General features: G+C 46.3%; 1 long non-coding RNA gene across 1 annotated transcript; it reads right to left on the reverse strand.

The window, feature by feature from the left end:
• Positions 1–11,437: 11,437 nt before the first annotated feature.
• Positions 11,438–36,031, reverse strand: LOC123375499. Its single transcript, XR_006581492.1, has 4 exons — positions 35,998–36,031; positions 35,499–35,589; positions 28,738–28,780; positions 11,438–11,707 (listed from the first exon to the last, which is right to left on the reverse strand). It is a non-coding gene; the product is annotated as an uncharacterized LOC123375499 (long non-coding RNA).
• Positions 36,032–72,089: the final 36,058 nt, after the last annotated feature.

A 72,089-nucleotide genomic window follows, 5' to 3' on the forward strand; every position in this document is an offset into this window, starting at 1 on the left:
CCGTTTTCATTTTTCGTTCCAGAATGACTTTTTCGGACATTTATTTTATCATGTTGGGATGAGGGAGGGGTTAAAAAGTCAAAATGGAAACGTTGGGATGGATCCAAAATGACATTTTCTCAGAAGTTTTGTTTCGTGGGAAATTTGGAACGGCAACGAATTTGGAGGAATTTGCCGTGAAATGGAAATCCCAATTCCACGCTGCTCAAAACCCAAGGCCCTGATCCTGCGTTAGGCTCCCTCGTGAGCCCAGGCGTGTGTCTGGGTGACTGACAAAGCAGGATTAAGGTTTAAATCTGGTTGTATCTAGGCATGTGATTTCCCTGCTCATATACACACACTTGTGTGAGCTTGATGTAGCTGCACTAGCACGGGTGTTGGCAGCCAAGGAGTGGCTGAGCCTGCCAAGCACAAACCTGCCTGAAACCGATGGGTCTCTGCACAGATTCATAGATTGTAGGGCTGGAAGGGACCTCGAGAGGTCATCGAGTCCAGTCCCCTGCCCTCATGGAAGGACCAAATACTGTCTAGACTATCCCGGATAGACATTTATCTAACCTGCTCTTAAATATCTCCAGAGATGGAGATTCCACGACCTCCATGGGCAATTTATTCCAGTGTTTAACCACCCTGACAGTTAGGAACTTTTTCCTAATGTCCAACCTAAACCTCCCTTGCTGCAGTTTAAGCCCATTGCTTCTTGTCCTATCCTCAGAGGCTCAGGTGAACAAGTTTTCTCCCTCCTCCTGATGACACCCTTTTAGATACCTGAAAACTGCTCTCATCTCTTGGGAATCTCACTCCTAGCTCATAGTGTAGAAATAGACTCTGAATAGGGCCCTACCAAATTCACAGCCATAAAAAATTCTTCACAGACCATGAAATCTGGTCTCCCCTTGTGAAATTTGGTCTTTTGTGTGTTTTTACCCTACACTATACAGATTTAATGGGGGAGACCAGTGTCTCTCAAATTGGGAGTTCTGACCCAAAAGGGTGTTGCGGGGAGGGTGTCACAAGGTTATTTTAGGGGGGTTATGGTATTGCCACCCATACTTCTGTGCTGCCTTCAGAGCTGGGCAGCTGGAGAGCAGTGGCTGTTGGCCGGGCACCCAGCTCTGAAGGCATCGCCCCGCCAGAGCAGCGCAGCAGTAAGAGTGGCAATGCCACAGCATGCCATCCTTTACTTCTCTTCTGCTGCCTTCAGAGCTGGGCGGCCGGAGAGCAGTGGCTGTTGGCCGGGCACCCAGCTCTGAAGGCAGCGCCCCGCCAGAGCAGCGCAGCAGTAAGAGTGGCAATGCCACAGCATGCCATCCTTTACTTCTCTTCTGCTGCCTTCAGAGCTGGGCGGCCGGAGAGCAGTGGCTGTTGACCGGGCACCCAGCTCTGAAGGCAGCGCCCCGCCAGAGCAGCGCAGAAGTAAGAGTGGCAATGCCACAGCATGCCATCCTTTACTTCTGCACTGCTGCCTTCAGAGCTGGGTGGCCGGAGAGTGGCGGCTGCTGACTGAGGGCCCAGCTCTGCAGGCAGCAGTGCAGAAGTAAGGGTAGTAATACCACACCATGCCAACCTTACTTCTGCGCTGCTGCTGGTGGCGGCTCCTCCTTCAGAGCTGGGCTCCCGGCCAGCAGCCACCACTTTCCAGCCGCCCAGCTCTGAAGGCAGCGCCAGCAGCAGTGCAGAAGTAAGGGTAGCAGTACCGCAACCCCCACTACAATAACCTTGTGAACCTGCCCCCCAACTCTTTTTTGGGTCAGGCCCCCTACAATTACAACACCGTGACATTTCAGATTTAAATAGCTGAAATCATGAAATTTACAATTTTTAAAATCCTTTGACCGCGACATTGACCAAAATGGACCGTGAGTTTGGTAGGACCCTACCTATAAGATGAGGCAACAGGTGCACACACCAAACTAATAGCAGCAGCACTGCAGTAGGCAAAAAATACCATCCAGGAGAAACCCCATCGTGGGCTGAGAGCTGTTTGCAATGATATTCTTTTGCTCTAGTCTACAGAGCAAGTGAAATGCTATTGTCCCTGCCAATTCAGATGCATAGACACCTACATGTTAATAGGAGACACTCCTCCCGCAAGGTGAACTCCTCCAAAAAAAAAAAAAAATCGACAGCAACAGAGGCAGATCCTAACAATAACAATCATGAAAAATATTAACTCTTCAACGCAGGAGTGGGGTGACTGTGTTAACCCAAAGGCACATGTAAACCCATTACATAAAATGTCTTTTATCTTCCCATATGCTTTCTAGCCTAAATCCCGCTAAATCCCAGATTGTGGTAACAAATGAAGAGCGCTGCTATTTCAGAGGAAGGCGGCCTCTTTCCTCTGGGTATTAAAGAGGGGCAAAGGTCAATATGCGCCTGGGGATCAACCAAAAAAAGAGATCAGGCAGATAACACCTGTGTTTTCACATGCTAAGTAAGTATTAGTGAAAGTGCAGTTCAGCGCAAATGCAACGAAAGGACAAAGCTTTAGATTACAGCTCATATAGGGGCCTTTGGACAGGATGGAGCACAGTGGTTGAAAAGATCTGAATGTTGCTCTCCTGTAGATACCAGTGTAATATTCATGACCCTGGGAGGCAGTTCCTATTGGCTAACGCATCAAATTAGCAAAAACAACATGACTTTGGCTAAAACTAGAGTCACGCTTGGTGTAGGCATAAGCCAATGCTTCTGGGGAGGCTCTGTTGTTCAGGGATCAAATTCCATGGCAAACGCAGCGGATTGTTGAAAGACACTCAGTGTAAGTATTCATGCCCCATTCATCACTGGGACTAACCGTCAGTGTATGTCATAGACAATGTGTGGGGGGGTTGCGGGATCACGTGACACCCCCCCACACCCTCCCGATTTGCTGCTGCTGTACTGAACATGCTCACTGATTAAGACAGTTGCCCTCACTCTGCCCCCACTATGTTGGCAAGCACGGGTCATCTCTGGCATATGTGGTATTGTTATTTGTAGTGTGGTAAGACCCAAGACGCCGAGGCTCTGTCCAGAATTACAGGCCTCGTCCCGAACAGCTGGGCACCCTCATTTGAAGCCAGAGGCAACAAATGAGTGTAATGAACAACAAGCTAGATTGTGACCTGGACTATTTGACTGTCTGAGGGAGCAAGAACCCCATTGTTGCATCATTATGCAGGCTACACAGATCTTGGGTGCATAGGGGTACGCGGGGCTGTGCATTCACATCAATTCCTCCTAGAGCAGGTGAGCAGGACATGGGTGGAGCTCTCTGGTTCTGCCCCCTTCCTCACTGGCCAGTATGGCAGAGCCAGTTAAGGGAAGTGTGTGTGTGTGGGGGGGGGGGGGTTGAGGGAAGTGTTACTAATTTCCCACTGGAAAAGGCCAACAGTGAATTAATCCTCCTGGGGAGCAAGGAGGAAGCCTAGGAGGAATAGTGACTCAGAGGGAGGTGTGTCTATGCGGCCCAGTGCTTCCCAGGGTTGCTGCTGTGGTGGTGTAGCTTTTATGTCACACTTTGCTGAGGCCAGTGGCTAAAGGCATAATCTAACCCATTAGGAGAAAAGCTGGGAAGATAATGGATCCAAACGCTGCATCCCTTGCTCATCTCTGCTAACATGCATGTATCTGTTAGAGAAGGTTGACATTTTTTGTTCTACATGGCTTTTCCATGTCCCAGGGATGGGATGGATTCTCCATCACTCTTGCCTCAATTGCTGTGGACATCACCACCATCCTGCCTCTCACTCAGGCCTGTGACCTGGGTGTCATCTTCGACTTGGACCTTTCCCTAGGTCCTCGCATCCAGGCTATGTCTACATCTTGCAAATTCTTTCTGCATAACATCTCTAAAATACAGCTGTTTAGGGAATCATAGAAATGTAGGGCTGGAAGGGACCTCAGGGGGTCATCTACGACATCCCTGACAGGTGTTTATCCAACCTGTTCTTAAAAATCTCCATTGACAGAGATCCCACAACCTCCCTTGGTAACCTGTTCCAGAACTTAACTACCCTTGTCATAAACAGTTAGTTAAGGGTTAAGGGTTTTTTCTACCTGTAAAGGGTTAACAAGCTGTACCTGTGGACACCTGACCAGAGGACCAATCAGGGACAAGATATTTTCAAATCCCTGTGGAGGGAAGTTTTTTTTCTGTTTTTTGTTTTGTTTTTTAGAGTCTCTCTCTTGGGAGTTGAGGGAGCCCAGACATCTTAATCAAGTCCTCCCAGGTTTCTGCAATAAATTCTTCTATTCAAGCTAGTGAGTATTAGCAAGGAACTAGTATTCTTATACTTTTATTTCTGTATTTGCAATTCTGTGTTTTGCTATAGAATTTCTTTAATTCTGTACTGTTATTGCTTTTACTGAGAAAGAAAGGAGGGGGGATTCTCTCCAGAGATTGATAAGTTTAGACCCTGTGTATTGTTCCATCTTGGTTACAGAGACAGTTACTTTCTTTTTATTCTTTAATAAATCTTTTCTATAAAGGACTTGGTTGATCTTTCCTTGGGTGGATTCTCAGGGAAAGGGGAGGGGGAGGTATCCCTCTGTAGTTGGATCCCGGTATCTCTCCTAGGAAAAGGGAGGGGGGAGGAAGCAGGGGGGAATGGTTTATTTCTCCTGGGTGTAAGAACTCCATGGATTTGGGGTTCTTGGGATCCCCAAGGATTTTGGGGAAGGACTGTGTCCCAATCCACGTACATTATTGGGTGGTGGCAGCTTTTACCAGATCTAAACTAGGATTTAAGTTTAGAAGGATCCATGCAGGTCCCCATCTTGTGAACCCAACAGCTCCAAGTGGGGGTGAGACCTATGACAACCCTGATAGTTCAAAAGTTTTTTCCTAATATCTAACCTAAATCTCCCTTGCTGAAGATTAAGCCCATTACTTCTTGTCCTATCTTCAGGAGACATGGAGAACAATTGATATTGTTTCCTTGTACTTCCATCTGTGTCCACTTATTGTCTCTTGTCTTATGCTTGGATTGGAAGCTCTTTGGTGACCGGAGCCATCTTTTTGTTCTGTGTTTGTACAGCACCTTGCACAATGAGGGCCTAGTCCATGCCTGAGGCTTCTAGGTGCTATTGTCTGCATACAAATAAAGAACAAGAAGCCCTTGAAGTCTTTCAGTCAAGACTGGATGTCTCTCTAAAAGATTCACTGTAGCTCAACCAGAAGACATTAGGCTGGATGCAGGAATCACTGGGGAAGGTTCTCTGCCCTGTGCTATGCAGGAGGTCAGCCAAGATAATCATAATGGTCCCTTCCAACCTTAAAATGTGTGAATCTATGATTGTGCATTATTGGCACAGACCCTGTGGAAACGGGAAGGCATATGTGCTGGGGCCCACCAGAATCTGGCCCTGGATTTTCACTGTTGATGACAGAGGATGAAATTTACACCCTGTGCAGAGGTTCAGCACACCCTTGTGTCCACCCCATGCATAGAGTGATTTGCACTTAATGCGACCGGTCATGCGAAAGGAAATAGCTTGAATCACATGATCGCCTCTGTCTTATATCCCAGTTTTGCATAACTCCATCAGTTTCAGTGACGCTACTCCTCATTTGCATTGGTAAGTGAGCTCAAAATCAGGCTGAGTGTCTTAAATTCACCGCCCACCCCATGTCCCTTAAAGTCATATTTACATATTTGTTATAATTCCCACCTATAGGGGGCAGCAACCTCGAAAACCTGCATAAAAATGAAACTTGATGGCTAATAGGTCATCTTAGTCACCCAGACAGCTGAGCCATTTACACTTCATATTTATTGTCAGCTCATTCTGGGCCAACATCTGCTGTAATTTACACTTGAGAAATCAATGGGATTAGTCTGGATTTACATCGGTGTCACAGAGTGGAATTTTGTCTTTAACGAGATGAATATTATGGGGGAAAAGATTTTAAAAAAATGAGGACTATTGATCCAGGCCTGAAAAATAAACAAAAAAACCCTGAAGCAGATCCTGAATTCTGCTTCTCTACCTAGAGTCTTGTAATTCTACCCTTCTCTGCAATGTCTATGTACAAAATTAAAAGCACTTTTATTTTCCTAAATTAAATTGTCTCTTCTTTCATTAAAGAGAAAGGGTAAAATTGGTCAAACTTTTTCAAATATTGAAACTCCAGTAAAAATGTCATCAAATTACTGAGTTTGATGGGGAAAAAATCAATAACATGTTCGCAAAGCTTATTTTAAAATAGTTTTTTCTACTAAATAAGAAACAAGTCATTTTTTTTTAATTTTAACATTTCAATTAAGTTTCAAAATTCAACAAAAAACAGGAAAAAATGTTTGTTCCCTCCCACCTCCTGTTTTTGATTTTTTTTTTTAAATTTTTGACAGGCTCTAATAAATAGCACAGACAGAGAGCAAAAATACATGAAACAATACAATTCAGCTTTAAATATCATGCATTAAAAGAAAAGCAGTCACTATCTGAAACCTATAGCACAGTGGTTTTTAACCTTTTTTCATTTGCAGACCCCTAAAACATTTCAAATGGAGGTGCAGACCCCTTTGGAAATCTTAGACATAGTCTGCGGACCCCCGAGGGTCTGCCGAACACAGGTTGAAAACCACTGCGGTAGCATCCTGTACATTGCTTTAAAGGAGTGATAGCCATTAATGTGATCATGTGCTCACTTCATGAAGCTAATCAATTACCAACTTGGCGAGGGTTTATTTTACTTTCCTGACCTCATCTAATAAGGAAGGTGAAGAGCTGAAGACAATAAATTTAAAAACAAGAAAAGATTTACTTAGGACACCTAATTAGGATTTCTAATCAGGAGTCATCAAGGCCTATAATTAGCAGGGTTTGCTCAAACTCATTGCTTTCCCTTTAATGGCCACAGGACATCCAACTGGTTTTAAATTATGTACCATGGGCTCCTAATCAGTTTATTGAACATCATAAATTGTTAAAAGAAGTTAATAGCTTGTGTTTCTTGATAGAAAGTGCTAATACTGGAGGCAGAGAACTCATCAAATGAGCCTTGTTAGAAGGCGGGGGGGGGGGGGAGGGAGGGGGCTGGGAGGTTGTGTCTCAGTGTCTCATTTTGTTTTAGTAATTAGCTGTTACTGGATTATCCGATCCAAATCTTTATTCAGTTTACTCTGTCAAATCTAGTTTGCCTTTTAAATGGGAAATTGACACGGGGAGCAATTTGTCTCTTGACTAGGTTAATGTCTGCAACTTTGTTTGAAGCATCTGAAGTAAAAATGAGTTAGTGGGGGGCACGTCTACAGTAACTTCCTCAAAGAGCAACACCAAGTGCATGGACTGGGCTGTCTAGTTCGGCCCTCTGCTGTAGGCTGGTTCGCTCTCTACTTCTGGGATCCTGGAAAAGGCCTAAGGGTGTGAACATCAACCTATATCTCCATGTCTCTACCTGCATTTCTCCTACATCTCACTGGCCCAGATCTTAAATCAGTGGCAGTTAGGAGCTTAAATACCTTTGTGGATCTATGTCTCAATTCCCAGCCTGCAAAACGAGGATCATCTTTTCCCCCTTTCTCTGCCTTACCTATTTAGACTGTAAGCTACTTGGGGCAGAGATTACTAGGAATATATCAACATAGGACTTGTCATATAGAATCAGACTACTTGTTCATCTATCCCATGTTTGTGTCTGCGGCTTTAGCCAGGAGCAGCCGCTTCAGAAGAAGGTGCAAGAAACCCAGTCATGGACAATTATGCTCATGGGGGAACTTTCTTCCTGACCCCTATAAACAAGTGGTTGGTTCATGCCCTGATGGATGAAGCTTTATATTCTAAATTCACCTTATCTAATGTAACCAGATGCATTAAATTAGGCTCGGTGTTGTTTTATTGGTTATTGTTGTTTTAAGGTGGAGCCCATACATACGTTCCTGGATATAGCTAGAGCAACAAACTTGGTGGAAAAAAATAATTTCCTTAAATGTGAATTTTATTGATTTGGAGCTGGTTATGGTTATGGCTACTGCATTTGGTTATGGTTATGGTTCCCACCACCTAGAAATTAAAAGCTTAATCCAAAGCCCATAGCAGTCAAAGGATAGACTCCCCTTGACCTCACGGAGCTTTGAATCAGGTCCCATCTCCTACAATGATGATACCAAGTATTTCTTGATGACTGGAAAGCGAGTAGGAAAAATACAGCCAAGGGAGTTTCTTGAATCCCTTTTAAGGAATTCCATCCTACTGAATTTGCAACACAAAACTTGGTTTCTTTGCCCTCTATATTTACTTTTTTTGTGTTTAAGGTTTAGCTATGGCATTAAATCCAAATATTGCCGCCTGAGATCAGCCGTCCTTCACTGAATGCATATTAGAGCATGGTCAAGATTGTTCCCATAATCAGTTTGTTCAAATGAATAGCTCTCTGCTCTGCTGCTTAGCGACACTGTCTTTGTTAAACACTTTTATTTACCTAGCTGATGGACTTTATAGAGGGGGGGGGGTTGGAATCTGGTAGAAAAGTTCTGTAGAGCGATGCTCACTTTCTGGATGCAAGTATTTTAAATGTTAATTTATATTATTTTTTTATATTATTTTAAGTTTTCCTTAATGGATTTCCCCCTCCACACACACTTATTTGTAACAATAATTCACTCAATATGGATGTCATGATGCCCTCATGTAAGGCATAGCAGGTCTTGAAGCTGGGCTTGTAAAGCTGCCAGGTAGTGGACAGCTCCATGCCGCTACCCAACAGCAACTATAACCAACTTGTGCTCCACCACCCATGACCTGCTGAGGACATAGTCCTGGCTCATGGGGGCTGACAGGCAGCAGCCTCATGCCCCCTGATTGGCTCCCTGCCCTATATAGACCCAATAGGCATTCCAGGAAGTGTTCAGGCCGCAATGTGGTTCTCCTGTAGCTACTATGACCATTTCAGCTCACTTGTTCTTAAACCCCTGGCTTCGACTTGAAACCTGACCCGGACTCTGATCCTTAGCACTGACCCTGGCCTAGAATTTGACTATGAACTCCTTTGCTACTCTCAGCCTCTGGTTTGACCCTTGGGCCTTACCACCCTAGTCAGGATCCTGGCGCTTTTAACCTAGACGCTGTGATTAATAACAGAGGGCCAGATTCTGGTCTCCATATGAGCCGGAATGTATGTGTAAATATTAAATTGACAGAAGCTATATTTGTGTAAAAACTAGTGAGAAAAGAATCAGAGCCCAAAATAGTGTTAGTGAGAGCGGAATGGAGTTACTCCAGATTCATGTGAGATCAGAACCGGCTTCTCAATGATTAATCAGACTTAGAACTTATATTGGGCAGATCCTCAGCTGACGGAAGTCGTCAGAGCCCCTTTGATGTCAGTGGAGCAATGACAACTTACCCCAGCTGCGGTTCTGCCCCATAACATCTCTCCTGTGCTTGATGCTTCTGCTTTACAATATTCTGGATTTGGGAGCCTTTTGTTGTTTCTTTTGAAGGATGCTCTTCTGGGGTTGAGGCTGGGACTCGGGAGCTCTGAGTTCAGTTTTGTGTTCTGCTGCAGGATCCCTGGGGCAAGTCATTTGGACTCAGAGCCTCACAAGTATTTAGGTACTTAAGTCCCTTAGTGAGGCACCTAAATACTGTGAAGAATTTGGGCCTCGGGATCCGGTTTTTGAATGTGTTTAAGCGCCTAATGGTGTCTAGGCTCTTGGTGGTGCTTTCAAAAGCACACAGGTGCCTAACACCAATGGCAGCGCCTCTCAGTGCCTCAATTCACCCTCTCTAAAATGAGGAGAAGTGAGTTGCCCAAGATCCCACAGGAAGTCTGTGGCCAGGTCTTCTGAGTGCCCAGGCTAGCACCCTAACCACTAAATCATCCTTCCTATCTTGCCAGTCATCCTCATTTTAAATGTGCTGCCCCAGCTGCAGAGACCTGTACCACAAATATACGTACGTGCTCCCGTTGGCTTTGCAAAATGGAGACCAAGCTGACTTTGAAGGAAATCCCTGTGTCTCCCACTCTCGCCCGCATCTCTTAGCCCATAAAATAAGACAAAAGAGACACATCCCTCTCTTACTGCTTGGGAAAACTGCAGGGAAAGTCAGCCTTTTCCATGCTAATGTCCCACAATTACCTCTTAACTGCCAAAAACAAATGGCAGAAATGGGGAAAGTGACACCAAATCAAAAATGTCACAGGTGATCGATTCATGTCATCTACCGTCCCCGCCGCTGAGGCTGCAGAGAGAGACACGGTGATAACACAACACTAATATTATATTACAGCCTTCACGCCGCCGAATGCCAAGTGATGAATATGTGTCACTTTATGTGTCGCTCACTCTCAGGGCCTGGGCAGGCAAGCATGGAAAATGGAGTGCTCAGGATTAATGATATCGAAAATGATAGAGCGGAGATTGAAAATTCCTTCCTTCCTGAACCATGCAGATTGAAACATACCTTAAAGCTATCTTTGGCCGTCCCTCCTCCACCCACTTTCGAAAGGTCTTTTTCGCAGCCCTTGGTTTAGGAAAGAAAGGTTTTTCTTTCTTGTGTGAGTCGTGGCTACCAGGAAAGATTCCACAGGCTCCTCAAACGGATGCTGGTTGGCACGCACACCAAGCAGTGCGGCAGGCACGTAACCGAGCTTCCTTAAGCCAGGAAAAGCAGTTCATTATGAAGCTCTTGGACTGGCAGGTGTGTCATGGCTGGACACTTCGGCATGCATTTTCCATTATTATTATTTAATATGCAGATCAAGAGGCCTTGCTCGGGAGAGCAGAGCACCTTTCCAATGACTAGCTATATTGTGGTAGCGCCTAGAGGCCTCCGGTCAAGCGCAGGGCCCCTCTGTGCCAGGAGCTGTACAGACAAACTGTGTGAGGCTGCCCCTGCCATGAAGAGCTTACAGTCTGCACAGGCAAGACAGGCCACAGGTGAGAGGGGATACGGGACAGAGACGAAGGGCTTTGATCGAGGTCACGCAGCAGTTTAGTACCAGCGTTGGGAATAGAACCCAGATTTCCTGAGCACCCTGCCCATTGGGTCAGCCTACTGCCCAAGACCTAGGGAAGATGCAGTTCCTGCAATAAATTGCTTATAGTCAAACCCACCCTGTTCTGCAGACACTCACCTGAGTAAACTACAAACATGCATGTGTTTGCAAGGTCATCGCCTAAGAAACATACCAGTTCCCTCTACTGAGAGACTGGTGCTCTGCCTAGCCACACCCAAGCCCTCTCAGAGGTCCAGAGAGGCCCGGGCCACTTCCAGCTTTTGAGGCCCCTCACCATAATAAAAATAAAAAATGACAACACATGAAAACAAAATAAGACACCAAAAAAAAAAGAGTGAGACCTAATTTGAATATTTTTTTATTTCACAATTGCTTTTCTAGCCTTTTTCTGTGTAAATGCACTAACTATTGAGGAAAAATCTAGCTTTCGAGCAATGTCGCAGCTGATATTAAGCATGGCGAGCCCATTCAAACGCTCTTGTCCTGTAGTTGAACAGTGATAGTTCTTTACCTGCTTCAACACGCTGAAGGTGCGTTCAGCTGAAGCCACTGATGCAGGCAAACTGACAAAAACACACAATGCAATTGTGATATTAGGAAACACCCCAGAGAGTCCAAGTTCGAGTATTTCTTGAAGCAATTCCTTTGGCTTGCAATCCAAGGTAAAGTTTGTGGAATATATTCGTTTGAGGAAGATGACCTCGTCACTGAGATCTTTTGAGATTTCTTTGTTGTACTGTTGCTGAAATTGTTCAGCTGCAGAAAGTAGATAATAATGAGGAATTCTCACACACAAATAATTCCTTAGTCAACTAGACGTAAAACTATAAAGACACTAAAATGTGACAATTCTCTCCCTTTCAACACACACTTGATCCAGCACCAGCCACTAGCAGTGGTTTGTTTATATAATCAGCTGATCTGAGAGGACACGTTCATCGTGGTCTAATCTTGTGCCATCAGACCCGATCTATTTTTTATTAATATTTATGAACACTTTTAACTCTTTAATATGGCAAAATCTATATCAGTTAACAAAAAATTATGTCTTTTACCAAATCACATCTCTTCTTTGCTTAAATTTGCAGCTCTAGGCTGCGAGAGTGGGTCACATTTTGGTCCGAGAGGGATGCGCATAAAAACAAGTTGCAAAACTTATCAAATGCCAAAAAATTAACAAGTGTCTAAATTTGAGGCCCCCTTTGAGCTTGAGGCCCAGGCCAAATGGCCCTCCTGGCCCCGCCTCTGATTGGCCCTGGCCACACTTCTATCCTTGACTGTAAACACCCGCGGCTTTTTTGAATTTAAAAGCCCACCCAGCAGAGCCTGGATTTGTTGGCCAGGGCGCTTGGCAAGCCTCCCTTATGTTCCTGAATATGGGGAGTTAAGTGGAGGAGGGTAGCTGGTCGCTTACGATGAGTCCGTTACACAAAGTGGTCTACTGGGGGAAATGAGGGTGGTTTGTGAGGAGATGGCCGAGCTGGGGGACTTGATCCTATAACTTTTGTCTGGGTTTCTTTCAGTGTTTGCTAAGGGGCCTCGGGACTTGGACAGGAAACTTCGAAAGCACAAATGGGAAGAGAGAAAACAGGAATCCAACCGTTTGTGAATGCTGGCGGTTTACAATTTTATTTTGCTTTGTTTCCTGCCCTTGTTCCCTTAACTAGGTCACTTCCCAGGGTGAGTCACTGCTCTCACAATAACCATGCGCTGTCCAATGCTATGCCCCTTCTTATGCCATCACAGAGCGTCACACTAAGTGCTGATCCTGGAGTCCTTGGACTTCCAAAGCTCGCAGCAGGATTTCTGAGTGAACAAGGAAAGCAAACAGGGCTCCTAGTGCAAACTTCTGAGTATTTGGGGCTAATCTGGGACTATTATTAAATTTTATACATAATGCAAAACACATTCGTTTTACAATCCATCGTATTTGTTTTTCTCCCTCTTTCTTTGAGGCATGTTTAATGGGGGTAATGTTTATTTTATTAAGTGACCCATGAATCGTAGGAGAGCATCCCTTTTTTTTAACCTACTATATTTGCATATGCACTGCAGAACAGGCAGTGACCTCAAATCGTACAGAGTAAAAATGGGATGCTAAACTTGTTTGCAATTTTGTAGCATTCTGTGACTAAACATCACTGGGGACAAATCATTCTGAGAACAAAAGATCTGTATAACTTTATTATCCTTGTCTGAAGATTCAGTATGAGTGGGAGAGACCCAAAGAGCTTGTAGGTGTATGGAATAGACCAAAACCAAAATCAACAGAGCACCTAATTAACTAGATTATAATTACACTTGCTACATAGGGGAGAAAGCGCAAAGATAATAGATCCATTTGAATTATGATCCTCATCAGTTTCACGGCTGATTCTTCAGGGGCAGAGGTGTGCAGCTACAATCCCCGGCAGATGATCACCAGAGACACAAGAAATGAAATGAATCCAAATATTTTAAGATCCTGCCCCTGCTCAGTGGTGCGGTGGCTGTCTAGATTGAATTTGTCTGATCATAGAATGCAAGCACTTGGCCTGTCAAATGTCTTATTGCTACTTTCAAAGGGTGGCTGAGTCAAAACGATAGCACTGGTTTATTGGGTCTGAGCCCACTGACGTCTGTGGGAGCAGGACTGGGCCCAATGTACTGATTAAAGAAAATGATAGACTGGAAATTGGGAAGGAGTTTGGTTTGTAGATCCACAAATCTTAGATGAATAAGAGGGACTGTGTCTAATAATCAGCAATGTATTTAAACCTCTGCATTTCATCACTCTTTAGACCCATTTGTGGGTGTATGCAATATTTATCTTGCCAACTCTGAATACATTCTACCTTGCAAACGCTACAGGAAAAGCATTCCAGAGACGCTCCGCATTAAGGAAAGCCTGTAGATTTCAAGCACAGGGTAACAGGGAGGGTGGAAAGCTTCCATCGGAGCCGTAAATCTAATGAGATGGTAATGAGATGCAAATTAACAGCACCATGAGCCAAATGGCTAAAGTTTCTTTATGGAGCATATTAAGTGGCATTTTGCCTAAGTGGAATGGTTGGCTGAACAATAAATACTGAGTCGCAACCAGTTAAAAGCTGCACTGAGATAAATAGAAGGCATGAAGTATTATTACTGCATTTAAAGGAAAGATTCTATAAATTGAAATGTACGTTTCTTTAACAAAAAAGAAAATGTGGCTACGCAGCCTTTGTTAAAAATCTAGCTTTGGGGTGGCGGGGATTGACTGCCGTAGTCCAAAATGATATCCACACGCAGCTTGCTGAAAATGTGTCTCTCAACTGGCCCCTTAGATATTCAGAGATGAGCAAAAAAACTAAAAATCCCAGGGCCGGATCCTTGGTGGAGTCAATCAGCACAACTCCACTGAAGTCCATGAAGCGAGGGAGTCTTACGTTCGCTTGGAATCTGTATCCCAAACTGTACCTGCCACAGTCCTACTTTTGACAAATATTGAGCAGTCTCACGGTGACATTTTAATTATAGTTTTATGGATTTCAGGAGAATGAGGAAGGGAGAGAAATGAAGCATTTTTTTTAAGCTTAAAAAACACGAGAGGGGAAAAAACTCAAAACCCCAGAGGTCCGTAGCAGAGCTCAGAAAACCTCGGCCACTCTCATTTCCTGGGGCTCATGCAACCGGTCTCCTTCTTCTTACTCCGTGGGGTTCAAATCTTGCACCCCACAAACAGTGTGACTTTCCTGTGGAATGGGCTCAAAATCTCAGAGCAAAACGGCCGTGCTCACCTGGTTTGCTGCTGAAACCACATGAGACTGTTGTTTGGTTTGGTTATTCGGATTTCAGTGGCACCAACGGGTCCCATTGTGCCAGGTGCTGCACATAGTAAGACACCGTCCCAGCCGCTGAGAACTTGCGTTAAACAAAAGAGAAATAAAGGAGCGGTATGTCCATTTTACAGATTTTTAACAATATGTATGGGCCTAATGCCGAATAGGATTTTGGTGCTCTAACCGGGGGACTTGCCCCACAGGCTGGAGATCCTGGGGCTAGGCTGACCTCGATTATAGGTTGATACCCACCTGAGAAGAACCAGGCGATTTCTGGTTTAATGCTGACGGGACCTAGCTGGAGAAGAGCTGGAAGGAAGAGCCAGATGGAGCAAGAAGAAAGAGAAGGGTGCTTTAGAGCAAGGACTGTCATTTAGTTTGGTGTTTGTACAGCACCTAGCACAATGGGGCCTGGGTTCATTATCAAGGTTCCTAGGTCCTACAGTAACATAAATATAACTTGTCAGGTTTCAGGTTTTGTGACCAGGATGGGGACTCACACCCCTAACTCACAGTGCAGAGGTAGTCTAGCTGCCTATCTACACACTGCACATATTTCTATAAAAGGAAGAATGAATTACCTTCCAGTACTTGAACTGTCTCTGTGTCGGTTCTTGGTCTCTCAATAATGAACTAATTCAGCTGCCATACTCTTGCCAGAGGGGGTGGCAGCCCCAGCTCCATGGGCTGAAGCGTATGTGATCCTCAGCCGGTGAAGAGGCAGCTTTCTCCCCTGTGTAGTGCAGCCACATCCTTACACGACTCATGTTCCGGAGCCCTTTCCAACCATTATGGCCTAAGTGGGAACCTCTCCCTTGGCGTTGGTCAGGCCCAGAGAGTGGCGATATGAGTAACACACCCTGTTTTTCACCAGGAAACTTGCGAATGTTACCGCATCTGACTTTGTAATTACCATGTTGTAGGTTATTATTGATTATTTGTACTGAGGTAACACCTAGGAGCCCCAGCCATGGTTGAGAACCCCCCTGTGCTGGGCGCTGGACAAACACATAACAGCAAGACAGCCCCTGCCCAAAGATCTTACAGTCTAAGTATAAGACAAGAGACCACAGAGGGAGACAGACAGACAGAGAAGTACAAAGAAACAACGAGACAGTGTTGGTCAGCCTGGTAGGCTCTGCACACCAACAGCATAACAGAGCATTAACTACTTCAGATCAAGATACGCTGATGACAACTGATAAAAGCTGGTCACCGCCGCAGAGTATACATGTATGTGTAAGGTGCCCATCACCACGGTATCTGGGCATTGTGCTAGTCCTGTATCAGTACAAGCACAGAAGACACTGATGTTTCTGAACAGCCTGCTCAGATGTCAAGGGGAGTTACAGCAAAGTCAACCAGAACAAAAAGTTTGCGTTTTTTTCTTCTGTGTGACTGTTTCTTTCTTCTAAGACCAATAGTATGTGTCTGGCCACGGCTGTAACAGGATTGGACATCGAGCTGGGAGTTGAGAGCATCCTGGTTTCTATTCCAGGCTGTGACTTCTTTGAGTGAGTCGCATGTTTCTCTGTGCCTCGATTTCCCCATTGATATAATGAGGTCAAGAACACCTACTTGCCTGTGTACATCTCTTTTAGGTCTATGGATGAAAAAAAGGGATGCCTAGATTTCTTTTAAAGCCAGAAGCGTTATCACAGTGCAAACGTGGATGAATGGGAATTCCCACACACAGCTAGCTGATCAAATAAAACAGGCACCTGTGGGCAAGCTTAATCGCTCACACACATCCGGTTGGGTCACCTCTGGTTCACAAACAGGACTGTTCCATCAGTTATTGCCATTGTTCTCCATGGCGCTGCAACTTAACTCGTTTCTGTGGTTACTAGCTCAGGAAATTTGTATCACACCATGTCTTCTGAGGGAGTCAGAAAACAAGCAAATACTGTAGGCTAATAAGTGCAAAAATATATTAAAGCAAAGCACACCCTTACCTTCAGATTATACATATTGTGATAGACCCAGGCCAGTTGGGAACAGCAGAGTAGTAGAAAGGAGAGATACTGGCCACTGGCTGAGCAGTTTTCTGTTCCCTGAGTGACCAGAGCAGGGGCTGCTCCAGGCTAATGAGAACACCTGACTCCAATGAACCTGCTAAGAGACAGGTGAGGCTTTAAGCACCTGACTCTAATTAAGGTGTCATAAACAGATAGTTAAGGGTTAATGTCTCTTTTTACCTGTAAAGGGTTAAGAAGCTCAGTAAACCTGGCTGACACCTGACCAGAGGACCAATAGGGGGACAAGATACTTTCAAATCTGTGTGGAGGGGGTTCTTTGTTTGTGTTCTTTGTTTTGGGTTCGTTCGCTCTCGGGACTGAGAGGGACGGGACATCAATCCAGGCTCTCCAAATCTTTCTGAATCAGTCTCTCATGTTTCAAACTTGTAAGTAACTAGCCAGGCAAGGCATGTTAGTCTTATTTTTGTTTTCTCAACCTGTAAATGTTTATTTTTGCTGGAAGGATTTTTACCTCTGTTTGCTGTAACTTTGAACCTGAGGCTAGAGGGGGTTTCCTCTGGGCTATATGAATCTAAGTACCCTGTAAAGTATTTTCCACCCTGATTTTACAGAGATAATTTTTACCTTTTCTTCCTTTAATTAAAAGCTTTCTTTTTTAAGAACCTGATTGATTTTTCCTTGTTTTAAGATCCAAGGGGATTGGGTCTGAACTCACCAGGGATTGGTGGGGGGGGGATGGTTAATTTCTCCTTGTTTTAAGATCCAAGGGGTTTGGATCTGTGTTCCCCAGGGAAGGTTTTGGGGGGACAGAAAGTGTGCCAGACACTGATTTCTGGCTGGTGGCAGCGTTACCAGATCTAAGCTAGTAATTAAGCTTAGACGTGTTCATGCAGGTCCCCGCATTTGTACTCTAAAGTTCAAAGTGGGGGAGGAAACCTTGACAAGGCCCCTCTGATGCTATAAAAGGGCTCACTCCAGTCAGGCCAGGGAGAGCAGAGGAGAGGAAGTGCGTGTGAGGAGCTGGAAGCAAGAGGCACAATTTGCTGAGAGTGAGAGGGTGTGCTGCTGGAGGACTGAAGAGTACAAGCGTTATCAGTCACCAGGAGGAAGGAGGATAAAGAAGGTGGTTGGAGGAGGCCATGGGGAAGTAGCCCAGGGAGGTGTAGCTGTCATGCAGCTGTTACAGGAGGCACTCTAGACAGCTGCAATCCACAGGGCCCTGGGCTGGAACCTGGAGTAGAGGATGGGCCTGGGTTTCCCCCCCCCCCAAACCTCCCAACTCCTGATCAGACACAGGAAGAGCTGACCCAGACTGTGGGTTCCACCAGAAGGGAAGATCTCTGAGGCGAGCAAATCCGCCAATAAGCACAGGACCCACCAAGGTAGAGGAGGAGCTTTGTCACAATATGTACACTATATATAGTCCACTACTTGCATCCGACGAAGTGGGTATTCACCCACGAAAGCTCATGCTGCAAAACGTCTGTTAGTCTATAAGGTGCCACAGGATTCTTTGCTGCTTTTACTGTTAAATTCTCAGGGCACAGAAAAGTAGGAGGGTGGTGAAGCACTGGAATGGGTTACCTAGGGAGGTGGTGGAATCTCCTTCCTTAGAGGTTTTTAAGGCCTGGCTTGACAAAGCCCTGGCTGGGATGATTTAGTTGGGAATTGGTCCTGCTTTGAGCAGGGGGTTGGACTAGATACCTCCTGAGGTCCCTTCCAACCCTGTTATGCTATGATTCTATGAAAGCACACAAGTTACTATGCTAGGTTTTTAAACTCTGCAGCTCCTAGTTCAAATTCTACACCAAGCGACAAGTGAAAATGAGTTTGATGGGTCTGAGGATAATCCTTTGTTGTTGTTGTTGTTGTTAGCAGAAAACAGCCACATAATGGAAAGATGAGAGTTGCCATTCTGGGTCAGACCACTAGGCCATCTAAGTTTTGTACCCTGTTTCAGACAGCCACCAGTATAATATATTTACTTGCAGTATATTATTCAGCCACTAGAGGTCTCTGTGTGGTGTTTAGTGTGTGGCTGCTGGTAAATAAGGCAGGCAAAGTTGGAACTAAAGTTGTGTGGAAGCCAGTTTGTATCTGTAATTGTAGCAATTTCTTTTAATAAATGCCTCATGTTTCAGACAGACTATGATTCCATAGAGCACGGCAGCCAATACCAGATGTTCAAAGGACTGAGCAAGAAATCCTGTACTAGACAATTGTCCAGTTTTTTTTCCCCTGGGGCAGATTTTGCTTATGAAAGGCCCAGGAGCAGGGATCTCAGATAGTTTGTCAGCTATATTGTGCAGATATAAAATCAGTGCATCTTTGTTCCACAGTGATGTCTCACCTTATTAGTCTGTCGGTCTGCGGACTGAGGCAGGCTCTAAGATGCGGCAATTAACCGTTAATGTACCACTTACATGCAGAAAATCATAACGAATGACACTAAAACTAACGAGCGTATAAAAGGCAGATGCTGCTCTAAAAGCCTGGGCATCAGACCCTCAGCATTTATAAGCAGGTGCAGGTCCACTGAAGTCAATAACGCAATGCCCGTTTACACCATCTGAGGATCTGGTCCCCCGTGTGCAGCCAGTGTTGAGCCAGTATGAGCCAGGTGCCATGTTACTCACATCCTTTGCTATACATTTGGCTTTACTGAGCAATATTATTCTGTACTAGGGAACAGGCTGATACTATCTCCCTTGCAACGTGTCAAAACCCAGAAGGCCACATTGGCTGTTCGTCCCCTGCTGTGCCTCCTTGGGCACATTCAGTTCTCTTCTAGGAAAGGAGGCAGCATTCTAGGTGGTAATATCCCTGTGCCAGTGAGCAAAACAAGGGAATCTCCTGGACATGTAGCGTTTAGTATTTCCCAGCATCGTTAACCTTGGGGAGGGAGATCTGGGGAAGCTGAATTTGCTAAAATAATTTCCTAGAGAAAATTAATCTGGCCTCTCCACAGAATATGGTGCCAGGATTTAGTTAACATACAGTTATTTAAAATCTCTTGGGTAGGAACGCCAGCCCGGGGATCCTTGCATTGGTTTCAGCAGCAGTAACAAGAATGACTTGGGTTATCTGGAAACCTATGGAGCCAAAATAATGTCTGATAAAGAGCTCAGGCAGGTCACAAATGGCATGATTTCTGCTCTGGTACAAGCTATGTGTAGCAGAAAACAGAGTTGGGTGGGATACAAGAGCAGGATCCAGATTAGGCTGAGGTTAAGGCTGAGCCAGTGCTAGGGTTTTGGCTTTGACAGTACTAAAAATCAAACCAGACTCTCAGCACTAACCGAGAGAAATTTTAACAAAGACATTCTAATCTCATTTACACTGGTGTGAATCCAGTGTGACTTCAGTGGAGCGACTCCAGATTTACAGGGGTGCCCCAGCAGAATCTGGACTAGTGGAAACGAATGGCAGCCGGATGAAATTCAGCCCATGTTGCGCACAGATCCAGTATCTGAAGGGAGGGATGCTTCCCCCGACCTGGCTGCAGTGATGGGGCTTGGTGGCCACTGGATCTAGGCAGCAGCATATCCCATGGACTCAGCCCACCTCAAGTTGGTCTGTGCTGTCCTGCTCAGAGCTCTGCAGAGCTATTTGTGGTGTACAGTGGATGCTGACTCATGTGCAATACCCCCACGTGAGGATTAAATAGTGCAGAAGGCCGAGTCTCCTGCACACCTAGGTTCCTAGGTTCAATGTATCTCCAAAGGAATGTGGGTCCTTTGGAGACACATTGTCAGGGGGCTCCCAAGTCTGGGACAGCCTCTCCAAGCCCCCACTGAAGGGAGGGTCTAAGACACAGAGTGGGGCCTCCGTTGGCAGCATATTAACCTTTTGCACCGATTCCCCTCTGCTTGCCATGGGAAATGATGCCCAGAGCTTTCCTCGACTCCTTCCTCATACACATGGACCCCCAACCAGGAAGAGGGGTCTTGGGGAGGTGGGGCTGGTGCCATGGAGGCAGTTCTTCTACAGCACCCCCTTCTGGGCACAGACCCTTGGGCATGATAGCCCTTAGCGAAGGGCTCAGATGCACCTGAATATGGACAAACACTCAGATCAGGTCTTGGCAATTTAGGCCCATCTCCAGTCCTTACAGCTCACAGGTAGGTAGTTATGGTCCTACTGGACACAGTTGTGCCCAGCGTGATTCCTACACCCACCATTGTTACTCCCCTGGGCGTTGGAAGTTGGGGAAGCCACTTTCAAAGCAGATTGGCTTGTGCCACCCTTGTGTGTATGTTGAGTGAATGGGACAGGAGACCCATGAATGGGAAAAATTGGGAATTCCAGGACTGCAGAAGACACTGGATGTTTCTCCACTTTCCTGGCCTGTGGATCTCAACCTTGTGCTAGAAGGACCACATTCTAGGAGCTAGGGAGTAATTCAGTCCTGGACTTGTCTGCTGAGACTTCCCACCTGGCCCCTAGTTCGGATGGGGACCCTTGTCCTTTAGGCACTGATGATTCATGAAGTTAACAGCTCATTTCATAATGCCCACCAGTGAGTCACCAGAGATCAAAGTCTTTCAATCACTGTTGACCTGGACTGCAATTGGACTAGCTTCCTAGGCACAAAGGTGCTAGATGACCCATTTCAGTTTCCTGAGTCATCTGGCCCCCTTCAAAGTGTTTCAACAATGAGTTTTCAGAGACATTTGTTCATCTCAGTTTTTATTTATACGCTGATTTGGGATTTTTAATGGGAAACCAATAGTTTGTGATTTGAAGTAGGCAAAGGTGCCCAAACCAGGGGCTTGAGTCTCATTCAAGATTTTTAACCCCATCTCTGTATAGCCTAATTGTCATGATGTAGCCATATTAGTTTTCACATTTGTGGTTGGATAAGGATTTTTGTGTCGAGCTCTGTATCATGGAGCAGCATTTAAGCAAACTGGCCAGATCCAAAACTTGCACAAATCTACGCTAGTTGAAGAGCTGGCCTCTGGGATCTGGAGTTAGACGTGTTCTTACATATCCTCACCACACCTTTTATTCTGGCTACATTTCCCTAAAAGTCTGATCTTGGATTTCTCATTTCCTTTGCTTCACCTCTCCCCGCTTTGCGATCAAATTTCAGGCGGGAGCGGGGCCAGGTATGAGCCGTGAAGCCAATGCCTCAGCCGAACGCTGGCTTCTGACGGAGACAGGGCTCCAAAAACATCCTTTTTATTTAATGCACTTTGTCAGCAAGCTTGAAAAATGGAGCTGGACTTGATTCCATTTCTTTCATCCACCCTTTTTCCAGCGCCCTGTAAATTCGACCTATTCATTTCAGCCGACGCGATACTCCGTGGCCTTAATGCTGCCGTTCTGTCTTTGTACATTCGCAAAGCCGACAGCCCCATACTCCCTGCCCCCTTCCACCCACCTCCGCTCTTTTGGTATTTAAAGAAAAAACAAAACCAAACCCAGTGTGTTAAAAAGCTTTAGCAGGACATTGAGAAATAAAGCAAAGCGAATGTCTTCTTTGCATGAGTGTGCTAATATGCTGAAGGGGCGGGCGGGGGGGACCAAACACATGAGATGCAAATAAAGGTGTTTTATAAAAAAAGAAAAGAAAAAGAAACCAAACCCAAAGGAGGAGAAATAACTCTTTTGGCAAAATATAAATGGAGTTCCATCCAGGTATCATTTACAAAATATCAGAGGAAATTGCATTTCTATTTGTGAATAAATGAGTGCAAAAGGTGTTTGAGGCCCAAGTAATAATGGAACCGAGTGGGAGGAAATGGAAATGTATGACTTTGCAAATGACTAACACAGAGAGAGAGCCACATCAGGGCTTCTCTTCAGCCCCCACTCCCCACCCCGTCTTTCTTTTCTTTCAGCCGATGAGAAGAAGGCAGTGCCGACAGAAAATAGGCCTAAGCTTTGCTGGTCTCGAGTCGTGGGGCGGGGGAGGGGGGCGGCTAGGAGGCAAGAGAGGACATTAGCGCTTGCTAGAACATTGTCACTGCCGATGTAAATTGACGTGTTACATAGTCAACAGGACACACTCGGCTGCCCGCAAGTGGGAAGTACTTAAATCTTGGCACTGATAAATGAAATATTTTTAAGGGAGCTAATCAGTGAAAATGGGGTTTCATCAGGCGCTGACATGCCTTGCTTGCTTCAGCGAGTCCGAGGGAGAAAAATGATCGCACGGCCCGGGCTGAAGTCAGAGCGAGAGAAAGCAAGAGAGAGGGCTGGGGAGACGCCGCACCCGGGCTTCCCGCCGCGGCAGCTGGAGTGTGCACGAGGGGACACAAACCGTGCGCAGAACTGGGCCCCCAGCCGCTGCTGCACGAGCCACCCCCCCCCCCCCCGCGTCCTGCCTCGACGCTGGGCCCGCACAGGCCGCTCTCCCCTCCCTCGCCCTCTCTCCCTGGCGCTTGATAAATGGCCTTGCCTGGAAGGGAGTTGGTGCAAATCCCCAATCTGCAGCCTGCTGTGCTCAGTTGGCTCAGCAGCAGGCTAGCCGGTATTTCTGGATAAACACTAATAAATCTTTCTTTTCTTAGTGGCAATCAGTCATTCCCCTTCCTTCCTTTCTCCTCGCCGGTGTTAATGGTGGTGGCAGCGGAGGGGAATAGAGGTGGGGGCCGGAGGAGGAGTTGGGGGACAGGAGCAGGGGAAGGAGGGTGCGTGAACCAGAAGAGGATTGAGGCTTAACCCCACCCTGCATTGTGAAAATGGGGGATAGGCGGGGCAAGGAGCCGCTTCCTACGTCTTCATCCCCACAGGCTCAAGAGCTTGGCTGGAAGAGGGGTCGCAAAGCACCAACGGGCCCAAATGGGGAAAGTGGGCCCTCCGTTGGAGTGTAGCTTAGCGGACAGAGCACTGGACGGGGGCTGGGGAGCCATGGGTTTTAATCCTGGTTCTGGGTGAGTTTGGGCAAGTCATTTCACTGCTCAGTGCCTCAGTTTACCCATCTGTGAAATGGGGGTAATGCTACTTCCTCCTCTGTAGAGTGCTTTGAGAGCTAGGGATGACACGTGCGAGGTAGGAGCTAGGGATTATTATTCTGCGGTGCTTATTGACACAGCATCGGAGGTACTCCGCTAGCCTCTTACCGACCCGTGAGTGTATTCCGCCCATGGGACGCCTGGGGCATACAGTGTCTTCCCTAAAGTCACGCCCCACCCCCCCAGCAGACTGTGTCAGCACCCTCATCACCCACAGCCGCATCCAGTGTGTCACCCACAAGCCCACCCCTCCCCAGGTAAGGTCCTGCCTCCCCTACCCACTTGGGTGTGGTCTGCCAGTTTGGGGGCCCGGCTAAGATTTTGGCAGCAGATCCTAGCAGATGCTCACACCCCTCCTTTCTTAAAGGAACAGAGTGGTGTGCTGCAAGCTTGCGTGTCACTACCTACGAGCCACCCCCCCCCCCCCCCGCATATGCACCCTTTAATCAGCTCCTTCATTCTGTTCTCAGCCAGGATGGGGGGTGAAGCAGCACATAGCACCTGGAAAGGAGACACACAGGATAAGCAAGGTCCCATTCCATCCTTTACCAGAGATCCTGTCTTATCGCATACCCTGATTCTGCGCTGGCCCCCTTCGCCCTGATGTATTTTTTCTTCACGACCCCGTTGGCCGGTAGGGAAGTGCTATTATCTCCATTAGTCAGATGAGAAACTGAGGCACAGCAAGGCTAAGGCCTAGATCCTCACAGGGATTGAGGAACCTGCCTCCTTTTGAGGATCTGGGCCTAAATAACATGTACAAAGGAAGCCTATAGTAGAGTAGGGATCTGAACACAGGTCTCCTGAGTACTAGACTGCTGTCCTTTGCTCAGCTGGTGCTGACCCATAAGCCCTGGGCCCAAGCAACGTCAGCATGTGGGATGTTCACAATACAGAACCCGCTCAGAAATTTGCACATGGCATCTGTCTTCATAACAAACTGATGCGAACCTTGTAAGACAGCGTTTTCAAAAGCGCCCTGCACTGGCCATCTTACCACCTATGCTGATGGGCGCAATTAGCCCAGAGCTGTGAGCGTTTGAAAATCCAACCGGTCGGGTCAAAATCCGAATCTGAATCCCTTGGCTCAAATTCATCCCTTGCCCTCTTACCAAACAAGGGTAGCCGCTAATAAAAACAAAATCACCCTGTAAAAAGGTGCCGCTGCTAAGCCGGGCAGTTGCTCAACGAAGACATACGGTATTGTAGTGCCTTATTCAATTCAAACTTAAACCCCGACTGGGAAAAACCATTGTCTGGTCTGTTAAACTCACTTTTTAGACCACCCACTTTGGAGCTGAGCTGATTAGCTGCCTATGCAGGAGTAAGTTTTAATTAGTCTGGAGCTGAAGTTACACCTTCTTTTCCAAAGCCTGCAGCAAATTAAAAGTACAGCTTGCTTTTAAGGAGAGGGGGGAAACCCCCACAAGATAACATCCTTACGAACCTTCGCTTATACAAATTAAATTACCAGGCAGGGTGCAGATTGGGCACTGTGCATAAATTCAATCCGCGGTGGAACACAGATGAATTTGATCATGATAAACATCTTTTTTTTTTAAAGTAACTAATTGGGGCAAGGATTCAGATGCAGACGATGTAATTTGCTGCTCTCTCAGCTATAGTGTTAGCAGAGTAATTGCTCTCATTTTCCGCTGTGCAGCAACAGCATTAGGTTTCATGGGTGACATTTACAGGCATCGGGGGTATGTCCTGCGTAGAGGATTTACATGGAATCTGAAGGGGTTCGTAAGTCTTGTGCTGGCCTTCTGCCTGGGGTGAATTTCATGCCAAAATCTCTCTGGGCTTGAGCCAAAGCCCATTGAAGTCAACAGGCATCGTTCCATTGACTTCACTGGGCTTTAGTGCGGAGCTAGGGTGACCAGATGTTCCGATTTTATAGGGAAAGTCCCAATTTTTGGGTCTTTTTCTTATGTAGGCTCCTATTACCCCCCCATCCCGATTTTTCACACTTGCTGTTTGGTCACCCTCTTCAGGGCCTTAATGCGGATGAGAAGCTATTGTTGTTTCCTGGGTGGAGGGGCTAAGGAACTTTACCCGTGGAGTATTATCCATGTTAAAACTTGGGAGTGGGATTTTCAGTGAGGGCTAAAGGATCTGTTCTATTCCACACAGAATACACCATAGAATCTGGGCACCTTCCAGTTATGCATTAAGCAGGGTGACTACACAGCTGTCAGATCTATGTTCTTGCTTCCTGTCCCCACGGGGAGAAGTGTGTGCTGGAATTTTAATAATTATATTTTATTGCCGTCTGTGTATCTTAGACAAGGCAAGGCTTTGAAGTCCTATCCGGGTGGTGCAGCCCAAAGAGAAGACTTAACAAGGCCAGGCTTTGGACGAAGCAGAAAAACGAATAAAAGATCTTGCTTACATATAGCACCAATCACTTACATAGCTAATTTTTCTCTTGTGGAAAGCAACGGGAACTTTGCCACTCAGTTCAATAGGCCCGAATCAAGCTGTTTTTCAGGAGCACTTTACAGACATGGGTATCATTATCCCCATTTTGCAGATGGGAAAACTGAGGGGTTCAGTGCCTTGTGCAAGTCAATGTCAAACGACAGCCTAGAAACCAGGTCTGCTTCCCAAGCCTGTGCGCTATCACCTACACCATACCGCTGCCAAAAGCAGAAGTTGCACCTATGAAGAAAGAAAATGAAGTGCTCACTTGATAATAACTTGAGGGAAATAGGAGATTTAAGGGTAAAATTTCAAAGGCTCCGTACACTGTCAGGGTGAATTGCTATTTAGCTATAATCAGGAATTAGAGTGCACAATGGATGCTATAGAGCAGTGTTTCTCAACCTTTTTGGTGCTGGTGACCCCTTTTGGACTTAAAGAAAAATTATGACCCCCGCCACACACACATCCATTTTAAGCTCAAGCTTGGGCTTCAGCCTCGGGCGATGGGGTTGAAGCCCAAACCTGGGTCTGAGCCCCACTGCCTGGGACCAGGGCCAGGGGCCAGCTGGCCGGGGCTGAAACATGTAAATTAGCTTTGCAGGCCCCCTGGCTTCTTACCCCTTAATGCTGGCCCTGTGGCGACCGCTCTCAACCTGTCCCACAACCCTAGATCCCCAGGTTGAGAAACACTGCTATAGAGAACGCCTTCATTGATTAGCCTCACACCTCAATGTTTTTTTAAGTTGATCAGCCCTCCAAAGGCAAAGGGCTCATTTAATCACCGACCAATTGCCTTTGGTTTGTTTCCTCTTGATGGGCAAATATTTGGGCCGGAGACAAATGTGGTGTTTGTCACACTGGAGACTGAAGCTTTCTGTAGGGAAGGTGCAGCCCGTCTGTGCAATACAGATGGGCTCAAGCCAAGATGTTCAGCTCGAGCTCTGGCTCAGGGGGTGTTTAGATCTGGGGTTTTGGTTCGTCTCCGCCTCCTTAAAGAAATAAGGTCAGAAAGTTTGGATCCAGCTCAAATCACCTCCTATTTATGAGTTGGGCAGTAGATATCACCCCATCTCCAGTATTCAGAACATTGCCTTCCTCCCACACACCTTGTGAAAGGGCTGTGTCTGAGGTGGAAGGAGCATTTTTTCAAAACACAAGGGCTGTTCTGGTATATTTCCAGCTTGGATTTTTCTTGCTCCTGACCAGGGACCAGTGCTTTGTCACTTCATCCAAATTGTGTTCCTGTTGTGCTGAACGAATAGACTTATTGCTACCCCCCATTTTACAGAAAGGGAAACTGAGGCACGGAGCAATGAGGTGACTGACCCAAGGTCACTGCGGGAGTCTGGGATACAGCCAGGAACTGAACCACATCTTCTGGGTCTCCAGCCAGCGCCTCACCCACACAACCATCTTTAGCCTCAGCTTAGAGAGTTTCTCTAATGTAGCTAGAACCTCAGAGTAACAACTCATTAAGCAGCCCTTAAAACCAGGCCTCTTCCACACCATCTGTATGCCATGGCTCTTCCCTCTAGGAGAGTGTATTAAAATAGATTATGATGGTTAACAAGCTATATAAGCCAGATATTAGTACTAACGAGGCACCGTGGGGGAAGATCATGAAGCTAGGACATTTTACGAATGGCCAAATATCAGTGTCCACTCGCTGAGTTTTCTTCTCATTCCATTCCCTATATTGCTTCACCTGTCTTCTCCATGGAGGCCTATTCATGGAACGCGTTGGACATGAACAGACCCCTCTGGCCACTTGGAGACCTTTTGACTTGTATATTTTGGTTATAAGCTCTCCCAATGCAGGGACTGGGTGTTAATATGTGTTTGTGCAGCACTGGGCACCCTGGGGCTCTGATTGTGGGTGGGGGCCGCCAGAATACCTCCCCCGGTTGCTAATCCAATTGTTGTTCTGCTTCCGTGATACACTGGGCAGAAGGAGCAGGATCTGGAGTCTTTTAGATCCAAAATTAAAGAATTGTAAGTGTGTGTCGGGATCCACTGGGAAGGAATTATTAAAACAGATGGGAACAGAGAAGAAATTGAAGAAAAAACAACCCACTCTGTGCACACATCCTTAAATCATGAAGGTTCAAACTAGGATTCCCTTGGTGATCATGAAATGAAAATGTCCTTCAATTACCGAACGTTTTAAGACATGATTATTTCATGTGCATGCTATTAAGAAAATGACAGTTGAAAATTCATCATGAAATAAATTAATACTTAAACATTTTAACAAAGGCTCCCTAGTGGATTCCAGCCCCTCCTCTCCTTCTGACAGAACAATGCGTTATTTCTTGTTTTTCTTATTATTGGAATAAAGATGATAAAATGCATGATAAAAAATGCATTTGGAAAACAAATTCATAACTACTTTTTTTTTAAAAGGGGGAGCTTAGCTGAATGTGTGTAAAAACACTAGAGCAATTTATTACATTGTGTAGGAGGAAGGAATCTTTTTTTTTTCTTTCCTTTTTTCACTCCGTAAAGTCAAGCAAGCTGGTATTTGAATAATGATGCCTAAATATGGTGTGAAACTAACAATTTAGACTGTTTCCTTTTTATTCCCCCCTTCCCCCAAAATGCAGCGTACCCTTACGTACCACATAAATCACAGCCCTGGTGAAAATCTGTAGTCACTGAAACCTGAGATAAAGACAAGAAGCGGTTTATTTGATTTGATTCAAAGTGAATTCAGTGCTGATGAATGATATTGTAATGATACATGTCTGGAAAACCTAAGGCCTCCATATGGGTCTGATCCAAAGCCCATTGATTTCAATGGGAGTCTTTTCATGGTCTTCAATGAGTTCTGGATCAGATGCTATCTCCTTTGGGGCTGGCACCTGTTACTTGTTATAAAAACTGCAGGAAAAATAAAAGGTCTGGGAAAAGAATGCTAAAGCTGCAAAGTCAAACACTCACAAGTCAGGGAATGGCTGAATTAAGCAATTTAAGTGTCCCTGACGTGCAGGTAATTCCTCCTCCCAAATTTCAAGCCCCCACCCCCAAAGGATGATGGTGGTGGAGCTTCTCAACAAAATGGTTATAAGAATTTTTCAGTCTCGTTTTTGGAAACAGCTGAGCCATTGTTGCTGAAATTTGCCAAAGCAATTCAGCCTGAGGCCAACACAGCTGTGGAAACTTTCAGCCCCAAACAGTGAAATTTGGGCAAAATTACAAGCAATTGAAAGCAGGGTCCTAAAACGGAAAGCGATGGACAACTGTCACCTCACAGTCATAAACACGCACAAGCCATTTCCCTTGCACCTCGTGCACCTTTTAGTCCATAGTTCTTCTGCAGACAGAACAGGACATAGACATACTGCAGCTGCAGCCTTCTACGTGGCTTCATACAACTCACAGTCTGAGCTCCTCCCTCTGCTTCTGGCTCCTCCCACTTACAACCTCCCACTTGTATCAATAACCTAGTAATTACCACCCAGCTGCTTGTAATCACCCAGTAGAAAGTGGTTATGGGCTTCTTCCAGATGAGCCTGTGACCTTTTCCATGCTGCAGCAACGTCAGTGATCAGAGAAGTCACAACCGCCCTAACTTTTGATGGTACTCCCAGCTCTTCCAGGAGCAATCATCCAGAAAACCAGTCACTCCAAAAAGGATTTAGGTGTGATTGTTGACAGCCAAATGAAAAGGAGCTTCCAGTGTGATCCAGTGGCAAAAAGGTTAACATGATCCTTGGATGTATGTATAGGGGAATATCGAGTGGCAGTAGGGAGGACATATTACTTCTGTATATTGCATTGGCGAGGCCTTTCATAGAATCTCATAGAATCTCAGGGTTGGAAGGGACCTCAGGAGGTCATCTAGTCCAACCCCCAGTTGTGGACTGGAGTGCCCAGTTTGATTGTCCGCACTGTATAAAGAATGTCGAAGAAGTGGAGAGAATTCAGGGATGAGCTACCGAAAGGATTCGTGGTCTGAAAGACATGCCTGGCAACGAGAAAGTAAAGGAACTCAATCTATTTAGCGTAGTGAAGAGAAGGCTGAGAAGTGACTTGTTCATGGTCTATAATTACCTACACAGTAGCAAGGTATCAGAAGGCTGTTTAGTGCACTCTGTGATGGCACAATAATATCCAGTGGGCAGAAGTTGAAGTCAGCAAAGCTGAGACTGCAAACAAGATGCAGATTTGTAAGTGAGATTCATCAACCATTACAACCACTTCCTGAGGCGGGCGATAGAGTCCAGCTCACTGGATTCTTTATAAAGACGGGGTCTCTTTCCAAAGGGAACACTCTAGTTCAACCATAAGTTATTAGGCTAGCTTCAGGAATCATTGTTGAAACTTTCTGGCCTGTGTCATGCAGGTGGTCAGACAAGATGGTCATAATGGTCCTCTCTGGCCTTGAAATCTAGGAAAGTGTAAAAAATTGTCTAATGTGTTTATGAGCCAATGCCCTTTCTGCTGGATTTTCTGTTCAGGTTTTCTCAGCTGTGCATCATAAACCTCTTAAAGTGGGTTTGGAGTCTGATCCATAGCCCAGTGAAGTCAATGAGAGACTTTCTATTGATTTAAAGGGGCATCAGGCCAGGTTCTTAGATGCTGTGGTGTTCTGTACAGGGACAGCTGTGAAGTTCACACGTGGCCACAAGCTTGTTACAAGACTTTGCATTTCTATGGTGGCCACCATGGGTGGGGGATTAAAAAAAACCTCTTCACAAGCCTTAATCAATCAAGCTTCACAACCCCCTTGGGTAAGATGACCAGATGTCCTGATTTTTTTAGGGATAGTCCCTATATTCAGGGCTTAGTCTTATATAGGCGCCTGTTACCCCCCACTCCTTGTCCTGATTTTTCACACTTGCTATGTGGTCACCCTACCCTTGGGAGACAGGGAAATGTTAATATCTTTCCTAACCTAGGCCCCGAGCCAGCAACCTCTCCCCTACTGGTGAACCCTTGAATTCACGGAGTCCCACGGGAGTCCATGGGGGCCTCTACACAGGCTCACATAGAATAGTTTGCAAGATCAGGGCCCTGGCTGGAGCTTTGTTTTAGAAAACTGCTACTTTTTTTAATGAAATCTCTTGAAAGCAAGTCCTACTTTTGTAAGTTACTAGTGAAGTAAATACTGTTGGCCCAGTTCTCCTCTGACTTACACTGGTGCTACTTCAGCAGTGGGCTGGCACTGGTTCTAAGGGTATGTCTATGCTGCATCGTCAACCTGGGCTTGTGGACTCAGCGCTTCCAAGCCCACACTTGAGCACTCACACTGCATTGTCAAGCTGGGCTTACAATCGCTGGATCCGGGTCTCACAGCTATGCTAACACATCCATACTGCACTACGCAGACCATCTGACTTGGAGCTGCCACTTGAGCTGCATCCACAGTGCAAAACGACAGGGCTTCGACCTAATCCCAGCTGGTTTGGGCTCTGATCCACCCCCATCCCTCCCCGAGCCCTGGCAGGGTCTTAGGACCTGGGTGCTTGCTGATCTGAGTCAGACTGATTTGCGGGTGGACGGAAGTGTGGATTGGGCTCAAACCTGAGTCAGGGCCAGAGTATGGAGTGTAGATGTAACCTCGGTGGTAAGTGAATTTGATGTTGTGCTACTCTTTTGTTTTAAAAGAACATTGGGTAGTAATGGATTGTACATTTCTACTTCATGTGCAGGGGTAGGGCCCATAACTCATAAACCTCAATCTATATAACTCACAAACGGGATATGCATGACCATCTCTAACTGAGGAAAATAAAGTGCATTATGCCGCTGTTATATGCACTCTGCCAGAGGCGGTGTCTACCGGTATAAAAATGTTGGTTATACCTATAGCTACTCATGCTATTAGTATAGTTGTAGATATAATATGATTTATTGATGTATTTTTATTTCCCACTAGTATGGTATAAATATATTTATACCACAAGAGTGGCCAATAAATTTCTCTTATGAATTCTGTTATCTGCACCATTAGCCATTTGTCATTTTTATGAGGTCACAACTTAAGGTGTACATGAATTTATACCCTACTTTGTGACCCCTTCCAAAATAATACATGGCCACTTCTGAACTATTCACCTCAGGAGTGCTAGGCCGCCTTCCTGTTTCCTACCTCTGCCCACTACTTTTTGCAAAACCAGATAATTTCCCAGTGCCGTGCTGTATCCAGCCATTTCATCTCCCCTTCTCCACGGTAACAAAACCAGAGAGCCCCAAATTAAGTTGACCAAATTCACTCTTCTTGTAACTTGGGTGTTTCACCAGGCCAAAACAGCAACCCAAACAGAGTCAGACAACATAGTGGTTCTTAACCCCCCCGCTCCCCCCCACCCAAAAAAAACCCAGCCCAGACCTCAGAGTCCCACTATGGCCCAGAATCCTGTGTTGATAATGGCACTTAAAAAGGAATAAGAATGCCAATAATTCCAGGATTTATTCTCCCTGTAATATTAGTGATCCATCCAATGATGGGCACTGGAAGAACACTTCCCCCTTATGCTTATCATTAATTTATCCTGCAGATTTATTCAAATATTTTCCCCCACTAGTGTCAGGGGCACGGTCCATCCTCTTTATTCACGAGATACCATGGTGCTTAGATACTATGCTGATGAGTATGGTTTAAAAACCTACATTCGATATGATGTAACCACATTCTGTAGGAGTTCTCCTGGGCTCTGTCCCTGGCCATCTCCTACTTTCTATCTACACCTTATCAGTTGGTGACCTCATATTTCTGTCTCTCTCTTTTGAACATATTTCTATGTGGCTGACTTGCAAATCTTCTTCTCCATGCTGGACCTATCATCCGCTGTTCAACTCCACTGTACTCACTGTCTCTGTGATGTCGTCTCAGATGTTCTGCTGCAATCACAGACTCAGTAGGGCCAAACCTGAACACCTCACCTTTCCTCCAAATCCCTCTTTGAAATAGCTCCAATTCTCCAGTGTGACTAACCACACCACCATTCTTCATGTCCCTCAGGCCAGCTAGGTCAGGGTAATCTCTGACTCCTCTTTCTCCTGCTTTCCCCACATCCAAGCTATCACCATGACCCACTGCTTCTTTATACATCACATTTCTAAAATCCAACACCTCCTCTCCATCCTGGCAGCTAATTCTCTGGTTCAGATCCTGATTATCTTCTGACGAGACAACTGCCACCACCTCCTCTCAAGCCTCCTCAGTAGCTACCTGACCCTCACCCGGTCTGTCCAGAAAGCTACAGCCAAACGCAACACTCCTGGCCTTCAAGACTCTTCATTGCACAGGTAATGCCAAATGTCCTTCCATATTCCCTCTGTGCCTGTCAAAACGATGCCAGCTCCAATACCCCTTTTGTCTCGATCTCCAGCCTCGAGTTACACCCCCTGAGTTACAGAGGCTTGACCCATTAGCTCAAGTTGCAGGCTTTGGGCTCTGGAATTCACTGGTTCAGGCCACAGTGTTGATCAACATTGGTTTTGTTCAATATCCTCATTAATGATCTAGATGATGGGATGGATTGTACCCTCAGCAAGTTTGTGGATGACACTAAGCTGGGAGGAGCGGTAGATATGCTGGAGGGTAGGGATAGGGTCCAGAGTGACCTAGACAAATTAGAGGACTGGGCCAAAAGAAATCTGATGAGGTTCAACAAGGACAAGTGCAGAGTCCTGCAATTAGGATGGAAGAATCCCATGCACTGCTACAGGCTGGGGACTGACTGGCTAAGCAGCAGTTCTGCAGAAGAGGACCTGGGGATTACAGAGGACGAGAAGCTGGAAATGAGTCAGCAGTGTGCCCTTGTTGCCAAGAAGGCCAATGGCATATTGGGCTGCATTAGTAGGAGCATTGACAGCAGATTGAGGGAAGTGATTATTCCCCTCTATTCAGCACTGTTGAGGCCATATCTGGAGTATTGTGTCCAGTTTTGGGGCCCCCACTACAGAAAGGATGTGGACAAATTGGAGAGAGTCCAGCGGAGGGCAACGAAAATGATCAGGGGCTGGGGCACATGACTTACAAGGAGAGGCTGAGGGAACTGGGCTTGTTTAGTCTTCAGAAGAGAAGAGTGAGGGGGGATTTGACAGTAGCCTTTAACTACCTGAAGGGGGGGTTCCAAAGAGGATGGAGCTCGGCTGTTCACAGTGGTAGCAGATGACAGAACAAGGAGTAATGGTCTCAATTTGCAGTGGGGAAGGTCTAGGTTGGATATTAGGAAACACTTTCACTAGGAGAGTGGCATGAGTGGCAGGTTTGTAGAAATGTTGATGGTGCACAGAACCCTCCCCCCAACTCCGCCCACCCCAAACTCTGCCCCCCCTCTGGGAAGGGGGTTGGGTGGAGGAGGAGGTCTGGGGTGCAGGTCCTGGGCTGGGGATTAGGGTGCAGGAGGGGTGCAGGCTCTGGGATGGAGTTTGGGTGCTAGGTGCAGGCTCCAGGCTGGGGCAGGGGGTGAGTGTGCAGGAGGCGGTGAGGGGTGCAGGCTCTGGGATGGAGTTTGGGGGTGGGAGGTGGTGCAAAGGGAGGGGGTGCAGGTTTTGGGAGAGAGTTTGAGGACAGGAGGGGATGTGTGGGAAGGGGGAGGGGGTACACACTCTGGGAGGGAGTTTGGGGATAGGAGGGGGTGCAGGGGTGAGGGCTGTGGGGCTGAGGATGAGGGGTTCATGATGCAGGAGGGGGCTCAGGGATGGAGCAGAGGATTAGGGTGCGGGGGGATGAGGGCTCTGTCTGGAGCTGAGGGGTTTGGGGCATTGGAGAGGCTCAGGGCTAGGGCGGAAGGGCAGGGTAAGGGCAGCCTGCCCTGCCATTAGCGGCTGGGGGGGCAGTGGGACCCTGGGGCAGCAGACAGCAGTTGCTGTGGGGAGCAGGGCTCCGCCTAGGAATGTGCTACACCGGCAGCACAAGCAGGCACGGGAGAGGCACGCGCTGCTTTCTTTCAGGCAGAGAAGCGGAGGGGGGTTGGTGTGGCAAGCGGAGGCCGGGGCCTGCTCCAGGCAGGGCTGGGAGAGACCCACCTCCAAATATTGGTGGAGCAGGGCTCCCGGCCCTGAATATTGCTGGAGCCTTGGCGCCATAAAAGAATATAACCCGCCGCCTATGGAGGGTGGTGAAGCACTGGAACGGGTTCCCTAGGGAGGTGATGGAATCTCCATCCTTAGAGGTTTTTAAGGCCCAGCTTGACAAAGCCCTGGCTGGGATGATTTAGTTGGGGTTGGTCCTGCTTTGAGCAGGGGATTGGAGGTCCCTTCCAACCCTGATATTCTATGATTCTATGAGCATGGTGGCCATCACCTCTACACTTCAAATGAAAAAGAAATCCATTAGGAACACCAACACGGCGTAAAGTGAGCAGCCACATCATCATACATCTAGGCCCTATAACCTTCCTTGCCCCTTGTGAATGGTACGTACTTATCAGTCTGCCAAGTCCACCACTTCCACTGGGAACGCTTCAGAGAAAGGACTTGTCCTCGACATGCTCTCTTTGCAGCACCCAGCACACCTGTTGGTAATGTACAATGACAAATAATGCGTGGTAAGCATAGGTGCATCATAAGATCCTTGTGACTTTGCCTTTGGTACACAGAGTATAAATATAATCACACACAGAAAAACCCGTGTTAAAAGAACGTTATTTAGGTTGCAAAGTCAAGCACGCAAAAGTTGGGAAAAGACATTGCCCATTGCCCAAGCAACGTTCATTTGGCCCCCTTGTGCATCCGTCTTGTGTACTGAATGAGGCAGGATGCCTGTGGATCGTGTAGTTAAAGACTATCATAATGCACACAAACAAGGTGAGAAAGACCAATGGTGGGAGGACAAAACAGGCACCGAAGGTGTGTCTGCATTGAAACTGGAAGGTGTAACTTCCAGCTCAAATAGACATACTCATGCTAGAGGGTAGACATACCCAGAGGGACCTGTCTCAGATCTTACCACAGGTCATTGCCAGAGCATCCACTAGAATCCTGGTGACCTATGTCACAATCCAGGCCCCTCTTCATTAACCAACCCCCTCTTCTTACAAAGCCCACCTTATGCGTATCACATGTACCCCTCCTGCGGTATTCTAATTTGGCCCCCATCAGGCCATGTTAGAGGCAGGGCCATCCAGGCACTAGGAAAGCTCTTTGAAGAACATGGTTGTGATCAGGGCCAACTCCAGGCACCAGCGAATGAAGCAGGTGCTTGGGGTGGCCAATGGAAAGGGGCGGCACTTCTGGGTCTTCGGCGGCAATTCGGCGGCAGGTCCCTCAGTCCCTCTCGGCGCGAAGGACCCGCCGCCGAATTGCCGCCGAAGAATGAAGCGCATTATCTTTTTTTTTTTTTTTTCGTCGCTTCGCCGCTTGGGGTGGCAAAAAAGCTGCCCTGGTTGTGATGTCCGACACTGATATTAAAAACCAGGAAGATTAAAACAATACGAACTTGATTCGCTTCTTGTACCAGGGAAGAAGACCCAATGCTCATGACTGAGAACAGTACCTTAGAAATAGTAATTGTTATATCCTTGGGGCAGCCGGTGTAGGAAGTAATCACTTGAGGCCAGAGAGCAGGCAGCTAACCAAAACCTCCATTTTATTTACATATATACAGAGAGCTCCTCAGCCGGTTGAAACCGGTTGAGCTAACCCATAATAATCTAACTCAGTTGCCATAGCAACAAAACCATGACAACCAAATACACAACAGTAATCATTGCCCCATATCACCTGGGAAAGTCGGTATCAGAACCTGAGCTCTTTGGAGTGGGGCCTGTCTCTTTGTTCTGAGCATAATGGGGACATGCTCCACTACAGTAACTATTGTTATGATCGTTATCCTTTTCTCCGAGTGTGCTGGCTTTAGATACAGCAAGTAGCAGACAGTTAAACTCCAAGGCAAAGCAAAAGCATTTGATCTCCACACACACACACACACAAAAGATGTTATTTAACATTTATATTGTGATAGCACCTAGAGACCAACCAGTTCATGGTCTAATTGTACTAGGTCAGAGGTCGGCAACCTTTCAGAAGTGCTGTGCCGAGTCTTCATTTATTCACTCTAATTTAAGGTTTCGTGTGCCGGTCATACATTTGAATATTTTTAGAAGGTCTCTTTCCCTAAGTCTATAATATCTAACTAAACTATTGTTGTATGTAAAGTAAATAAGGTTTTTAAAATGTTTAAGAAGCTTCATTTAAAATTAAATCAAAATGCAGAGCCCCCCGGACTGGTGGCCAGGACCCGGGTAGTGTGAGTGCCACTGAAAATCAGCTCGTGTGCCGCCTTTGGCACGTGTGCCATAGGTTGCCTACCCCTGTACTAGGTGTTGTATGAATACATAGTACGCAATGTCACGGTCATTATTTCTACTACACAGCACAAGATACACCAAACCACAATGTAAACACGGGGAAATGTTTTCGTGCCTCTCCAGAGGGCTGGGGAAGGGTTTCAACCAGAGGTGGTTGGGAGTTTTTCGAAACGTCTTTTTTATTTTTGTCAGAAAATCCCAATGTGTCTAAACTGTAAATTGTCATGGGAAAGGTTCAGTTTTGACAAAAATTGTGGAGTTGAAACTTTTTTGGGGAAAAAAAGATTTGAAAATGTTAAAATGTTTCGTTTCAATATTTTCAGAAGGAAAAATTCCAGTTCGGAGTGACTTTTTGTCTTGCTATTTAAGCTACTCGGAGTTTAAAAACATTAAAGATGGTCCAAAGTCAAAACAAAACGTTTGGAAATGTTTGAAAGCACATTTCAACTAATCCAAACCAAAATTTTGGGGATGGGTTTTCAGTTCATAGAAAACTCAGGGATTTTGACTTTTTGTCCCAATTCGGGACAGGAAACTTTATATATATATATACATATATCGCCAAAAATTTTGCAGGAGAAGAAAAATAGTTCCTGTCCAGCTCTGGTTTCAACCTACTAGGGCACTGTTTTCTTATTTCATGCCTCCTTGCTGCAGAGACAACCATTCCACGGGACTGCTAGCTCTTACGAGGTGTCAAACAAGAGAAACATAGACCTGTATCAGAGGGGTAGCCGTGTTAGTCTGGATCTGTAAAAGCAGCAAAGAATCCTGTGGCACCTTATAGACTAACAGACGTTTTGGCGCATGAGCTTTCGTGGGTGAATACCCACTTCGTCGGATGCACCTGTAGCGGACCCCGAGAGGTCATCAAATCCAGCCCTCTGCACTGAGGCAGGACCAAGTAAACACAGCACAGCCCTGACAAGCATTTATCCAACCTGCTCTTAAAAATCTTCAGTGTTGAGGATTCCACAACCCCCCTTGGAAGCCTGTTCCAGAGCTTAGCTACCCTGATTGTTAGAAGGTTTTCCCTAATATCTCACCTAAATCTCCCTTGCTGCAGATTAAGCCCATGGCTTCTTGACATGAAGAACAATTGATCACAGTCCTCATAACATATCTGAAGATTCAGTCTTCTCTGCTCAGCACTAAACATGCCCCGTTTTTTTAACTTCTCCTCAGAGGTCTTGGGGCAAAGTGCAATGGCTTTCGTGAGACGTGTGTCACAAGTTTCACACTCCTGTGCTACTTACTCACGTGAGGTGGAAATTTCTCTCTCCTACAAAGAGCCGGTGCAAGGCCTTGTTAGAGTAGAGGTGGGCTTATGGCTTTGGACTAGGGGTCTTGCAGGTATAGAGGCTTGGGCATGAAGGGGAAACTGAGTGGCCCCGAAACAAGGTTCCAAACATGGGCGGCGGGTGACCCGCCGGCTCTGGGAGGCTAGTCCCTGGCTGGCCTCACCCCTCCCACCCCCCTGCCCCCACTGGAGCCCAGAGCCGCCCTCCTTCCCCCCGCGGCTGCCAGCCACCTCCTTCCCCCCTGAGTGCGCCGGGCAGGGGGCAGGTGGCTCCCCCAGCCCCTGGGTGGTGTGCAGCCCCTCTGGCCCACCCCCGCAACGCTGAGCGCTAGGCAGGTGGGCAGCACATGGGCCCCCCCAGCGCCCACACCCCTTCCCCCCGAGCACAGGGCAGGAAGCCCCAGTGCCGGCAGCCCTCTCTCCCCCACAACACCGGGCAGTATGGCCCCAACGCCTGGGGGACCCTCAGCACTGGGTGGCCCCAGCCACCCCCAGTCCCGGCTACAGGCCAGACATGGCCACCCTAGCCCCAGCCCCAGCTTCTTCCCTGAAGAGGAGCAGCGAGCCTGCCTGGGCTGGGGCCAAGGGGCCAAGGCAAGCAGGAGGGGGCCTTCTGGGCAGATTGTGGGTGGGGCCACGCTGGGCTGTTTGGAGAGGCACAGCCTCCCCCATCCTATGATACGCGCCGCCCATGGCTCCAAGAGAGATGGTGGGTTCTGAGGTGGTTGGAGACCAGGATGCAAGGAGCTGTTGGTAGGCCTGGCTGAGCAGTGGTGACTGAATGGAGGTTTCTGGAGTTACCTATGAACACCTCTGTTCAAGAGCCACTGAACCTACGTGTATAGTGTAAACACTCTATGTACATGATGCAAATCAATAGATTACACCATGACTGGCCGCCTGTCACCAGTTTCTCCAACAACGGAGCTCGACCACCACTCAGCCAAGGGGCAACAGCCAGCATCACTTAGATTCCACTTAAGCTCTATAGGGTTAAGCGGCACTAAGGGTTTGTCTATACCGCACTCACAAAGTGTGACTGTAGCTTGAGTAGACCTACCCACGCTAGCTTAATACTGGAGCAGTGATGCCATGGGCACACTGGGGTGTACAAGCCACCCCAAACCCTGAGTAATTCCTCACGGGGCTAACCCACATTGAAACACATGCTGCCATGGATCAGCTGCTCCGAGACCTGAGCTAGCTAGGTCAAAGCTAGCCAGGGTAAGTCTACTCAAGCTACAATCACCCCCCTGATTGCCATACAGACACAGACATAGTTCTGTGCACGGGGTGAACTGCATTCAAACAGCTACTGAAACATAATTGAATATCCACAGCAGATTTCTGAATCACAGGTTTTCCACAATAAATACAACCCGAGAAAGTTCCCTCTTTCCCCGTCTCCTTCATCCGGAGTTTGGCTGCTTCAGACTTTTTATTTGCACACAGTTGTCCTTAAAAATAATAAGTGACTATTTGGCCTGTTCAAAGCCAGAAACAAGCTGACCAATTGCTGCTGTGTTTTACTTCAGGGCATCCATCCAAGGCAGAGAGAGAGAGATCAGTCTATAATGGTTTGCCTGGCTCGAAAACTCCATTTTGGACCGTGGAGAGTCATATTTCAGAGTGTATTGATCAGACTGCAGTTTGTGTTTCCTCATGTCCATGATCCTGTTTGCAGCCCTGTAAAATAATAACAGTACTCGTGTCAGTAAGGTAATTACCATTGATCTAACACACTGTGACAAATTTTTCAGTCATGCCACTTGATTCATACTTAAAGTTATGGCACTGCTGACTGCTCCTTAAATAATTGAAAGATGCCCTTTGTAAATCAGCACGCTTTTGCCAAAAGTGGCAGTTTCTTCTTTGTTGCAAGCTCGTTACCTGGCTTCGTCAGGGATTCAAAACCAGACGGCTTTTATCAGCCCATGTAGCTTATGGTTCGCGCTAATACCATTTTAGCTGGCAAGTCATTTAGGACATTTGGCTTCGAAAAAGGGAAAAGCGGCTAATGTGTCTGGGTGGCTTTGCCTGCAAAAGAACAAACGGAAGCTTAAGTACAACAGATACCGGGCCAAATTCTGAAATGGGAGTTTCTCATGAGGACAGATTTAGCCTCATGCTCCCTTGGGTGTATGGGAGAGGATCCTGCCCTGGCAGAATAATAATCATAAGCACTTGTCATCCATAGATCGCTAAATGCTTTTACAAAGCATTTGGGTTGGTTTAGTCTGGAAAAGAGAAGACAGTAAATTATCCTCATCTTCCAGATGGGGAAACTGAGGCACACAGGGGCAATGCAAGCTGCTCACGGTCACACAGCAAGGATAAGGACTAGATTATCCCATGATTCCCAGCCCAGTACCTTATCCACTGACTATAGACAGAAGAGATGCTCTGCAGCATTCCCCTTTTCCCTCCCTTCCCATGGAATCCCATCAGCCAAGGTTCAAACAGCTCCCGTTCCACCATGTTAGAGGGTGCAGGATTCAGGAGCTAGCCAGGTTCCATATGATTGCCCTAAATGCACACCCTCAACCCTGGGGGAGAAAGCAGCACAAGTTATTGTCTCTGCCTTCCCTTCTCGGATGTGCTGTGGTAGACAGGAGAAAAAGCCCCCGGGTAAAGGCTTCACGATTCGGCCCTCAGGTTATTATTTTGGATATTAATTATTGCCAATAGCTCTGGAAATGTGTTTGAGAAATAGCATTTTGCTTGACATGTATTTAAGCAGGGATGGCCCCAAATCAGAACACTGCTCTTAGAACCTACTGGTCACCCTCCACACAGGCATATCCCTCCTACTGGAATTTCAGCTCTCTCCCCAGGACAGGCCCCAGAACAGAACACAGGCCCCAGCCGTGTGCTCCTTCATCAAACCAAGCTCATTGAATCCAAACATCTCTGGGGGACTTTGGATCTCAATCTGGGTCAAGGTTTGGTGGCTCAGGCCATCTAGGGTGACCAGACAGCAAGTGTGAAAAATTGGGACAGGGGGTGGGGGGTAATCAGAGCCTATATAAGAAAAAGACCCAAAAATCGGGACTGTCCCTATAAAATCGGGACATCTGGTCACCCTAAGGCCATCTTTCCAACATGGTCACCTGCAGAGCAAATGCAAATGGCAACGGTGGACCTTGTTACATGTTACTGCTGGGTGAATGCTGCTGAAATATCAAGTGGAGTCATGCAGGGATCAGTTCTGGGTCCAGTTCTGTTCAATATCTTCATCAATGATTTAGATAATGGCATAGAGAGTACACTTATAAAGTTTGCGGATGATACGAAGCGGGGAGGGGTTGCAAGTGCTTTGGAAGATAGGATTAAAATTCAAAATGATCTGGAGAAACTGGAGAATTTGTCTGAAGTTAAAAGGATGACATTCAATAAGGACAAATGCAAAGTATTCTACTTCGGAAGGTACAATCAATTGCACACACACAAAATGGAAATGACTGCCTAGGAAGGAGCACTGCGGAAAGGGATCTGGGGGTCATAGTGAACCACAAGCTAAATATGAATCAACAGTGTAACACTGTTGCAAAAAACGTGAACATCATTCTGGGATGTATTAGCAGGAGTGTTGTAAGCAAGACACAAGACGTAATTCTTCCACTCTACTCCACCCTGATTAGGCCTCAACTGGAGTATTGTGTCCAGTTCTGGGGGCCTCATTTCAGGAAAGATGTGGACAAATTGGAGAAAATCCAGAGAAGAGCAACGAACATGATTAAAGGTCTAGAAAACATGACCTATGAGGGAAGATTGAAAGAACTAGGTTTGTTTAGTCTGGAAAAGAGAAGACTGAGAGGGGACACGATAACAGTTTTCAAGTACATAACAGGTTGTTACAAGGAGGAGGAAGAAAAATTGTTGTTCTTAACCTCTGAGGATAGGACAAGAAGCAATGGGCTTCAATTGCAGCAAGGGCTGTTTAGGTTGAACGTTAGGAAAAACTTGCTAATTTTCAGGGTAGCTAAGCACTGGAATAAATTGCCTCAGGAGGTTGTGGAATCTCTGTCAGTGGAGATTTTTAAGAACAGGTTAGACAGGAATGGTCTAGATAATACTTAGTGCTGCCATGAGTGCCGGGAACTGGACTAGATGACCTCTCGCGGTCCCTTCCAGCCTTACGATTCTAGGAAATAGCTGTAGGTATCTAAACTATCACAGTTGGATCATCCGTTTGGAGTGCCTCCCTTAAAGTTCATCGCACCTCAGTTTAATGACACAGGAGGTCGTATTCCATTTGAATTATCCAAGAGCAATACCGTGGGCTTGAAAACCTTGTGGAGAGGGGTTGAGTAACCTCAATTTATGAGCGCGCTAGTGGGAGTTGTGGATAGTTAACATCTCCTAGGATCAGGACCCAAATTTGCATAAACAGTCAGTTACCAAAGAAATGACCCAACCTTTGGTTTCGGGCATAGGAAGAAATATATTAAGTTCTAGACAAGAGCAATATCTTAATTAAACAACCCAGTAAGACCGATGTAATGAGACCTTCCCAACTGAACTATGTCACTCTGGTCTGCAGTGGAACAATGAAGAATTCTCAGCCCCCCACGGGAGTATTTATATGAGGCAGGGTGGTCTTGTGGTTCTGATACAAGAAGATTCAGAGATCTAGGGACAAATTCACCATTGGCACCAGACAGAAGAACTTCCTTCAAGTCAATGGAGCTGTCCTCACTTGCGCTAGGAGTGAGTCTGGCTCCTGGGTAGGGCGACCAGGCAGCAAGTGTGAAAAATCAGGACAGGGGGTGGGGAGTAATAGGAGCCAATATAAGAAAAAGACCCAAAAATCAGGACTGTCCCTATAAAAATCGGGACATCTGGTCACCCTACTCCTGGGTTCTCTTCCCGTCTCTGCCACGTATTTCCTGTGTTACCCTGGGCAAATCTCTCCTCCTTTGTGCTTCAGTATGAAAGGGCTGTTATGGGGCCAAATTAATTATTGACTAGGAAGCCCCTCGCTCTAGGCAAGGTAGTGGTATGTAGACTTCTGTGGAATTCTTTTTATTTTTTTAATTTGGTTTTCATATTAATTTTAGGGAATTTCATTTTATTTCATTTTATCACCCCCCTGGGGTTGGTCCTGCCCCTGGGGGTGGGGGGAGGGGAGTAAGAGGCCTGGGGAGGGGGGTGGGGAATGGAGAGAGAGCCTGCCCCACACTCCCATGGGACACAGGCAGGGGCAGCTCCTATGTCCTGAGGCGTTAGGCCCAGAACCTGGGCTGCACTCACCCTGGACAGCAGCGGCTCCTGTGTCCCACAGGACCGGGCCTGGTGCCCTGCTCCCTTGACCTGGGGCATGGGCTCACAGCGCTGCTCAGGCATTGTTATGGAGTGGGGGCCAGAGCAAATGTGAGTGACTGGGCTTCCGACCCCATGGAACAAGAGTTTTTTCCATTTTATTTCACATTTGCGGGGGGGAAAACGGGGCTCTGCGTGTATGTCCCCATCACCATCGTATGGGAGTATCTCAGTCTTATATTGCATGTGTCCTGGGAGACAGGGCCATGCTATTACTCCCATTTTACAGATGGGGGAACAGAGAGACTTCAAGATCATCCAAGAAATCTGTGGTGGAGTACAGCAGTGAACCACTGGGTTCCCAAACCCCAGGTGAGTGCCTTAACCTCTGGACCAAACTTTCTCTCCCATGAGATCACAAGGTCCTCCCTTGAGAGCCTGAAAGTAAGGCACTAAAACGCAAAGTAATATCACTTTGTGCTTCCAGGGGGTTGGACTAGATGACCTCTTGAGGTCTCTTCCAGCCCTACAGTTCTATGATTACTTTATATTTTATTATTATTTACATATGGGGTTGTTACGTACGCCTCATGCAGCACGTGGCAAGGTACAACTGTTAAAATGAACAGTAGCAAAGACCTATCAATACGGCCATTAACCACCATTGCTCAACCCGACCACCAAACTCCTCTGCAACGCAGAACGCCTGACTGGAGTCTGCATCCCAGAAGGCACCAAAGCTGGGCTTTAGAGGGTTTCTAGAGGGGCAACGTTGAAAAGTCCCCCTCACTGAGAACACCCTGTTTCCTTCTGTCAGCATTCAACTCTGGGGGATGCAAAACAAGAATTTTCTAGCTGATCTCGGGTTCTGCAAAGAAAGGGACTTGCGGGAGAGGTGGATCCCCTGCCACTTAGGCTTAGAAATTCTAGACTTTCAAGGGGAAATAAAAAGATTCACTGAGGATGAAATTCACCCCTGTGCAGGCAGCCCTTGCAAGGCCTATCTGCCAATTAAGGCCTATTTAAGTGGCACATAAGCCTTGGATTGGCCCTCTGTACAAGCGTCCATTTCACCCATACTTGCCTACAATTTTGAAAACACTCCCCTCAATGCAGTCACCATAATTCCACGCCTAAGTAGCAGAAGATGATTTCTCACGTTAGCAATGTGAGCACATAGTTGCTATCCTGGCATAAGAGCCTCTCAAAACACAAATTAAATTAACCATCCTCCGAGAAATCCTGAGACCAGCCCCTAGTATTGTTGGGCCATAACAAGTAATGGCACCAGCTTTGAGCCAGTCAATTACTCACCAAGAGCTCTCTTTTGTGGGCATTCTTCTACCTGCTTGAGGTGAGCCCAGAACAAACAGAAGGCATCTGAAAGGAGCTTACTAAATAAGTCTGGGATTGAACAAGCAGTGTATTCGGGGGTCAAATTTAATTCCTTCCCTGCTTTTGTATTCAGATTAGAGGCCAATATGGCTTTGCGGAAGCAAGGGCACCTCCATTAATGCTGCTTTTGCACTTAACCTGCAATTTACCTGTCAGTAACAAACACATTAAAGAATAGCTCCGCGCTTAGAACTTCCAAACAATTTACCACACCAGCACAATGAGCTCTTTGTGCTCCAAGACAACAGCAGCCACTAAAGTCTTAATGCGAAGGTCTGCAATCGAGGGAAATCGTGTTCGAAAAATGCATCCTAGCCATATTTCAAGGAACAACAAATTTGAGGTCAATCAACTGCTCTGAAAACAATAATAAAGAGCCACTCCCCGACCCCCACCCCCAACAAACCACATGTCTGTGACGCGCTGGATTGGTTAAGGAGGATTGTGCTTTGAGAGCCACCTAAATTCCTCGGCTCAAGTGCTGAGCGGAGGGTTATTAAGTGGCCTGTCCGAATGTATATCAAACTTGTCCCTGGTGGGGGCCCGGTGTTAAATTCCATCATTAAAACCTATTACCGAGCTATCAAAACCCGCTGTAATTCCATCTAATGACCTCATTTCCCTAAGCGCAACCTGTGCCACTCAATGAAAGTTTTGCCGATTTGGTGTTCTCTCTCAGTAGGCCGCAGCCTCTTAGCGGAAAAGAAAAAAAAAAGGCAGCGAGAGAAAAATCAATGTCTATAGAGATGACAAGGCATGAGGCCAGTAGCTGGGGACCTAGAAAACTAGCCAATATTCCATTTCCTATCCAGTCTATTAGCTACTGAAGTCAGCCTAGGTGCTGGGTTTTGATTGAAAGCTGAGCTGAGACCAGATAGAGGAGGAGGCAGGCAGGGCAGTATGGCCACCAGACAAGTCTAGTTTATAGCTTGCTGAAATCAGTCATAAAAGTAGGTGTATATAAAAATGGATTATTGCATTAAAAGTTCAAAATGTTCCATTTTTTTCCTTGGCTCTGGTTAAGGCAGGATGGGGCAGGAGGAGGAGGGGGGGGGGCAGGAATAAGTCCTCCTCCCCCCACCTCTACATGCCATGAAATCATTTCGTAAATACAAAAAAGGCCCCCCGGGCTATTGGTGCCCAGACACTCATTTTTAGAGTGGATAATTGACTCCTTTCAGTTGATAATTCATAGCTTGCATATGCTGGCTAATACATCAGCGCCTAGAGACTCCGAGACAGCCCAGAGCAGAAACAGAGAGGGCGAGGGGGAAAAAAAAAATGTGGATGATAGATGAGTGCATTACCGCTTTATGAATGAATTATGTCCTGCAAATACCTTGAGCAGGAGAGACTGTCGGCCTGTATCTATACTAATCTGGGAGGAATTATGACAATTTTCACATTAAAAAGGGAAAGGGAAAGGAATTAATCGAGCAATTGGGCCATTAAAAATGTATGCCAGAGCATTTGAATGTCCGTTTTCCCATTTATCATGCAGTAGGAAGTCTCCACCGGTGTTTTTCTTTTCTTTTTGTGTAGGTTTCGATGTATAAAAGCAGATCAGCATTATTTTGACAAGATAAAGTCTATTTTACCTATAGCGGTTCAGAGTGTCTCTCTCTATATCCTCTCTGTCAAAAAGCAGAATATATTTCCTTCCTTTCCATCCATCGGCTTCCGAAGTCTGTAATCTTTAACTTGATAAAAACAAGATGATTTCATCCCGGGTATTGTTTTTCCTCTGTCTTAGTGGAGCTAAGATTAAATTGGTACATATTTCCCCAAAGAATTTACGGGTTAGCATAATGGAGGCTTTCTGTTTAAAAGTTATATGTTGATTATACTGTATTAATTAAAACAGTTTTATCTGTAGAATACTTTTGGGATCAATCTCTCTCTCTCTTTCTCTCTGCTTACTCACAGTATCATGAAGAAAATACAAGTCTGTAAAACTCTCTCAAGGAATGGCTGTGCTATCAATTTCCTGAGTCCGAATTTTACAGCATTGGGGTCTGATCTTGGACTTTGGATCCCGTCCTTTGTTTATTATAAAAATAGAGCTGTTTAATTTTCAGCATGCACTCCAGGCATCCTGTGTTTCTTGTATTTAAGTCAGTTTCGTCATGATCTACAAGGCTTTTAACCATTTGTAAAATTCCGCCAGGGAGGAAAACACATTCAGAATAACAGCAATGCACAAGAATTGGCAATATAATACAAACAGATAATCAAGCCTCATTTTATAATATTGTATTTATGCTTTTAATGCCCTAACTTGGTCCATTATAATGTTAGATCTGAGATACCTGTGATGTTTAAAACTACATTTGGCAATAGACTTATTTTATATTTAATATGTTAAAATTATTTTTTTAATTGCTGTGATTATCAAAGCACATTTCATTATCTTCTAAATACAAATTTGGAGGTATTTATAAGCACTGGAAAGAAATATCAATAACTGCACTAATACAAAAATCTCATTTGAGCAATGACAGTAGATTTCAAGCAATCTGTCCAACACATGCTCTATTACCTGTGTGTCTTCAACTGAACCGTTTGCAATATAATTAACATGAGATACTTATTTAAACATAATGCTTATACAACAATCATTGAGCTTGCTAAACAAGGACACCGCGCAGCAAGTCACCTTAAAATATGTAGGGTTTTCATCTTTACTGTTTATGTTTTTCTCCTGGCTTTCTCTGTATTGATTGTAAATTATCATTTAAATCTTAAACAAATGAAAAAAAAATCACTTTTCCTGGTCTTTTCATTTTTCTGATTTGTTAAACATTTGTTAATACATTTGATAAAAATGCAGAATAGAACTTTGGAACAAAATATCAGAATTTTCTTACACACACAGGCTTTATGAACAGTTTGTGTCTTTATCATATTACTTTAGGTATGACTAACCAATAAACTCTCCCTTAATGCACCACACGCTGGACATGTAAGTCATCTATTTGATCATTTCGCTTTAACTTAGCCTTGGTATTCTGCACTTTTCACACACAGTGAAAAAGTACTGTAATCTCAATACAAACTTCACTGATCTGGTGTCACTAGTTTCTGGTTTTTTTTTTTTAAATGCGCTTTAGGAATTATTTTTGGGACATTCTATGGCTTGTGTTACAGAAGAGATCAGATGAGATGATCACAATGGTCCCTTCTGATCTTGGAATCTATGAATCTATGAAAATGGGATTCTTATTCTACAGTTATTATTGTCAACAGGCATTGAAGGGGTGCTCAGATAACTCTGATGAGCAGATAGTTATATCAGGGAAAATATGAGATACTAGTGAAAGCTACATGGGCTGTCGCCTTCTCTGTATTGCTATCGACTTCAGTAGGTTTACATCAGAGCTGAAATTATACGCGTGCTTACATTTGCTAAAATCACTTTGCGCAGGGAGAGCTTTGGTTTGGTCATTCCCTCATCATCTAACCCCAACCCTCTCCCCTGCTGCACACCCACCACATCACACGTCCCCCATCCTTCCAGGACAGAATGGAAAATTGGGGTCTAACTGGTGAACTGTGTTAGGAGCTGCACACCAGAAATCATTTGCAGTGCCCAACAAGAAATAGTTGTACTGGTCCAACAAAACCCAAGAGCGATGCTGCATGTTCTTGAGTGTCATCTACTGGCCTTTTATCATGGGTTTATATGGATCAGTGGTCACCAACTGGTAGAACGCAATCAATCACAGAGCCTCTGCCAGTCGATCGTGATCTCCGGCTGCTAAAAGTCCAGTGGCACAGCAGGGCTAAGGCAGGCTCCCTGCCTGCCTTGGCCCTGCGCCGCTCCCGGAAGCGGCCAGCACGTCCCGGCATGGGGGGGAACAGGGAGTCTCCGCGCTGCTCCTGCCTGGAAACACTTCCCCGGCAGCTCTCATTGGCCGGAAACGGGGAACTGCAGCCAATGGGCGCTGCAGGGGTGGTGCTTGTAGGCAGGGGCAGTGCATGGAGCCACATGCTTCCCCCCCCCCCGCCCCAGGGGCTGTGGTGCAGGAATGTGCCAGCAGCTTCCGGGATGTCTACACTACCCGCCGGAAGGGCAGGCAGCGATCGATCCAGCGGGGGTTGATTTATCGCATCTAGTCTAGACATGATAAATTGACCCCCGAGCGCTCTCCCGTCGACACCTGTACTCCACCGCCGCGACAGGCGCTGGTAGAGTCAATGGGGGAGCGGCAGCAGTCGACTCACCGCAGTGAAGACACCGCGGTGAGTAGATCTAAGTATGTCAACTTCAACTATGAGGCAGGGCCTCAGAGGTCCAGTTACCAACCATAAGAGGTGGCAACCCTATCTCTCTCCTCAAGAGAAGTTGCTCCAATAAAGGTTACTACCTCACCCACCTTGTCTGTCTAATATCCTGGGACCAACACGGCTACACCTACACTGCAGTCTAGTCACACGTGTCTCTTCTTGTCAGGGTGCTCACGAGTAGAGTGACCAGACCGATATTTAGGCATCCTGCAATTTGTCCCTATATTTTGCTCCACCGGCAGCACTCAGTGTTTTTTTCCCTCCGCCAGCGGACACCCTCCCCTCTCCGTGTCCCAATATTTTCTTCCCCTCATCTGGTCACCCTACTCATGAGTGCTCTGGGCACTGCACACAGGCTTGTTATTGTAGGGTTGCTCTTAGAGGGTGGCTATTGTGAGTGCGAGACACTGCCCGCTGGTGTGTTATCACATGGGTTCATTATCACAAATGGTGAGCTTTTCCGTTTGCTTCTCTAGAAGGGCCACAAAGGGACAGCTCTCTCCTGCATGAAGGACTTTGACTGCAAATAGAAGGAAAAGATAGGTTGGGCCAATCTGAAGCCTTCACACCCTGCGCTCAGGCTATCTGGTTGCTCCAGCCCAAGATTTTCAAATACAGAGGCCTAAAGGTAGACTTCTAAATCCTTATTTCAGCACCTTGTTAAGGGGCCTGGTTCTCAAAGGCGTTATGCTCCCGGTAGCAGGCTCAGTGCTCCTTTGCTGAAAGGAACGCAATGTTATTCAATGGAATTCCCCCTCCAAGTCAGGAAATCTCCTTCCAAACATGTGGGTCTCTAAAGGGCCAAGACTTCAGTACGTTTATTCCAAATCACTTCTGTCTATGGCCTGAATATATAGGAAATTTCTTCCCAACTCCGATCAGTTAGTTACTAGGTTAAGCCCTGAAGATTCAGGGTTTATAGCTCATATTTTATTAGCCTCTCTAACACAACCATGGATGCTCCCATTAGCCATATCAATTGCTGATCCTCTTTTGAATCATACCACGCTCCTGCCCTCAATAACGTCTTGTGGCAGGGAGTTCCACAGTCAGCTGTACCCTACGTAAAAAAAGTATTTCCTTCCGTCAGTTTGAAATGTAGTTGTCTTTCAGTTACATTGCACATCTCCTCATTCTCATATCAGGAAAAGAGGTAAGTAGGAGAATCTGATTTACCTCCTTTACACCATTCACTCTTTTGAGTGGCTCTACTGTGTTCACCTTCATTCATCTTCTTGCTACATTTAACGGTTCCCATCTTTTAAAATACTCAGAGGGAAGACCATCCTCCTCCCAAGAATGAGTTTACTGGTCTTTGCTTTCTAAAATCTCCACTCAGTTCCGTTCAGCTTCTCCATTTGATGGTCTGTGCTCTGTAGAATTCACTGATTAGGAGAGCAGAAAATGCTGCAAGGTAGGTTTGAAGACCACTGATGGAACTTATGAGTGGGGAAAAAGTGTACACAGTTCTTACCAACACTATTCCCGGATTAAGCCAGTAATCTCAGTGCTTGTCTGTAAACGAACACTAGACTGATCTGCAAACTAGTGTAATGAATGTATGAACGCCAACCTATCTGCGCACCACTGGCCTCTAGTGACCAGACCTGCATAACTGTGTGTCATAGGCCCCATACTGCTAGTCACTAATAGATATTTATCTATGCTCAATGTTAGAGGCCTGCTCTTTTCGAGAAGTTCTAATACAGCTTCTGATGTGAAGTTCTGAATGGCCACAGCATATAGCACGGAGACCCATATAAAGGCTTACATGGGCTCAGATGTTCAAAGAAAAAAAAAAGAGGACTAGAAACTACTGCAAATAAACAAAGCTACAGAAGAATACTATAGAAGAACCTGGTCTTTTAGGAAGCAAGTCTTCGTTTATAACTATCTCTGGGACTTGGGGTCTCTCTCGCGTTAGATCTTGTGTATGTGACACCAGATGCGGACTAAGGCATAGAGCTGAGTGAAAAATAATTGGAATTTCTGGCCCATGAGAAATTCTGATACATCAACACTTGTTTTTGTCCCAAATAAGCTCTCCCTTTCCCCCCCACAAAAAAGAAATATTGAAATTTTTGGCAGAACAAAATATTCCCCTAAAAACTTCAAATTTGGAAATGGCAAAGCAGGATGTTTTGATATTTTCCAAGCAAAACAAAGCCTTCTGACATTCCCAATCAAAATGTTTCATTTCAGTTTGTTGAACACTTTATTTTGAGTCAGTTCAACATTAAACCGCATTGCCTCATGGCGGCACATTGCTTTATGGGAGTTGTAGTTCAGTTGCCTCATACTCCCATTTTCTCCTGTGGGTCAGATCCCCTGACTCCACTAAGTCTCCCATGATGCTCCATACAGATTGGTCAGAGGGGAGAACGCATTGCATAATGGGAAACATAGTCATGTCAAGAAGCCCAGCCCATCTACTGCAGTTCCCATGAGACAGTACACCACAATCACAAAATGCAGTTTATTGTTGAACTGACTTGAAACTGTTTATAAGCTCATATTTTATTAGCTTATCTAACACAACCATGGCTACTCTCATTAGCCATATCAATCTCTAATCCTCTTTTGAATCTTACTAAGCTCTTGCCCTCCATAACACCTTGTGACAGGGAGTTCCACAGGTCACTAAGTGTTTCAGGTCAGTTCAACAGACCAAAATATTTCAATTCAAGTCAAACCAACCTAAAAGGAACTATTTCATTTTGATTTGCCCAACAGAAAATCGAACAAATCTTAGCAAAATTTTAATTTTACCATGAAAATTTTCAGTCTTGTAAGGACTGCTTTTTCCATCCAAATATATCATTCCAATGGCTCATTTCCCAACTCTGCCACTGACCCACTACGTGACTTTGGCTAATCAATCTCTCCGTGCCTCGTGTGATAATAGTACTTCCTTTGTCTTGTCTATTTAATGTCTTTGGGCCAGGGACTACCTCTTGCTATGTGCTTGTAGGTTGCGGCCTCTGAGCGATACCATAACAATGTATGAAATCCAAAAAAACAATACACCAGACTCTTGATGAGTCACATATGCTTTCTTCTTGCCAGCAAGCTTTTCTGTAAAGGCCAGTGACACCCAGCATCACATTAAGAGTTGAACAAAACAGGTTCCCCAGCGTACTTGATCGAAGGCTCTTTGCGCCTGCTGGAATTGTTGAAATCTGGTACAAGGTTTGGCACTGAATAATAGACAGTCAATGGACTGCTCCCCACTTTCCACCTAACGTAAATACGGGGACCCTGTTAACCTTAGACACACTTACAATTCCAAACTCCTATTCCCAGACTAGACATACTAAGGCATTCCTGGATTTGAGGGTTGTTTGTAATCTTTGCAGCAAGTCACCATTTGCTATATTGAGGCAGCAACTCCATCTACAGATAAATAGAGACATGGATTTTTACCATCTGTAGCCAATGGATAAACAGGGATTCTGTTGAATGACACTAGTGAATACATACAGTTAATTCCAAGCTCATTGTAACAGTACAGTTGTTAGAATGCAGGGCTGTGTGTGTGTGTGTGTATGCCTGCGAGAGAGAGAGATATGATTTGTTGCTCTCTAAGGGTCTGATCTAAAGCTAATTGAAATCAAAGAAAAGATTACAGGTTAATTGCAAGCCCTGGTAAACAAAGGCGACAAAGCTGGAATTCAAGCTGTGTGAACACCTCTTTGTGCCCGTAGTACTAACTCTTTTCCTGAGTACTGGATTATGTCCTTTGAGAATTTTGACTAGACCTCCTCTACCACATCTGTTTTCCACCTAGATTTTTAACTTTAAGATACAAATAATATTCTAACAGACCAATGGCCAGCTAAGACTTCACAGGCATCACTATGCTGTGCTACAGGGACACTCAGAACTTCAGACAGACATCAAGAAGAGAACTGAGACCTAAAAAGCACAAGCCCTTAGCAGCTGAGTGAAAGGAAAATCTGCATTAGCCATTAGCAGTATAGGGCCTATGACACACAGTGGATCAGTTCTGATTCCACCCAGGAGAGAGCAGTAGTGCATGTGCACATGAGCCAATTCATTGCAATGCTTTAAGGGGGCAGCGGGTTGATCCATATAAGCCTCTTAGGTCCATATAGACTTTTTCCATATCTGCCAAAGGACAGCTGCACCTCCAGAGAGGAGCTCGTTTGAGTGCTAAAGAAGCTGCTGTATGGTGAAGGGAGTGATGAGGAGTTTCACAGAACTGGAAGACTGGTAGCAGTAGAAACAGAGACAGTGTGAGAAATAAGCCCCTAAGGATGGCAGAATGCACAGGTTTAATGCAGAGCGTGTAGGAGCATTAACAAATCCAAGCTAACATAATCCACACAGGTAGCAAATACGAGCCAGCGTACCTGGCATCATTCTGCTTCAGAGTGCGATTCGTCCGTGTCCAGGTGCAGCTGAGTTTGTTTTGTCAGCCAGGGCAATAGAATCCCTGTAGGTCGCACCAATCCCATGCAGTTTAAAGCACCTTCCCACATAGGCTGAGATCCAAATAGCACTAGTTAAGGCAGATTTAATTTGGGATGCAGATGGGTTAAAAAATGCACCTCATATTGTCAAGTGTGGCCAGGTTGCATTGACTTTCAATGGACCTCAGCCTTCCAAGGCCCAGATCTGCAAATCAATCGGAGTTAGGCCCGGACTCTCAAAGGTATTTAGGTGCCTAAATCACTTAAAGCACATATGACATTCAACTTTCCCCAAGTATAACCAATGTTAATAACACAGAAGCAACCGTTAGATCCAAAGACATTCGTTACCATTCCTGTTACTATCCAAGTAATGTCACATGAGACAAATCCATCATGAGTGGATTCTATTGCTGAGCAGCACTCCTGATTAAAGCTGCTTAGCTTGTTAATGTCAACCTAATTAAGGCTGGTCCTGAAATGAAATCACAAAACACCTCATCTCTCCCTAACTTAGTCTGCAAAAGCCAGATCCCAATTTTCACCACCATCTCTGATTCTGACGTCATGTCTAAGGGTATGTTTACACTACCCGCCGGCTTGGCGGGCAGCGATCGATCCAGCCAGCGTCTAGTCTAGAGGCGATAAATCGACCCCTGAGTGCTCTCCCATTGACTCCTGTACTCCAGCGCCGTGAGAGGTGCAGGCAGAGTCGATGGGGGACTGGCAGCAGTTGACTCACTGTGGTGAAGACACCGCGGTAAGTTGATCTAAGTATGTCAACTTCAGCTACATTATTCACATAGCTGAAGTTGTGTAACTTAGATTGATCCTCCCCCACCCCCAGTGCAGACCAAGGCTAAGAAGAAAAAGTACACTAGAGTATGGAGTATTTTTGTCATGAAAAAACTCACTCAACTGGTTAGGCTTAAACAAGGGAAGGAAAAGCAAGGTAACTATGGAGAAATATAGATGTCTTACTATATTTCCTGGTTCTGAATATATAGTATGCAATTTTGCATTCCTTCCTTTCCATAATAAGGACTGGCTTTGCGGTCTAAAGTGGTTGAGGTCTGTTAATAGGTGAATCAGCTCAAGGATGTTTCGAAATAAAGGTTTGTGTTGCCTTTAAAAAAAAAAGAAGACGACAGATTTGATTATACAAATGCCAATATAGCCACCGTTTAAAGATTACCACTGCCATATAGTCTGCAGATTGGACCACAGACGCATGTCCACAATGACTGTATTTTACTGGTGTGACTTGTTATCAACAAATGCATTTAGAGCAATTAACAAATGTGTAATGGGAAAAAATGAAAAATAACAGCACATAGACATCCATGCCTGGTATTCAAACTGCCAGCATGCCTGGCTTGAGTGACAAGCGAGGCCCTGATCCTGCAATGAATCTGCCTGTCAGTAGCTCCATCTCCTGCATCTGCATAGAGCCCCACTTTAATCCATGGGGAGCCATCCATGCACAGTTGGCTTTTGCTACTAATTTTTAGAAGCCCGTTATTAGCAATCCCTCCTGGGCTATTTCCCAGAAAGCGATGATTCCACCCAAACAAAAGCTACAGTCTTGGTCAGTGGGTCTCAAACTTTTTTACTGGCAACCCCTTTCACATCACAAGCCTCTGAGTGCGACCACCCTCCCCCCCCCAAATAAATTAAACGCACTTTTTTATATATTTAACACCATTATAAATGCTGGAGGAAAGTTGGGTTTGGGGTGGAGGTTGACAGCATGTGACCACCCATGTAATGATCTTGTGACCCCCCTGAGGGGTCCCAACCCCCAGTTTGAGAACCCCATGTCTTGGTGGTCTATAGTACTGTGAAAGACATTCCTCAATGCACGCTTTAGCCTTGCTTATCGCCTCACCCTCCTGCCCTCAAAGCCCTTATACAAAGCACAACCATCACACAGCATTGTTGGCACAGAACACGCATCTTCCAGTGTCCTCAGAGGTGCCTCCATTTCACTGGCAGGTTATGTGATTTCTAGTCAGCACATGACGTCGGAACCTCTCTGGGTGAAAGGTGCTAGAGAGAGGGATTATTTGATGCTGTGTTTGGCTACCTGCTATTTCAGGCATCCCAGAATTAGCCCTGTGCTGAGTACTCAAAGAAAAAAAAAACTTTCTTATTGAATCAGATGGGAGACGCAGCTTCAAGCAGCAGGACTTTCTTCCAGAGACTTGACATCGGCATTTAAATTAAGAGGCTTAGCAATATCCTGAACTTTTCCAGAGTTTTTGTAGTATTTATTTTAGCTTCAGTTGCAGAGTAGCTGGACCAGAGTAAAATATCTGTCGTGCCATCTAGTGTTGGTTGTATGTATTGCTTTAAAAAAACTCGGGGGTGGTCAAGACAGAAAACACCTGTGATTAAAAGGATGCTACTTCTTATTATCATTAAATATTTCTGTTGATAGTACCTAGCAGCTGAAGTCATAGACCAGAACCCCATTGCGCTGGGAGCTGTACAAAAATACAGAACAAAAAAGACTGGCACTGCCGTGGGCCGGATTTTCAGCGGGTTGCATCGAAGTGTCAGAATAGGAGCTAGTGAGTGCTGAGCATCTACCTCCATTTCCCTATCTCTAGAGAAACAAGCCAGCTCTAGTGCAAATCTTCAGATGTGAAAAACAACTCCCTGCCCCCACGGAACTGTTAAAGACACCTGGCTTTGGGGGAGATGGAAGATCAGACACAGTTCAGGAATATTAACGGCTGTTGAGATGAAATGGATAAATACTGTCTTAACAAAGACATGCTACTGTTCTCGTGTCTGGCAATGCGCGTGTTGTTTTGTACGCCTAGCTCCTAGCTGAGGGGGTCTGGAGTTTGGTTTACCCAACAGAGGTGTTAGAGGAGGACAGGATGCAAGTGAGGCTGCCTCGTGAGGAATCGGTGCGGTTGTGGGTCTGCGTGGTACACCTGATATTACTGATGTTCAGCAATGCCATTGTGTATTTGTACAGCAACTAGCATAATGGGGTTCTGACCTGTGACTGGGGTTTCTAGACCCAACTGCAACCCAAATAAACAACAATCTCATCCGTGCCTTTGTACATTGATAGGGTGAAATTCTTCCATGGAGACGGGCCCGTGCAGCCTAGGCCCTGTGTAAGTCCCACGTAGGGCTTCAAAAAATAAGGCTTAATTAGGATGTAAGGGGCCCGTAGGTCTTTTGATGGCCCTTTTCACAGAGGCCCTTACTGAGAATCCATTAAAAATGCTGGGAAAGGCCATGCACGAGAGGAAAAGAGAAGATAAAGATTAGAAATATCACACGCCTCAATACCGCTGGCCAATAGGCTTTGCCCCTTTATTTTAAGTTGTTAGACAACAGATTTGACATTTTCGATGTAAGGTGAGCCCATGTTGGCTAGAGTACAGCCTTGCTTTCGCTGTGCCTTTCTTTTCCTGCCCATGTTTTGTCTTGTCCTATGAGGAGAGATTAATAAGACTGGACTTTTCAGCTTGGAAAAAAGACGACTAAGGGGGGATGTGATTGAGGTCTATAAAATCGTGACTGGTGAGGATAAAGTAAATAAGGAAGTGGTATTTACTCCTTCTCACGACACAAGAACTAGGGGTCACCAAATGAAATTAATAGGGAGCAGGTTTAAAACAAATAAAAGGAAATATTTCTTCACACAATGCACAGTCAACCTGTGGAACTCCTTGCCAGAGGATGTTGTGAAGGCCAAGACTATATAACAGGGTTCAAAAAAGAACTAGATAAGTTCATGGAGGGTAGGTCCATCAATGGCTATTAGCTAGGATGGGCAGGGATGGTGTCCCTAGCCTCTGTTTGCCAGAAGCTGGGAATGGGTGACAGGGGATGGATCACTTGATGATTCCCTGTTCTGTTCATTCCCTCTGGGGCACCTGGCATTGGCCATTGTCGGAAGACAGGATACTGGGCTAGATGGACCTTTGATCTGACCCAGTAGAGTCGTTCTTATGTTCTATTTAGTGCATAAACTATTTGAGACAGAGACTTTCTGAGTACATGTGCGTGCCATGCCTACCACAACGGGGCCCTGAAAACATACGAGTGCTCTAGGCACTAGTGTAATCGAATTATTAATAGTGTTAAAATACACTAATAGTGTTTGTGCTGCTGAGCTCTACTGTCGTTCTAGTAGGTCAAAATTCATTTGCAAACTTTATTCAGATTGGAAACCCTTCAGACTAACCAATCAGTGACACAAAGCTGGCCTGTCTCCCAGCGACACCTGCTGCAGGTGCACGAAGAACCAAAGCTCAGGATAGATGGAGGCGTATCTGGCAGGTCGGTTATTTGTCAGGAATATTTCATTTGAGGTGATGCAGCGCCCTCTGCTGACAAAGTCTGTGCGTGAAAACTACCAGCCGGAATCCCTTCTTGCAGGAATCCCATGAAGAGGATTGGCTGGGGCTGTGGAGGAAGCAACCAGTAAAAAGGTTTCCCTGAAAGTTTGAAATTCTGAATGAGTCACTGTCCTGGTGAAGTCTATACACTGGGCCTGCTAGACCCACCCCTTCAAAGACCTGGCGCATCGCCTGGCTAGCTGTTGATAGCCTTCGAAAGAGCCAGAGAGAGAGAATGTGTGTGTGTGTAACCAGGGGAAACGACTGCCCCTGCTGTTTCAAGAGGCTTTTAAACCCTCTCGGTTCTTTACAGCGAGGGACGCGGGAATGTTCAGAGAACAGAGCTGGGTGGGGAAACGGAGGCATGGAGACCCCAAGTGACTTGCCCTAAATCACCCAGCAGGCTGATGGCCGAGCCAAGAATAGAAGCCATGTCGTGTGAATCAGCCCACTGCCCTGTCCCCTAGGCGCCTCAGAGCATGGAGTACTCAGTACGGGGAAGGCACGCAGCAGACCCTACTGTAAATAAACAACAAGTGTTGATAAAAGAATTATTCCACCTTCTCTGGCCTCGTCTGCAATCAGGGTCCAGCAGCAGCCCTGCAGGGAAGGATGTATCACTAGCCCCATTCTACGCAGCTTGTTTAGCTTGTGTATTCACCACTGGCTTTGCCTCGGGCCACTTTGGTGGCTTAGTTTGCCGGTAACTCTTTGCAGTGTTGGGATTTAAGAGGGAGGCGGTCTGGGCTTTTCTGCATTTCAGCAGCAGCTGCATGGAAAGCAAACTGTGCTTGGCCCTGGCATGCCAGTCCCTTACCTTTTGCTATTGCCCTGTTAAGGTCTGGACAAAGGAGCATTGCGCTGGCAATGTACCTAAGCTGCTGAGCTGGTATGTTTCACAGGATATGTTCCATATGGGGCTCAGGAGAGCTGCTCCCCTAAGCTGGGATTTGCCAAGGGGTCGGAGTGCCCCCTCTTTGTCCCAGCTGTGAAGCCCCTGAACTATACGTAGCCGCTTTGTGCGATGTGACTGAGTGTCGGAGGGGTCCACACCAGAGCAGGAGAGGCATCCGCAAGACAACACGCTCAGTCCCCAGATGCTCCAAATGCTCCGAGCCATTCTTGGCCTCCTCCCAGTCCCGGGCCAGCCCTGGCTTGAACCAGCCCCCACCAGGGCAAGCTAGAGCAGCCCTCGGGTTTCACAACCCCCTTGGTTTTTCACGCTACGAGGCTGTATCAAACAGGCTGGGAGCAGCATCTCTCTGAACCAGTTCATGTTTCTGTGGCCGACGTAGATATCTGGCCTGTCTCCGTCGCCTACGTGAGCACAAGATCTTTCTCAACCAAGAATCTCCTCTCCCCGGGATCGGCGCACTGCAGCCCGTCACCGAGCCAGTCATCCAGGAATGGCCAAACCCAGCACAATCGTCTCAGGTAGGCAAAGCTGTTCTTTCTCACAGGGCAAGTGTAGCTCGGATGATTGGCCAGATCCGCAAAGGGATTCAGGAGCCTCCCCATCTTGCAGATATTACAGTGATGAGTAGCAGGACAGACAGGTAATGTTCAGATCCCCTTCAGACTGCAGCTAAGACTGACCCCCTTTGTTCTATTTGATATTTGTGGTGAGATCTAAAATGAGAGACTGAAAATGAAATGATTTATAATACAACATTACCCCTGGTTCCTAACCAAGAGCAAGGCCCAACTGTGCCCGGCGCTGTACAGCACATGAGACAATCCCTGCGCTGAAGAGCTCATTGACAAACAGACAAGCCCGGAAGAAATGAAATTTTACCCCCCCCCCCCCCTTCACAGCTGGGGACTTGCGTCCTGGAGCAATTATGTGACTTGCCAAAGGTCACACAGCAAATCGGTGGGAGAGCTGGAAATTGAACCCAGTTCACCCGAGTCCCAGTCTACACCACCTCGTGACACCACTGATGTCATCAGACAGAACTATTCTGACCCTCTGGAGCTCTCCGACTGCAATCGGTGTTCTTCGCTCAGAGTGTATCCCGATAATGAGTATCCTGTTATAAGGCAGAGGTCTAGAAATACAATTACTGGCTCAGCTCAACTTCAGGCCTGCTGTATGAAGGTCAAGCACCTTAGTTAGCCTTGTGTAATATGACTGGCTTATTCCATTAGGAAAATTGTCTTTGCAAGCTGGAATGTAAACTTGCAGTATCAACTTTTGCAAATACACATGTTTGATCTGTACTGTCACAGCGCGCGCGAGAGACCATTAAGTGTCTGCAAACTTATATGTGTGTGATTCATATGTTTGCATGAGCTCAAATAATCAAGCCATTGGCTGCCCTCCCTTTGCCCAAAGCTATTGTGCAATTTAGTCAAAGTGTGGTTCTTGTACTGGAGTTATCTCAGGAAAGCACAACTGTCCGAAGCAACGTGGTCCAATAGGTAGAACACCGACCAGCTGTGTAACTTAGGGCAAATCCTGTTTATGTGCCTCAGTTTCCCTTCCCAAGTCTGCTCGCTCTTGAGCTTGTAAGTTCTCTACGGCAAGGATTGTCTTTTACAAAGTGTGGACAAATCTGCCATACTGGGTCAGACCAAGGGTCCATCTAGCCAGTAGCCTCTCTTCCAACAGTGACCAATGCCAGGTGCTTCACAGGGAATGAACAGAACAGGTAACCACTGAATGATCCATCCCCAGCTTCTGGCAAACAGAGGCTAGGGACACTCCAGAGCATGGTTTAGCATGGTTCAGAACCCTACAACAATGCCAAAAAAACCATAAAATAAAAATCAACTAACCAACCAACCAACCAAAAAAAAATCCAGTGTTGTCTCTACCTGTTGGAGGCATTTACCGTTAGCTGATAAACAGAAAGAGGTTTGACTCAATAGTGTAAGTATAATCATCATCGCTGCTTGCATGCAACAAGCAAGTAGTAAATATTGACAGACCTTGTATTATATCTCTCCGTCCTATCTAATGTAATCATTAGCAAGCATTTTTTTTAAACCTTCTGAGACAAAATGACATGTTTACCCAATACTATTATGTTTACCAAGTGAAATTAATTACAGCAGAGGGCAGATTTCCTGTCTTTTCAATTATTACTGGAATTCAAACGGAAACGGGTTGCGCTGGTTTGTGTAACTGTGTGGCGCTCTGGCTTCAGATAAGAGATGGGTATAATCCCGGTTTATTTATCAGCCCCTGTTTATGGCCAGATCTCTGCCACGAGCCAAAGAGTTATCACTTCATTAAAACCGGGGCAACCCCAGGCTGTCAAGCAGGAAGAAAGGAACAGAATTCTATCGCTCGCCAAAGCAGTCTAGTGGAGAAGTGCATGCACTCAGATTGCAGACTCTAAAATCTAATCGGATCCCATGCAAATAAAAGACCCTGGGGTGGAAGTTTGTGGGAGGGAGGCATGGAGAGAAAGGTTGTGGCTTTTTTTATTAAGTCTTTAATAATGAAAACCCACGTCAGATATCAAGATCCACCCACTCACACAGACAGCGTTATCTTGTTGCATCATGCTACGCGGCCATGAGCAATAGGCTTTCATCAGTAGCAAGGACACGGAACAGCAGAGAGCATGTGGAATTATTTTAAACACCAAGGAGAGCAGGATTATCACAAGAACCTGCAGGCCTCTCCCATCACCTCTCCTTTCTTTCTGAGAAGCCCATCTATGACACACTGTACCCCAAAACAGCACCCTGGCACCCCCATATTGACCATGGCGATAGGATTATGATATGCTTTGAACAAAGTCTGCCTTCCGAGGGATCGTTTTAAAAGTCTGGATGTGTTGAACATTAATATCCTGTTGGGGTGTATGTGCCGTCATTGCATGTGGAGTTATAAAGTTTTGCTATGTGTGTGTTACTGAAATATGTTGTAAGGTTGCGAACACCCACAACGAGCCTTTCAGGTACAACAGTGGAGCAGCCAGACACGGATGATGGCCCATTAGGGGGAATATACACTCACAAAGACTAGCCCAGGAACTGTATGCAATGGAGACCTCTCAGAGGGAGCATATGGACAATGGACGCTGCTTGTCTCAGGTCATCGCAAAAGATCTTTCCAACAAGCTGGAAGAACCTATAAAGGAGGGGAAATGACATCATCAATTGGCCTCACTGCCCCCACAAAGCAACATCTGGAAACACATCTGAAGGACAAAGACTGAACTGAGGAGATGGCCCCAGGCTGGAAAGGAGAATCCCAGCCTGTGTCTGAAGGAATGATACCAGCACTGCTTGATTCACATCCTGTCTCGTTTACAGAACTCAGATTGCATTTTTACTTTTATTTGTTGGGTAACCAACTTCGAGCTGTACGCTTACTACTTATAATCACTTCAAACCTACCATTATGTAGTTAATCAATCTGTTTTATATTTTACCTAAAACGGTGTGGTTTGCTTGAACTGCTTGAGGACTCTGCTCAGGAATCAAAACTGTTGCATGTCCTTTCCGCATTGAGGGAGGGGCGCACTGGGTAAAAAACGTCCACTGGTCAGACTTCTGAGCAGGGCAAGATGGTACAGCTCTTCGGTCCTAGGCTGGGGAGCTGGGGGGAATTGGCTGGAGTCTCTCTATTGTTGGTTCATGAGTGGCTGGTGAAAACATTCATGTAACTCAGCTGGGTGTGTCCCTGCTTATGTAAGTGCAGGACCTGGAGAGGTTTGCAGCTTGTCACAGACTCACGGTGTGAGAGGGAGTCCAGATTGGCAAGCCAGAGGGCTCAGTGGTACCTCAGTTCCAGGTTGCACCCCAGAGAACCCGTTACACCTTCCCTTCCTTTAACTAGGTTGATGACAATGAGAACAGGCCACAAAAATGCAGATCTGGATTTCAACCATCCCAGAGTTTTGGAGGTATTTGGATCAGGTCCATCTCATACACTAAAACCAAACAATTCTCTATAATGTCCAGGCTCTCCCCAGACTTGTGGGGCATTCTGTGTGAAAGCTCATCCCAAGCTCCCTCCTGCAGCCTTGATAGAAAACCCGAGTCAACCATCTGTGCCCACATACTTAGTCAATTTAATGCCAATGAAAGGTGCTAACTTGACAGCCCGAGGCACTGAACTCCTCAGTGTGTCACATGTACCAATCTGTGCCTGATCCACAGAGAACATCCATCTTTTACAGCCACTTTTCAATGTGTCAGTCCGGCACACCCCTAACCCAGAGTCCCAAACTTCACCCTCAATAACTTCAACATTGCTTCCCCGCCGGGGCAGGGGGAGATGTGCACTAGCCAAGCTAAATCCCGAGCAGCTGGAATTAGTTTAGGGAGGATCAGAGATGTAGTTTGAACCCCAGGTGTATGTTAAAAAAACAACATCCCCCCTGCAAAAACCCCATTAGAATGATTTGATTTTGTACAATGCTGTTTTTCGGGGGGCCGGTGACTTGGGAAACCCTGCTGAGAGGACCCCAACTTTTGAACGCACGCACTGCCCACTATCCCCGTGAGGCATAGCAAAGTTCAAGGAAATCCAAGTCAGCCTGTGGATTTTAGAGCACTTAAGAATAGAGTCATTGAAGTGTAGGACTGGAAGGGGCCTCGAGAGGTCATCTAGTTCAGTCCCCTGCACTCAAGGCAGGAGTAAATATTATCTAGCCCAGCCCTGACAGTGCTTGTCTAACCCGCTCTTAAAAATCTCCAGTGACGGAGATTCCACAACCTCCCTAGGCAATTTATTCCAGTGCTTGACCACCCTGACAGGAGGTTATTCCTAATGAGCAACCTTGCTGCAATTTAAGCCCATTGCTTCTTGTCCTGCCCTCAGTGGAACAGGAGAATAATTTGTCTCCCTCCTCTTTACGACAACCTTTTACATACTTGAAGACTGTTATCCGGTGTTGTCCATGTCCCCGTCCGTCCCCCCTGCCGTCTTTTCCCCAGACTAAACAACCCCCCTTTTCTTTCAATCTTTCCGAGCAGGCCATGTTCCCTAGACCTTTAATCATTTTTTGCTGCTTCCTCTGGACTTTTGCCAACTTGTCCACATCATTGCCAAAGGGTGGTGGCCACAACTGGACACAGGGACTCCATTTGGGGTCTTTAAACAGAGACCTACATTCAGAGGTGAAAGTAAGCCATTACAGTCCAGTACAGCGTACCGGCAAGAGCTGGTATGCCATGCCAGACTGGACCGGCTTCTCCGGCAGTGATTTAAAGGACTCCAGCCGCTGCAGGGAGCCCCGGGCCCTTTAAATCGCCTCGGAGCCCTGCCGCCGCTACCCCAGCCCTGGCCCGAGCCCTGCCACCCCGGGGTAGTGGCGGCAGGGCTCCCACAGTGATTTAAAGGGCCTGGAGCTCCGCAGCGGCCAAAGCCCTTGGCCCCAGGGCTCCCAGTCACCTCTGCGGCTGGTAGCTCTTGGGTGATTTAAAGGTCCCGGGGCTCCCAGCCGCAGTCCCAGGGCCTTTAAATCTTGAAAAGCCCCGCCTCTTCCTGTTGAGGACCCACCTCTTCCAGTTGAGGCCACACCCCTCTCAGGACTCCGGCGTACCGGTAAGTTCTTTAAGTTACTTGCACCCCTGCCTACAGTCAACCTGAGGTATAGCAGAACTGGTGCTGCACTCTAATAAAAGCTACATCCCCAGGCTACAACTGGACTACCTCCACATTGAATCATTTCCATCTCTGCGAATCTCACCAAGGCCCTGTGTTCCTTCTAGGCTTATCAGGCTCAACGGAAAGGCTAATATTACTTAATGAACTGGCACAGTCTCTCTGCATCAGGCTGTCTCAGCCGGCCTCCTAAACTGTCTTGAATAAATGAGTTAAAGGGCTGAACAAGAGCTTTTAAAGGACATCTCACTCCACCACAACCACCCCTACTCCAGTCACAAACTCCCCTGGGAAAGATGCTCCCGGCCTTTCCCTCCGATTGGGGTCGTTCACCTGCGCCAGCCACGTGCCCAAAGAGAATCGAAGGAACAGTGCGTCTCCAGCATGCAGTCTGTGTGTTCCTACCTCACCGGGGTGTTGTGAGGTCTCATTTGCTAATGGTTCAACAGCTAATGGTTCATTCCAAAGGTGAGAAGCATTAAATGGGCACCCGCTGTTCCTGCCACGCTGCCTGTTCCGGCTCTGCATCCGTTCATGAGAGCTAAAGAGCGGTTCTGCTAGCAGCTCGCTGCAATGTTCCCGGCCGGCTCCGTCAGACCGGAATAGCCAATGTCCTGTTCATGCAGCTTGTTCAGTACTGCAGCAGCTCAGCGAAGGAGCCGCAGATATTTTCAAACATGCGAGTGTATATTCTGAGGGCCTCCAGAACGTTATCCACAGGCAAGCCAATGACTCGTGTGAGTGATCACGCCACATGGAAGACACAAATCACCAGTCCTTGCTTTCCAGGCAGTTAGAGAGCTAAAACGCACAGGTCTCGATTCACCACTCCAGTTTTCAGCAGTCGAAAAATGAACAGAATGTTGGGAATCATTAAGAAAGGGATAGATGATAAGACAGAAAATATCATATTGCTTCTATATAAACCAATGGTACACCCTCATCTTGACCACTGCAAAAAAGATATATTGGAATTGGAAAAGGGTCAGAAAAGGACAACAAACATGCTTAAGGGTACAGAACAGCTTCCGTATGAGGAGAGATTAGTAAAATTGGGACTTTTCAGCTTGGAAAAGAGATGACCAAGGGGGGGGATATGATAGAGGTCTATAAAATCATGACCGGTGTGGAGAAAGTAAATAAGGAAGTGTTATTTACTCCTTCTCATAACACAAGAATGAGGGGTCACCAAATGACATTAATAGGCAGCAGGTTTAAAACAAATATAAGGAAGTATTTCTTCACACAATGCACAACCTGTGGAACTCCTTGCCAGATGATGTTGTGAAGGCCAAAACTATAACAGGATTCAAAAAAGAACTAGATAAGTTCATGGAGGGTAGGTCCATCAATGGCTATTAGCCAGGATGGGCATGGCTGGTGTCTCTAGCCTCTGTTTGCCAGAAGCTGGGAATGGGCAACAGGGGATGGATTACCTGTTCTGTTCATTCCCTCTGAGGCACCTGGCATTGGCCACTGTTGGAAGACAGGAGACTGGGCTGGATGGACCTTTGGTCTGCCCCAGGATGGCCGTTCTTATGTTCAGCTGATGTAATCCCATTCAAACCAAAGGCGTCATCCCACCAAAAAATTGGAGCTGGGCAGTTTTAAGTCCAACCCCTGATATTTAACCAACATCAAGCGATGAAATCAATGTAATGCTCTTTCACTGGAATCTCAAGTGTTCTCAAACAGGCCTCGTGTGAATAACATGAATCTTGATGCAGAAAACATTCGAATGCTGATCTAGCTTCTTTTGCCTTCACAGAAAGTGGCTGCTCCTAAAAACGACAAAACGGGGCATTTGAAGGTGGAGAGAAACATGTATCCATGGATCTGGCAGCAAAGGAGGAAATGATTAGCTGGAAACAGCCACTGAGTTAATGTCTCATCTGAAGCAGCAGCTGTGCATGGTAATAGTATTAAACAGCGATTTTCTCCCTTTCAAAGGGGGGCAAAATAATGGATGGTTTTGTTGCTCAGCACACAGTAGGGAACTAAACACAAATTCTGATCCTGCTGAAAACAAATGGGAGTCTTGTCATTCAGATGTATCATCTAAGATTGATATTCCTCGAGGTGTCTCCAGGAGATGGAGCAGCCCATGGTGTTGTGGGCCAAAGGTGGATAGACTCATAGACTTTAAGGTCAGAAGGGACCATTATGCTCATCTAGTCTGACCTCCTGCACAAAGCAGGCCACAGAATCTTACCCATCCACTTCTATAACAAACCCCTAACCTATGTCTGAGTTATTGAAGTCCTCAAATTGTGGTTTGAAGACCTCAAGCTGCAGAGAATCCTCCAGCAAGTGACCCGTGCCCCATGCTGCAGAGGAAGGCGAAAAACCTCCAGGGCCTCTGCCAATCTGCCCCGGAGGAAAATTCCTTCCTGACCCCAAATATGGCGATCAGCTAAACCCTGAGCATGTGAGCAAGACTCACCAGCCAGCACCCAGGAAATAATTCTCTGCAGTAACTCAGATCCCATCCCATCTAACATCCCATCACAGACCACTGGGCATACCTACCTGCTGATAATCAAAGATCAATTGCCAAAATTAGGCTATCCCATCCCCTCCATAAACTTATCAAGCTTAGTCTTAAAGCCAGATATGATCTTCTGTGTGCCAGGGGAATTCAGAGTCTGCATTGCATCATGCCTCTCAGTGGGTCATTGACAGCAGGGCCTGAACCCAGGAGCTGTGGATCTAAATGCATGAACCCTTAGTGTCTGAGTGGAAACAGCCAGGACCTTTAGCTGCAGCAAGTGGATCAGCCACAACCACCACTAGAGGGGACAAAGCATCGCACTGGGTGGGTTACATCTGCTCTAATTTACAGCAGCAGCCATGGGCCAGCCTAGAGTCACCCGTGGTGCTGCGTGCTATAGACCCGCTCTCCCATACCTGACTCTGGCACACACCCTGTGGCAGAGGTTATGGAGGAACCGGGGCAGGTTTGCAGGCTGTTTGCAGCCCTGTTACACCACCACAGCATGTAGGGGAGGCTTATGTAACAACATGAGACCACTCTGACACCCAATCACTGATGCGCCTGCTGAAAATGGATTTTCGAGGCCTTTTGTTGTGACTGCCTGATATTGCACAAATTCCAGTCTGTTTACTCATCAAATGCTTCATTCATGCTCTGTGTACATTTCGGTCATTCACAAACATTATGCGCCGCCTCCGCCTGGCTCTGGCAGTTTCACTGAGGGTCACATCCTGGGCCGGCAGTCTTTGTGTTTCATCTCTGAATAAAGCAGCCTTAGTCAATCACACAGTGGGAATATACCCAGGTGAGCTATAGTGTTTAATGCCTTCTGACACAAAGCACAAGGTGATCTGGTAGGAAGGGAATAGGTGAAATTAACTAATCCCACGGTGCATTCAGGGGCGGCTCTAGGCATTTTGCCGCCCCAAGCACGGCAGGCAGGCGTGCCTGCGGGAGGTCCTCCGAAGCCGCGGGACCAGCAGACTCTTTGCAGGCACGCATGCGGGAGGTCTGCCGAAGCCGCGGGACCAGCGGACCCTCCGCAGGCAAGCCTCCAAAGGCAGCCTGCCTGCCGCCCTCGCTGCGCCGGCAGAGCGCCCCCCGCGGCTTGCCACCCCAAGCACGCGCTTGGTGTGCTGGAGCCTGGAGCCGCCCCGGGTGCATTGCACCTGAAGACTCACTAATTCTCAGAGCTGCAAGGAGGCCACCAGGGGGCACTGTGCAGAGGAGAAGGACAGGGCTATGCTGACCTGGAGATAAGGCCAGCTTGCAATTCTTGACAACAGCCAACCTAGAAACCAACCTTCCCAGCACGAGTTCCTTCTCCATGCTTCTGGAAGCAAATTCCTGCAGCAGAGACCAAGGCTAGAGAAGAGCTGGCCTGGAACCCAGAGTGACTCCAGGTGCAGAGACTAACTGGTGGGGGATGGGAAATGCTTTCCACTGAAGGGTTTCTTTGAATGTTCACTGGTGGGAGCAGCATGGGGAAGGGCTAGGATGGCCTTATACTGAATAAGAGAGATGACTGTCTTCTGGATTGGGGTTATCCTTGGTAATGAGAGGAGAATACTCATCTTGAGTAACTACTGTTTCCACATCCTGTGTTTATATTTTTACAACATTGGGGTAATACTATGTTTACTTACATTATTCACCCACTAGAGGTCTCTGCATGCTGCTTGGAGTTCCAGGCAGGGTGTGAGCCCTGGTAACCAACGGACACAAAGCTGGAAGTTGAGCTGGGTTGAAGCCTGTTTGTGTCTTCTCTTGTAGAAGTTTTCTTTCAAACCTGCCTCTTATTTATGAAGGACTGTGATTCCACCTCGCACAGAACACAGTTGGTAGTTGCTAAATCAGGGAGCATTCTTTTGGCAGCCAGTTGCTCACAGCCCAACATTAAATGTTGTATTGTGGTGTCTTATTAATGCAAATGTGTGCATGCAGGCATGAATTTAATACATCAAATTATAAACAAACGGAAATATTGTTTTTGAAAAAGGGAGTTGCGTGCCCGCATGCACATCAGCACGTATGATACTGCAATTACTCCTGCCCCAGAGCCACTATCATTATAAGCTCTGGGTTTTGTTTAATCTCTTAGCTTCCCTTATAAGCATGTGCGTATTGCTTAGCCATTATTTGGGTAATTTTGCAAAGTGATCGGGGATGTTTGCACAAAGGGTTTACATTGCAAATGACTGACGGAGATGATCCAATTTCCGACATTCACATATCCCTCTGCTGCATAAATTGGAGCCAAGTACTTTTTCCTTGCGGGGGAAATGAGCTTTGACGAATTATGATGAGACGAACATCACATTATTTAGAAGAAGAAAAAAATAGAAAAAGAAACCACTCCATAGATTTGCATTGCTGCTCCGCCCCCCCGCACCCCGACTGCATATTTCTTCCACCGAAATTAACACAGTTATTTTATTCTTCCGAAAAAAGAAGCTCTGGGTGATTAATTGCATCGTTTAAATGGATTGCTGATTCTCTCAGGTGGCACGGCATGAAAATATTTACAGACCGAGTCAGGGTCACTGTGGAGTCTTGTCTCTGCATGTTTTAGATGCCGGGGAGAGGAGTCTGGACTGCTCCTGGCCCCCCCGGTCTAACCTGAGTAGCCCAAAGCCTGAGTAAGAGCGTTGCCCCTACACAGCATGACAAACCCCCTCCTCTACCCACCGGCCCCTGGCACAACTGGGGCTTGTCCTGTGTAGGACAGCTGTAGGCTGCTCTATGCAATGCCTGCACTGGCGAACTCCTCCCCCGCAGCCAGATGTGGGTCTTTTTATAGCCCCCGTATGACATCAGAGCGATGTCGAGGCAGAACATCTGGCTGGGAGGCAGCAGGGGAAAATTGCACATCTGTTGTGTTTGAGGCATAAGCCATTGCAAACCTGAAGGGATCTTCTCCCAGCATCTTCAGTCTTTCATGTGACGGCTCTCTCCCTTTATGTGCCCACCTGTGCTAATCTCAGCAGGGGCAATGCTAAACCGTCTGTGCTAGCAAGCCAACAAAGCTCATTGCTTGGTCTTGCTGCAGCTCCCCGACGTTTGATCTGCGTCACTGAGGACTCCTCTGCACAGAAATGGAGAGATCTATCTAGTCGCTAAAGTTCATATTAATTGGCACTAGGGCTTCAGCGTCGGTACACTTGGGGGTTTATAACTGGCCTGTCCCCCAGTGATTAGTCCATGTTTAGCCACTGTTGTCTGGCTAAAACTCAGGCCCCTGTGACCAATGGCTCTTACATTCATAGAGCATCTTTCATCTAGCTAGCCCTCAAAATTCATTTCAAACTTCACTGACTGATTGTGCAAACTAATTATATGGTACTGGAATTCACTCTGCCAAGGAAGGCATGCAGCCACCTCTGGGCTAAAGCACAATAAGTGTATAAAGGTGAACAGCAATGCTAGTAAGAAGTCTGGGGCTGGAGTTTTAGATGCATCCAAACTGCAGGGGGGGATTTTAATATGCAGTATATAATTAGGGCTGGCTGAAAAATTTCCATTGAAACTGGTTTTCAGAGGAAAAATGGGTTTCAGCTAAACCAAGGTTTTGGCAAGAAGTGTCTGCTTTCTGTGGAAAATAAAACCAAACTCCCCAAAACGGAAATATTTTGGCCCAAAACCAAGTGATGAAATGCTCCCTGACCCCCGGCGCTGGTCACTACATAATCCCAATTTCCATTCTCAGAATGGAGCTTAAATGGTGCATAAACTTTATGCTGACGGGGTGGGATTTTCCCCTGAGGTTGACTTGATTAGGGTGTCTGTAGCAGAGTCAGGACTCGAACCCAGAGCTCCTGACCCCCACACCAGTGCCCTGCACATTAGAAACCCTTTCTTCTTTGTTTCCAAGCACATTTTCTGGCTGTCGCCCCACCCCGTCCCTTTGATGCAATGATTTCTCTTCCTTGGCTCTTCCAACATCTGATCTTTTTGTTTCCTACTGTCAGGGAGCTCTGCTGTCATCATAGAGGCCTCATTGCTGCCAAGTCTGCAAGCAGAGGAGAGAGATCAGCATCCAAGAAGAGACAGATAAAGGGGCCGGGAGCTCATTGACTTATACTGAGCAACCGCTCTGAACTTTTACTGAACTAGCCTGAGTATCCTTGGAATCAGCCAGGCTGGTGCAAGCCAAAATACAAGGAGAGAGGGACCTGGATAACCGCATGATACCATATCTCAAACCTTGAGGTCCTGATCTGCCATTACACCATACCAGTTGAATACAATGGACTTGAACCAGTATAAAACTGGATTCACAGTGGCAGCCGTGTTAGTCTGTATCAGCAAAAAGAACGAGGAGTCCTTGTGGCACCTTAGAAACGAACACATTTATTTGGGCATAAGCTTTCGTGGGCTAAAACCCACTTCATCGGATGCGTGCACTGGAGGGATGCATGGTGAATGAGGCCCTAATTTGCTTTGGTTTGAGCTTTATAAAGTGCTAATATTAGAGCTGGTCAGAAAGTTGATTTTATATCCTGCAAAAAATTGACAGTTCAAACAACAAAGGTTGTCCCAAATTGGAACGCAGCGCCAAGATTTCAAACCCTTTCGTTAACCAAAATTCCAGCCTGGTTCT

The sequence above is a fragment of the Mauremys mutica genome, chromosome 8 (assembly GCF_020497125.1).
Source record: "Mauremys mutica isolate MM-2020 ecotype Southern chromosome 8, ASM2049712v1, whole genome shotgun sequence".
NCBI classification, from domain to species: Eukaryota; Metazoa; Chordata; order Testudines; family Geoemydidae; genus Mauremys; species Mauremys mutica.